Here is a 64,125-nt window from a genome sequence, read left to right as displayed (position 1 = left end):
GTTCTTAAAATTTATACGTCTACGGCTGTTACCGCACTAGGTATTCCCGCCGATGCATTAAGAGTTTGAAAACATTATAAAAAAACACCGTTCGCACTTTCTGTGTATTCCGCCGATATATTGAGTTTGAAAACGTTATAAAAAATACCGTTCGCACTTTCTGTGTATTCCCAGCGATGTATTAAGTTTGAAAACGTTATAAAAAATACTGTTCGCACTATGTATTCCCAGCGATGTATTAAGAGTTTGAAAACGTTATAAAAAAATACTGTTCGCACTTTGTGTATTCCCAGCGATGTATTAAGAGTTTGAAAACGTTATAAAAAAATACCATTCGCACTTTCTATGTATTCCCAGCGATGTATTAAGAGTTTGAAAATGTTATAAAAAAATACCGTTCGCACTTTCTATGTATTCCCAGCGATGTATTAAGAGTTTGAAAATGTTATTAAAAAATACTGTTCGCACTTTGTGTATTCCCGCCGATGTATTAAGAGTTTGAAAACGTTACAAAAACATACTGTTCGCACTTTCTATGTATTCCCGCCGATGTATTAAGAGTTTGAAAATGTTATAAAAAAATACTGTTCACACTTTCTGTGTATTCCCACCGATGTATTAAGAGTTTGAAAACGTTATAAAAAAATACTGTTCGCACTTTCTGTGTATTCCCAGCGATGTATTAAGAGTTTGAAAACGTTATAAAAAAATACTGTTCGCACTTTCTATGTATTCCCACTGATGTATTAAGAGTTTGAAAACGTTATAAAAAATACGGTTCGCACTTTCTGTGTATTCCCAGCGAAGTATTAAGAGTTTGAAAACATGATAAAAAAATACTGTTCGCACTTTCTGTGTGTTCCCGCCGATGTATTAAGAGTTTGAAAACGTGATAAAAAAATACTGTTCGCACTTTCTGTGTATTCCCGCCGATGTATTAAGAGTTTGAAAACGTGATAAAAAAATACTGTTCGCACTTTCTGTGTATTCCCAGCGAAGTATTAAGAGTTTGAAAACGTTATAAAAAATACTGTTCGCACTTTCTGTGTATTCCCAGCGAAGTATTAAGAGTTTGAAAACGTTATAAAAAATACTGTTCGCACTTTGTTTGGCCCCTTGAGCTGTGAAGACGTCTTCCAACCATTTATAAGCCGTGGCATCCAAAAACCCTTTTAAAGCGATGTTTTTTTATAACGTTTTCAAACTCTTAATACATCGCAGGGAATACAAAGTGTGGTAACCATGTCTCATCTTTTTAAAGCCGTTTTTTATATTGTTTCTGTTGAGGTTTACTGCTGTATAATTTTTTTACTGGTCTGATTGACTGTATTAATAAATTGATTGACAGCTCTAGGCCATTGAAAGACTCCCAACATTTTATGCACGGTATGGTGAGAGTGGACACCGAGAAGCTTTTCTCCCTCTCTCATAATGCCAGAATTGCGGGGTCATCTGCTGAAGCTGGAGGGTGACAGATTCAAAACAGATGAAAGGGAGTATTTCTTTACACAACACACATAGTTACACTGTGGAACTCCCTGCCCCAGGATGTGGTGATGGCTGCCAACTTGGAAGGCTCGAAGAGGGGAGTGGATATGTTCATGGAGGAGAGAGGTATTTGTGGCTACTAGAAAGAAGGCAGTTACAGGGAGATATGCTAGAGGTTTATAAAATTATGGATGGTATGGAAAGAGTGGACAGGGAGAAGCTTTTCTCCCTCTCATAATACCAGACCGCGGGGTCATCTGCTGAAGCTGGAGGGTGAGAGATTCAAAACAGATAAAAGGAAGTATTTCTTCACACAACTCAAAGTTAAATTGCGGAACTCCCTGCCCCAGGATGTGGAGATGGCTGCCAACTTGGAAGGCTTGAAGAGGGGATTGGACGTGTTCAGGGAAGAGAGGGCTATCCATGGCTACTAGTCAAAATGAATACTAGTAGGGTTGTCAGGTCCCTCTTCGCCACCGGCGAGAGGTTTTTGGGGCAAAGCCTGAGGTGGGTGGGGTTTGGGGAGGGACTTCAATGCCATAGAGTCCAATGGCCAAAGCGGCCATTTTCTCCATGGGAACTGATCTCTATCAGCTGGAGATCAGTTGTAATAGCAGATCTCCAGCTAGGATCTGGAGGTTGGCAACCCTAGTTACTAGTCATGATGCTTATAACGGCCAACCAGCTCCTCTGGAGGTCCAACCACAGGGCAGAGGCCAAGATCTTCCCCCGATGTTGCCTCCTGGCACTGTGATTCAGAGATTGACTGCCTTTGATTGTGGAGGTTAAAAATAGATTAGATAGCTTCATGGTCTATAAATGGCTTTGAGCCAGGATGGTTAAAGAGGACCTCTATGGTTATTTATCATTAACTTTATTTATACCCTGCCTTTCTCCCCAACGGGGACCCGAAACAGCTTCACGTTGTTCTCCTCTCCTCCATTTTATCCTCACAACCACCCGGTGAGGTGGGTTACGCTGACAGTGTGACTAGCCCGAGGTCACCCAGCGAGCCTCCGTGGCAGAGCAGGGATTCGAACCCTGGGACTCCCTGACCCTATTCTGACCCTTTAAACCTTACACCACGCTGGCTTAGAGATAATATGCCATTCAGCATCACATGCCGTTGCCACCTACTTGTGGGCAACTGAGGAGCCTCTGAGCAGCCATTCTAGGAAACAGTTTGTCAGACTCTTTCCCCACCCCACTTTAGAAGAAGACGACGACGACTTGGTTTTTGTATGCCAACTTTCTCTCCCACTTAAGGAAGAATCAAACCGACTTACAATCACCTTCCCTTCCCCTCCCCACAGCAGACACTCTGTGAGGTAGGTGGGGCTGAGAGAGCTGTGACTTGCCCAAGGTCACCCAGCTTACTTCACATGGTGCAGGAGGGAAATAAATCCAGTTTACCAGATTAGCGTCCGCCACTCATTTGGAGGAGTGGGGAATCAAACCCGGTTCTCCAGAGTCCACTGCTCCAAACCACCACAGATAATCAATAAGGCAAAGATGCAGTGGCTTAACCTCTACTTTAATAGTCTCTCCTGCCCCCCCCCCCACACACACACACACATTCACACATAGACCCACTGCCTCTGGTCTGTCAACAGCTGGGAATGGCCAGATGGAGCAAACGGTAAATGGATCCCTGATCCCCAAATCTTGCTCCTCCTGCTTCCAAAAATCCCGTCTGAACAGAGTCTGAGAAATGGTGTCTTTGAAAACATCAATCTTCTAGGCCTCCTCCTGGCACTGCAGTAGGTGGGTAGCGAGGCAGATATCTGTCAATTTTTTTTAAAGGACCTTCAGGGTGTGAACTGAGAGAAATGACCAATCCGGTCGCTCCCCATGCCTCCATCCCAACACGCCTCGGGAGCCCAGAAGGATTCCCAGCATGCTTGGTTCTCTTTTTTAACTTCGTCCCCTGACATGCCAACTCTCCTAAAATGCCCCCCGTGGCCAAGCTGGGCTCAAAAGTCATCGTCGTCGCAGATGTCCAGGTAGACGTCAAAGGCCTCCCGGTTGCAGTTTCCGTCCGGAGTGAAGACGTATTTGTGGAAAGTGCCGTCCACGCAGATAGCTGGAGAGGTAGGAAAGAGAAGCGAGATAAGGAATGGGGCTCCAGGAATTCAACCGCCAGCTTATACCCTGCCATAAATTTTGTGGGGGAGGAGGAGGAGGAGGAGGAAGAGGAGAAGAAGAGTTGGTTTTTATATGCCGACTTTCCCTACCACTGAAGGGAGACTCAAACCAGCTTACAATCGCCTTCCCCTCCCCACAGCAGACACCCTGTGAGGTAAGTGGGGTGGAGAGAGTGTGACTTGCCCAAGTTCACCCAGCTGGCTTCATGTGTAGGAGTGGGGAAACAAATCTAGTTCACCAGATTAGCTCGGAGGGGAGAAAACACTGCATGTATGTGAGTGAATGTTCTAAGTGTCTTTTTTGTTTTTATGTAATAAATCTTTAATAAAATGTTTTTTTAAATTTAAAAAAAGTTTTTTTAAAAAAAACTGCTTCTGGAAGTGGCATTCCTCCCCCCTCCCTAAAGGGAGATCTGGGACTTAGCTGGAGCTGCCTGTCATAACCGCTCACAAATGCAACCGTGACAATCAGCCCTCGCGTCCGCATTCTGCCGCCACTCACCGATGACCGAGTTGACGTTCTTGGAGGTGTTCCTGCCGAAAGCGCAGATGCAGGCCGACTCGGCCGGCACGGTGAAACTGGCCAGGCTCCACTGAGAATCCACGTACTGGCCGATCATGGGCCCGACCTTCCCCACGCGTGCCAGTCTGCAGGGAGGAGAGGAAGAGGGTGAGAACGGGACAGAGGCGGTGCGCCCTGCCCCCTTCGTGCGCGCGTCTTCCTGCTACATACGCGGAACGGCGGTTTAAACGGGTGTCTTTCAGGGCGAAGATGTGGACGGTTCCTTTGTCGCTGGAGGCGCAGAGGAATGATGAGTCGTGGCTAAAGTTAATGCTGTGAGGGGAAACAGAAAGGACAGTGTCACATGAACACATGAAGCTGCCCTATACTGAATCAGGCCCTTGGTTCAGCACAGCAATAAAATGGCTGCCACAGGAAATGGAGCCAACCACAAAATGTCAGTGAGTGAGATTAAACAAACATTAATAGTAACTTCTAATAGTAACCTTTCTTCAACACTTCTTCTATTTAACAAGATGATGAAGAAGAAGAGTTGGTTTTTGTATGCCAACTTCCTCTACCACTTAAGGGAGACTCAAATAGGCTTACAATCACCTTCCCTCCCCACAACAGACACCATGTGAGGTAGGTGGGGCTGAGGGAGCTCTAAGAGAACTGTGACTAGCCCAAGGTCCCCCAGCTGGCTTCATGTGGAGGAGTGGGGAAACAAATCCAGTTTACCCGATTAGTCTCCACCGCTCATGTGGAGGAGTGGGGAATCAAACCCGGTTCTCCAGATCAGAGTCCAGCACTCCAAACCACCGCTCTTAACCACTACACCATGCTGAAACAGTCCTTTGAATATGTGAGAGACCAAAGGCCCTTTCAAGAGCTCATGGTGATAAACAGAAAATTAAAATCCAACTCCTCTTACACCTTGTAGCAAACAGGTGAGCGGAAAGGAATGGGGACGGCCAGGTGGGCGGAAGGAGCAGTTGGGCCCTGCTCAGCTCGCGGGCAGACGCTGCGTCACTGGCTGGCATCTGCAAGTCAGAACTGGCCTCGAACAGAGCTGTTGTGGCTGACTGAGAGAGAGCCCTGCTGGAGCAGACGGCAGGCCCATCTGTGACAGCTTTTTTCTTTACAGCCAGGAGAAAAGACGCCGGTGGAGATTTCCAGCCGGGACGCAAAGCGTCGCCAGCTCTAGTGCGGTCGGCTCCTGCGGCTGCCCCCCCACCCCGAACGGCTATTTGGTCCGTTGCAGATAGCAGGTTTCCCCTTGCAAAACTTCACCTGCTGAAAACCTACATCCAGCTGCCCTGTACTGAACTGTATTACTGGTCTATCAAGGTCAGCCTGGTCAGCTCCGATTGGCAGCTCTCCAGGGTCCCAGGTAGAGGCCCTTTTGCCTCCAACCGGGGGGGGGATCACCTCGGCAAACCGGCCTTACTAACCCACTTACGCCGTAAAAATGGCCCGAGGGTTTCTGGAGGGGGGGGCGCCTAGGGCTGTTTGGCTTGGAGGGAGGGCAGTTAAGGGGAGACATGATTGCGGTCTGTACAGTTCTGTGTGGTGTGGAGAGAGTGGACAGGGAGAAGCTTCTCCCTCTCTCATAATGTTAGAAAAAAATAATACCAGAACGCGGGGATCATCTGCTGGGGCTCGAGGGTGAGAGATTCAAAACAGATAAAAGGAAGTGTTTCTTCACAGAACGCATGGTTGGGTTGTGGGACTCCCTGCTTCAGGATGTGGTGACGGCTGCCAACTTGGAGGGATTTGGGAGGGGAGTGGACATGTTCATGGAGGAGGGGGGTGTTCCTGGGTATTAGTTGAGATGGATGCTGGTCATGATGTGTGCCTGTTCCCTCCAGGATCAGAGGAGCATGCCTGTTATATTAGGTGCGGTGGAACACAGGCAGGATGGTGCTGCTGCAGTCGTCTTGTTTGCGGGCTTCCTGGGGGCACCTGGTTGGCCACTGTGTGAACAGACTGCTGGACTTGATGGACCTTGGTCTGATCCAGCATGGCCTTTCTTATGTTCTTATGACCTGATCCTCTTAACTGGAGATGCCGGGGATCGAACGAGGGACCTTCCGCATGCCAGGCAAATTTTCTGTGGACTCACCCCTTCCAGCTCAGTCCTGTCCTCACCCGTCTCCGTTATAGCTGACAGGTAACCACTTTTGCCTCACAACAGGTAGGAAGGAGGGTGGAGCCACAGGACGAGCGGAAGAAGAGGGTTGTAACCACAGCAGCTCTTGCCTAGTTCAGGGACCCTCCTACTTTTGCAAACAATATCTTCAGTTGAGGATCTGAAGTGGTGGTACAGATCTGGTGGTGTGGGTGGAAAGTGCCTCACGTCACAGCCAACTTATGGTGACTCCATAAGGTTTTCAAGGCAAGAGACATTCAGAGGTGGTTGGCCATTGCCTGCCTCTGCACAGCAACCCTGGACTCCCTTGGTGGTCTCCCATCCAAGCACTAACCAGGGCCGATCCTGCTCAGCTTCCGAGATCTGACGAGATCAGGCTAGCCTGGGCCATCCAGGTCAAGGCCAGAGATGTTCAGAAGTAGTTTGCCATTGCCTGCCTCTGCAGGGCAACCCTGGACTTTCTTGGGGGTCTCCCATCCAAGTACTAACCAGGGCTGACCCTGCTTAGCTTCTGAGATCTGATGAGATCAGGCTAGCCTGGGGCATTCAGGTCAGGGTAGGACCTGAAATACTCCATGTTTATTTTAACTAATTCGATGTGTATGCCCTGACCTGGATGATCCTGGCTAGCCTGATCTCGTAAGAGCTTAGAAGCTAGGCAGGGTCGGCCACGGTTAGTGCTTGTAAGAGAGACCACTGAGGGTCCAGGGCTGCTGTGTAGAGGCAGGCAATGGCCAACCACCTCTGTCTGTCTCTTGTCTTGAAAACCCTATGGCAGGGGTGTCAAACATGCGGCCCGCGGGCCGGATCCGATCCCTGGAGGGCTTTTATCCGGCCCGTGAAGCCGAGGCACCTAGTCCCCCTTTCCCCCCTCCCCCGGCCTTTTCTGGGCTTCCTGGGGCCCGTGAGTGGCCGGGGAGAAAGTGGGGAAGGCTTCTGCCCGGTCGCGCAAGGCCGCAGAGCCACATGTGCGGCCGGGTGTGGGGGGAGGAAGGCTTTGGCCCGGTCGCGCGGGGCTGCATGCCCGGCCAGGTGTGGGGGGGAAAGGCTTTTTTTCTTTTCTTCCTCTTTTTTTGGTCACTCTCCTTTTCTTTCTCTCCCTCTTTCTCCCTCCTTTTCTGTCTCTCCCTTCCTTTTTCTTTCTTTCTGTTTCCCTCCCTCCTTTTCTTTCTTTCTCGCCCTCCCTCCCTCTTCTTTTTCTTTCATATTTATTTATTTATTTATGTGCACATGGCCCGGCCCAACCAAGTGACATTTATGTCATATCTGGCCCTCCTAACAAATGAGTTCGACACCCCTGCCCAATGGGGTCGCCATAAGTCAGATGTGACTTGATGGCGCTTTCCACCCTTCGCCACCAGGTCTGTACCCCGCCTTTCTTCCACCGTGGAACTTGAGGGGGTGTACGCCAAGCTTCTCAGGTGGTCTCCCACCCAGCCACCAAACACCCAGCCCTGCTCGGCTTCAGCCAGCAAGCCGCCTCCTGTGCCTCAGGTATAACCTGGGATTCCCCTCGGTCTGCATGGCGTTGACGCTGGGGACGCTCTCACCAGTACAGTGTTGCAGGGTCTGTCCCTCTCCTGAGCTCCACGAGCTTCTCCTTGGTCTGGGTGTCGAAGAGGCGGATGAGGGTGCCTTTCTTAGAGGCGGAAGCCACCACTGTGCCCTGCTGGTTGAGGGAGATGCAGGCGATCTCGCTCTGGTGGGCGTTGATGGTGAACGGGGCAGAGGAGGTGCCGGGCTTTGTGCTGGAAAGGTCCTGAGGATGGGAGAGAAATACTTAAAAAACAAACATAGGGGGAGGGGCCACGGTCCAGTGATAGGAGCATCTGCTTGGCATGCGGAAGGTCCCAGGTTCAATCCCCAGCATCTCCACTTAAAGGGACCAGGCAGGTAGGTGATGAGAAAGGCTTCAGTCTGAGACCCTGGAGAGCCGCTGCCGGTCCAAGTAGGCAATACTGACTTCAATGGACCAAGGGTCTGATTCAGTAGAAGGCAACTTCATGAAGTAGGCAGCTTACTTAAAAGTAAGTTTCTAGCCCGTATGGCTGGAACAATAGCAAGCATTAAAGCAGGGGATCTTCGGGTATGGGTGGACTGTAAGTTAAATTTGAGCAGCCAGTGTGATGCTGCGACAAAAATAGCTAATGCGATCTTGGGGTGTATCAACAGAGACATAACACGAGCTTCTCCAACTCTATGATTCTAGGAGAGATGCAGGCCAGCCCTGATCAAGGATGAGACCACAGGTGATCTTACACCACCACTGTCGCTCCTGACACACTCACCACTAGCTGCAAGCTGCCACATTTGTGCCCAGGGAAAACCAGGAGCTGTTTCTCCAGGCTCGGAGAGAGATCACAGAGGCCTGCACGGAGGCAGAAAGAGAAAAGGAAGGCGGTAATCAGAGCCGAGCTTCGGTCTCAAGGGGCACAGATTTATGGGGCACGTTCTGCGGTTCAGGCAGGTGCGGAGAACAGGAAACAAAGCATGTGGGGTGCTTACCTTTGGGGTTGTCCCGGGTGTCAAACTCAAAGAGCTTGACGGGGTTGTCAGGGAAGGAATACACATAGATCCGGTTCCGCAGAACAATGATAATCCTTCAAGGGGAGGAACGAAAGCGCAGAAGTAAGTGGGTGGGGAGAGGCAGAATCCAAATGGTCTCTCGCATAATCAAAAGACCGTTTCAGCGTGGTGTAGTGGTTAAGAGCGGTGGTTTGGAGCAATGAAATGTCAAACATAAGGCCTGGGGGCTGGATCCAGCCTCTTGAGAGAGGAGGAAGAAGAGAAAAAGGAGGAGGAGAAGAGGAGTTGGTTTCTATATGCCGACTTTCTCTACCACTTAAGGGAGACTCAAACCGGCTTACACTCACCTTCCCTTCCCCTCCCCACAACAGACACCTTGTGAGGTAGGTGGAGCTGAGAGAGCTCGAAAAGAGCTGCGACTTGCCCAAGGTCCCCCAGCTGGCTTCATGTGGAAGAGTGGGGAAACAAATCCAATTCACCAGATTAACCTCCACCGCTCAGGTGGAGGAGTGGGGAATCAAACCCAGTTCTCCAGATCAGAGGCCCCAGCTTCAAACCACCGCTCTTAACCACTACACCACGCTGGCCCGTGAGCCTGCCAAGGTAGCCAGCCCCTCTCCTCTCTCAATCCAAGCTGTCAAGGCATGGCCCGGCCAAGATGCATTTATGTCATATCCGGCCCTCGTAACAAATGAGTTTGACACCCCTGGCCTATTGACTCTCCACCATTTATATGTGAAATTATTCATACGCCCCCCCCCCCCCCAACAGCTGGTCCCGTCCCATGTCTGATACCAGGCGAAACTGGATCAGCCCTCTACTCACTTGTCGTGCCTCATGCGGACGGCCAGAGCTGGCTTGGTGAAAGTGAACTCCAGCACCAGTTTGTCTTTGCCCTCTTTCCCTTCGCGAGCGTCATCCCAGATCAAGACTGCGAGGGAAAAGGGGTGGAGTGAGTGGGGTGGGACAGAGGAAGGCTTGGGACCTACTCTGTGCTGGCGTTAGAAGAAATCTTCCTCTTTTCGTATCTCACTACAGATGCTAATGTGCTGCCCCATAGCATTCCCCCCCGATCTAATCAAGCTGCTTACATTTCGCTTTGTACCTTTGCGTCCCGATTCCCTGCTTTGCAATACCCCTCCCACCTTCTGACTGAGAAGTACTTCGAGATCTCCATTCCAACTTGTATCTGATGAAGGGAGTTTTGAAATTAAGGTCGATGACTGCCAAGCTTGCCAGAGCTGATGATTTAAGATCTCTGTTCTGGAACGTGTACAACAAATGTTTATTCTTCATGTACACAGGGGTGATTTAGGTGAATACAAGACTGTAACACCAAGCGTCTTCCATGCTGAGCTTCCGTCCCATATAAAGTTGGCCAGCAAGTCTCAGTGAGAGGTCATGTACAGATGGTGATTCTAAAATGTGCAGGTTTTGGCATACGACGATCACCACAAAGCTACCACATTACTTACATGGACAGCTTTTCTGCATAAGTATTAGTGTATGAAGCAACCCATGGATTTATGCTGCTCCAGACAAATGCAATCAGAGCTGTGCTATCAGTACTGTCTCAAGTTGAATTGGTGGTGGAAAATGCCGTCAGGTCGCAGCTGACTTACGGCGACCTGGTAGGGCAGGGGTGTCAAACACAAGGCCCGCGGGCCGGATCCAGCCCCTTGAGAGCTCTTATCCGGCCCGCAAGCCCCCACCCCCTCGATCTGGGCTAACGAGGCATGGCCCAGCCTGGCCAAGAGACATTTATGCCATATCTGGCCCTCGTAACAAATGAGTTCGACACTGTTGCCGCAGGGTTTTCAAGGCAAGAGACATCCAGGATTGCTATCCAGTGGCAGGCAATGGCAAACCACCTCTGAACTTCTTCGGCGGTCTCCCATTCAAGTATTAACCAGGGATGACTCTGCTTAGCTTCCAAAATCTGACAAGATCTGGTTAGCCTGGCTTTAATAGACTTAGATGGGCACACCTCTTCTTAGGATTGTAAGGTATATGTCCATATATGTAATTGCAACAGAAGACCCCCTTTTGCTCTGATTCTTCCCCCTACCCCTTTTCCTTTCGGAAATAACGCACCTGAAATCTCAGAGAATTTCGGGTTGCCTCCTCCACCCACAATCGCCAGGAGGTTGGATCGATGCAGCATTTCGACCAGACCCACGCTGCCTACCTGTTCGTGATCTGGCAAGGAAAGAAATTAAGGACATGTACATAGATGGCCAAAGAGAGTAGGCAAAGCCTGGGAACAACCCCAAAGTTCAGGGGGAAAATACCAATGTTTACTAGGCTTTTCCAAGGCCTTTTAAACTAAATTGGAAATTTTGTAGTGCACTGAAAAAAAATCCCTAAGAAATATTTTCTCTTTTGGAATAAAGGAAATGCTTTTAAGACTGGATTTTATTCACTCAAAATGTGTAGCATGAAGATTGTTTTTACTGTATTAGAGAATTATAACTCTTGTATTAGAGAATGGTAATTCTCGAGAACCATCTTGGTGTGGTGGTTAAGAGTGGTGGACTCTAATCTGGTGAACCAGGTTGGTTTCCCCACTCCTCCACATGAAGCCTGCTGGATGACCTTGGGCTAGTCACACTCTCTCGGCCCCACCTACCTCACAGGGTGTCTGTTGTGGGGAGGGGAGGGAAAGGGAAGGTGATTGTAAGCCGGTTTGATTCTTCCTTAAGTGGTAGAGAAAGTCAGCATATTAAAAAACTCTTCTTTTTGCTAACCTTTTGCTTTTTCGGGGGTGTTTCTACCTTGGCGTTTCTCTCGCTGCTAGGTCAAAACATCTCATATTCTCATTTTTCAGGGCTTCTCCTTTCTTCCTTAAAAAGGCATTGTTGGGGTGGGAGTATCCCATATAGCCAATCTTCTTCAGCCAGTTTAAGGCCTGAAGAATTATTGTGGTAATCCGAGGGGAGGGTGAGGCGTGGGACGATTTCGGGAAGGAAAGTATCCAGGAAAGGGACAAATTCTTCATCTAACTCAGGGGTTTCCAACCTGGCTCCCATGGGCACTGTGGGGCCTAGCAAAACTTTCCCTGGCACCTGTCAAAAGGGAGTCAGCATAGGGGTTAAGAGCAGTGGACTCTAATCTGGAGAACCAGGTTTGATTCCCCACACCTCCACATGAGCGGCAGACGCTAACCTGGTGAACCGGGCTTGATTCCCCACTCCTCCACATGAGCGGCGGTCTCTAATCTGGTGAACCGGGTTGGTTTCCCCATTCCTCCACATGAAGCCTGCTGGGAGACCTTGGGCTAGTCACAGTTCTCTCCGAACTCTCTCAGCCCCACCATCCTCACAAGGTGTCTCTTGTGGGGAAAGGAAGGGAATGGGATTGTAAGCCGGTTTGAGACTCCTTAAAGGTAGAGAAAATCGGGGTATAAAAACCGCCTCTTCTTCTTGTGCACAGTGTAGAAAATATGCAGCATATTTCAGAGAATATTGTTTCTATGTGATGTGACTAATTTTGTCCACAATTAATATGCTATAATGTTTAGGATGATAATACCACTATTGTAGAATTCAGTATTATAAAGGAAGGAAGGATATCGTATGCCACTTTGGGTCCCATTGGGGAGATAAGCGGAAAATAAATAACTAAATAAATACAAATATGCTTATAGCTCAACTCTGACTACATGAAACCATTTCTGTCCAAATAACGTATCTTTATGTTCTACAAAAGGCCTATTTTCTTTTTTCAACTTTTATTTCGTCCTCTCTCAGATGGCAAAACAAAGACATGTTTGCTAAGGCAGCAAACAGGGAAGCCATCTGAAGCGCTCTTTCTTTTTAGTATTACACGTATTTTCAAGTTTGCATGTAGAAAGTTACGAGGAAGGAGGAGGAGTTGGTTTTTATATACTGATTATCTCTACCCTTTAAGGAGAATCAAACCGGCTTACAATCACCTTCCCTTCCCCTCCCCACAACAGACACCCTGTGAGACAGGTGGGGCTGAGAGAGCTCGAAGAGATCTATGACTAACCCAAGGTCACCCAGCTGGCTTCATGTGGAGGAGTGGGGAAACCAACCCGGTTCTCCAGATTAGCGTCCGCAGCTCTTAACCACTACACCACGCTGGCTCTGATACAGCTCATTTCATAAATACGCCAAACAGAATATTTTTATATGCTAAGTTATAAATGTTGCATTTTTGTTGTTGAAGTAGGAAAATAAGTTTCTGCTTGATAAGTAGGGCATATAATTTGGCTTTCCCCAACATTTTTCCAAACAAAATGTGGGGCATATAATTTGGCTTTCCCCAACATTTTTCCAAACAAACACTTTCTTTCTCCTAACGGCATGAAAAGTTCTAGAAATTTTACATCTAACCAGCCAAAGCTCCTCCCACCCCTTAAGCCAGCCAGTCTCCACAACTTGCATGAGATGCCAGCACAAACCCCAACCAGGGTGGAGAGAGACGATCCACCAATTTTTTTCTAGCCCATCCCTTTCTTACCAAGATGCCCCTTTTCCATGAGAGGTTCCACGTTATAAATCCGGACACCAGTCTCCATAGCACAGCAGAAGCAGCCTGACAGAGAAGCAGAACACACTCATAACATGCACCAGGAACATATTACACGTTGAATACCCCTTATCCAGATTGCCTGGGACCAGAAGCAGTCCGTATTTCAGCTCTTTCCGTATTTTGGAATTTTTGCACATCCATATTGAGATATCTTGGGGATGGGACCCAAATTCATTTATGTTTTACATATGTTTAAATATACACTTTATATACACAGCCTGAATGTAATTTTAAACAATACATTAAACAACTTTGTGTACATTGAACCATCAAAAAGTGAAGGTTTAACTATCTCACCAGACTTCAGAGAGACCGTGCGGCATGGATGTGAGTCAGATCTGTGCTGCCCGGCCTCTCAGAAGTCAGGAGAGGCCGGGCGGCGCATATCTGCCTGCATGCCAGCTCGAACAGTCCGAATACTGGATGCCCAGATAAGGGATATTCAACCTGTATCATTATTGTTAATATTAATACCCCACCATTCTCTCTGAGAGTGTAGCGAGGGCTTCCAGCCAAGCCCTACCACCTCCGCAATTATGAAAATTGCAGCCAAGGTTGGGGGGGCGGATATGAAGCAGACACCAAGATGCACGGGGACATTTGCCTACCAGTGCCTACCCTTCTAAACTCAATCCACATGTAGCTGCCTTATACTGACTCAAACCCATGGTCCACTGAGGCCAATACTGTTTACTCAGACTGGCAGCAGCACTCCAGGATCTCAGGCAGAGGTCTTTCACATCAGCTCTTAACTGGTAGTTTGCCATTGCCTGCCTCTGTGGAGCAACCCTGGACTTCGGTGGTGGTCTCCCGTCCAAGCACTAACCATGGCCGCCCCTGCTCAGCTTCCAAGATCTGAAAATATCAGGCTAGGACATTAAAGGAGCTCTTGCTGGATCACACCAGTGGTCCATCTAATCCAGCACCCTGGTTCCCAGGGCGGCCCAGCGGAGAGCCGATAACACCTCAAGATACACGAACACAGGTCCATGAAGGTTGGTATTGTCTACTCAGACTGGCAGCAGCTCTCCAGGGTCTCAGGCAGAGAACTTTTACAGCACCTACTCCCTGGTCCTTTTAGCTGGAGATGCTGGGGATTGAACCTAGAACCTTCTGCATGCCAAGCAGAGGCTCTACCACTGAGCCACGGCCCGCTCCCCTAACACATGAACATATGAAGCTGCCTTCTACTGAATCAGACCCTGAGTCTATCAAAGTCAGTATGGTCTACTCAGACTGGCAATGGCTGTCCAGGGTCTCAGGCGGAGGTCTTTCACATCACCTACTTGCCTACTTCTTTTAACTGGAGATGCCGGGATTGAACCTGGGACCTTCTGCATGCCAAGCAGATGCTCTACCACTGGGCTACCGCTCCTCCCCAAATAACTTGTCTTTCCATTTGAACTCCCCTTAAAAGAGCATCTGAGCTGGTAGGAGGAGATCACTTACTCTGGTCTTGGTTGAAGCGCAGGCTGTTGACCCCACGTTGCTGTGCCATGGTAAGCCTAGTGGAACCGCCCCGCCCCAAAAAGCTGGGGCAAGTGGTTGTCTATTTCTGTGCCTCCTACAGCTAGAGAGGGGGAAAGAGAGAAAAACAGAAACCAGTCCAAGCACCAATGCCTATAAGCTGCAGATCTCCACGACTAGCTGCAAATCTCCATTCGCTCAATGGGTTATTGAACACATGAAGCTGCCTCATGCTGAACCAGACCCTCGGTCCATCAAAGTCAATATTGTCTACTCAGACCGGAAGCAGCTCTCCAGGGTATCAGGCAGAGGTCTTTCCCATCCCCTACTTGCCTAGTCCCTTTAACTGGAGATGCCAGGGATTGAACCGAGGACCTTCTGCTTGCCAGAGGCTCTACTGCTGAGCCACACCCCCTCCCTCATCTAGTCCAACCCCCCGGCACCGCGCAGGAAAAACAGTTGGACCCACGTTGTTTCCTACTGTCATCTTCTGCCCAGTCAGTAGGGTTGCCAACCTCCAGGTTTTAGCTGGAGATCTCCCACTATTACAACTGATCTCCACCCGATAGAGATCAGTTCCCCTGGAGAAAATGGCCACTTTGGCCATTGGACTCTATGGCATTGAAGTCCCTCCCCAAACCCCGCCCTCCTCAGGCTCCACCCCAAAAACCTCCCGCTGGTGGTGAAGAGGGACCTGGCAACCCTACATGTCACAAGAACACAAGAAGCTGCCTTATACTGAATTAGACCCTTGATCCATCAAAGTCAGTATTGTCTACTCAGACTGGCAGCGGCTCTCCAGGGTCTCAGGCAGAGAGGTCTTTCACATCACCTACCTGCCTAGTCCCTTTAACTAGAGATGTCGGAGATTGAACCTGGGACCTTCTGCATGCCAAGCGGAGGTTCTACCACTGAGCCACAGCCTCTCCCCTGTCGGCCATAGCAACCCACAATGCCTTCATCCTCCCTGCCTTGCCCCCACCCCCTGTCCCCCCAGCCCCCCCCCTACCCCCCCCCTGAAATTATCAGCCTTCCCCACTGGAGCCCTAGGGGGAGGTGTGTTTGTGGGCTGGGGGGAGACTGGCTGTTAGAATATACAGGGTTTTGAGGAATGCAGAGTCTTGTAATGGGGAACTAGAGAGGAAAAAGCGAGGAACCCAACCCCTGTCCCTATTTCCTCTGAGGGTCCCCTTGGCAAAAACCCTGCGGGCCCCACAGCCCCCTCTAGCGTGCAGCCAGCCCCTAGGGTTGCCAGCCTCCAGGTGGTGGCTGGAGATCTCAAGCTGTTACAACTGATCTCCAGGCGACAGAGAGCAGTTCCCCTGGAGGAAAAGGCCATCGGACTCTATGGCATTGAGCCCCCCCCCCGCTCCTTAAAACCCGCCCTCCTCAGGCCCCCTCCCCCCAAAACCTATAGGTATTTCCCAACCCGGAGCTGGCAACCCTACCAGCCCCCCAACCCTTTCCTTCTGCCCCCAGACCCTCCAACCTCAGCTCTGCCCAATTCAGATGCAGGCTTTGGGCTGCCTTCCTGCCCGCGCGACGGAAGCCGGGCCTGGACACCCCCGCAGCCCCACCGCCCCTTGTTTACTTCCAGCCCGGCAGGCTCCAGCGTCAACATCAGGCGGTCTGGGTTCGGCTGGGTCATAGAGAGGCGTCCCAGAGCGCCTCCCCCTCACGTGATCCAGGAAGCGCTGAAGCCGCCAGGAAGTCGGGCGAGGCAACCCGGGGCTGCGCTCTTATGCGAGCCTCCAGCGCCGGCCAAAGCGGCCATTTTTGAAGCTGGCGTCCCTCTGGCTCTGCATTAGAGATACATTTTTGTGTGTGGAGGGGGCTCTGCATTAGAGATACATTTTGTGGGGGGGGGGCTCTGCATTAGAGATACATTTTGTGGGGGGGGGGCTCTGCATTAGAGATACATTTTGGGAGGGCTCTGCATTAGAGATACATTTTGTGTGTGGGGGGGCTCTGCATTAGAGATACATTTTTTGTGTGGGGGGGATTAGAGATACATTTTGTGGGGGGGGCTCTGCATTAGAGATACATTTTTGTGTGTGGGGGGGCTCTGCATTAGAGATACATTTTTGTGGGGGGGGGCTCTGCATTAGAGATACATTTTTTGTGTGTGGGGGATTAGAGATACATTTTGTGTGGGGGGGCTCCGCATTAGAGATATATTTTTTGTGTGTGGGGGGGCTCTGCATTAGAGATACATTTTGTGTGGGGGGGGGCTCTGCATTAGAGATACATTTTGTGTGGGGAGCCCCTCTGCATTAGAGATACATTTTGTGTGGGGGGGCCTCTGCATTAGAGATACATTTTGTGGGGGGGGGCCTCTGCATTAGAGATACATTTTGTGTGGGGGGGCTCTGCATTAGAGATACATTTTGTGGGGGAGGGGCTCTGCATTAGAGATACATTTTGTGTGGGGGGGAGGGCTCTGCATTAGAGATACATTGTGTGTGTGTGTTAAGTGCAGTCAAGTCGCTTCCGACTCATGGCGACCCTATGAATGAAAGTCCTCCAAAATGTCCTATTTTTGACAGCCTTGCTCAGATCTTGCAAATTGAAGGCTGTGGCTTCCTTTATTGAGTCCATCCATCTCTTGTTGGGTCTTCCTCTTTTCCTGCTGCCCTCAACTTTTCCTAGCATGACTGTCTTTTCCAGTGACTCTTGTCTCATGACGTGACCAAAATACGATAGCCTCCTGCAAATTGAAGGCTGTGGCTTCCTTTATTGAGTGTTCCTCTTTTCCTGCTGCAGATACATTTTGGGGGATACAAAACGTCGCTGGACAATGAAGAAAGCTGACAAGAAGAAGGTAGATTCCTTTGAAATGGGGTGTTGGAGGAGAGCGTGACGGATACCCTGGACTGCCAAAAAGACAAACCAGTGGGTTGTATAGATCAAATCAAGCCTGAACTGACCCTAGAAGCGAAAATGACTAAACTGAATCAATGTCCTCCAAAACGTCCTCTCTTTGCCTTGCTCAGGTCTTGCAAACTGAGAACCATGGCTTCCTTGATTTGAGTCAATCCATCCCTGGTTGGGTCTTCCTCTTTTCCTGCTGCCCTCCACTTTTCCTAGCGTGACTATCTGTTCCAGTGACTCTTGTCTTCTCATAATGTGACCAAAATACGATAGTTTAGTCACTTTAGCTTCTAAGGTCAGCTCAGGCCTGATTTGATCTATAACCCACTATTTTGGGGTTTTTTGGCGGTCCACGGTATCTATCACACTCTCCTCCAACACCACATTTCAAAGGAATCTACTTTCTTCCTGTCAGCTTTCTTCATTGTCCAGCTTTCACACCCATACATAGTAATAGGGAATACAATGGCATGAATTAACTTCAACTTGGTGGCCAGTGGATCTTAAGGATCTTTTCTAGCTCCTTCATGGCTTCCCTTCTCAGCCTCAACCTCCTTCTGATTTCTTGGCTGCAGGATAATGCCTCTGTAGTCGTCATGTTTGGGGGCTTCCTAGAGGCACCTGGTTGGCCACTGTGTGAACAGACTGCTGGACTTGATGGGCCTGGGTCTGATCCAGCAGGGCTTTTCTTATGTTCCCTTTTGGTTGATGGTGGAGCCAAGGAATTGAAAGTCTTCAACAATTTCAATTTCCTCATTGTCATGACTTTTGTCTCCTTGATGTTCAGCTGTAGAGGGGTGGTAGGCGTGGAAAAATCAGCATTGGTAATGAGACAGGAATCCCAGATCTCTATCATGTCCTGGAGAATGCATGCTCTAGACCAGGGCTGGGGAACCTTTTTTCCCCCAAGGGCCATTTGGATATTTATACCGTAACATCATTAGCGGGCCATAGAAAATTATCAACTTAAAAATTAGCCGACCAAGCCCCAAGCAGGCAGCTTACCCCAGATTTCCCTCGGCGTGAACAAGCAGGCAGACATCCAACTGGTGGCGCACTCGCCCACCTGGTGGCACAGGATGGTCTGTTGCACCATCCGGGTGTAGCCGTCCAGCCACACGCCGGAGTCGCTCCTGCTCCGCATGGTCGGGGCCAGATTCTACAGCCAGCTCCTGCTACCTTCGCCTGCAGGGGTGAAATGAGGACACACTGGCTAAGAACTTGCCCCTCTGCGCATTCTGGCCCTGCCCCCTTTAACCCCTCCATTGTCGCCACTTCCACCCCTAGCCCTCTTGTAGTACAGAGGGAATACACAGCCTGGGTGGGAAAGGGTTAACACAGTTTCTTGGGCAGTCCTAGCAGCTCCATAGCTAAGGACGCTTCTGCAAGGGGGGGGAAAAGGTTCCTTTTCTCAGCAAAACAAACTCACATCTGCCTTGAATAGAGGCTATTCCTTTCTGTGGGAGGGGGCAGATTGCCAGTCTTAGATCCTTCTGAGCTGGAGATCTGCCAGGATCCATGAAGGGCCAGACAAAATGATTTTGCGGGCCTTAAACGGCCCCCGGGCCTGACGGTCCCCACCCCTGCTCTTGAGCTTCATTATCAGTTGTAATTCTTAGTCATTCCGAACGTCACAAATTACAAGGACTGCAATCACACAAGTAAAATAGGAAGAAAACCCAGGTGTTTATTTACAGTTTACAGCACAATTAAGAAACAACAACTCCTTACATAAAACCAGCAGAAGCCGCTTTGGGTGGTATCCTGGCTCTGCCGATTCTGCCCGCAAAGCCAATGAAGTGCCCCTGCATGCCTGTTTTCTCATGCAGGGGGGTTGACAGAGGCCCCATCCGCAAATACTCTTGCTGAACTTCTGAGGAAGGGGCTCCCCTTTCAAAAGGATGAGTTGACAGGCTGTCGTTGAGCTCCTGTTCGGGATCCAAAAAGGTTGTCCTGGAACTTTTACAGTGCACGGCGCATCCTTCTTTCGGATCGCGTCCCCAGGGGCCCAACGAGACCAGTTTTGCCCAAGACCCTAAAAGGATTCCAGGACTCTTTTGCCACATTACACTTTCTTAAAGATCGTGTCCTGCAGACCTGCCGTCACGATTTCCATCAGCAATTGATGGAAAATCCAGGTTCAAAATATATGCCTCTCCCACTCCCCCTGCGAATATCCAAACCACCTGACGTTTTGAAGGATCAAGGTTTTCTTGGATTCGCCTCTATCCCGTAACCATCACACAAATCACAGCTGTCACCGGAGGACATTTTGAAAATCTATATCTGAAGGACATTTAAAAAATCTAGAGCGGATAATATCCCTCACTGGGACAACTGAGCCAAATCCAGCTTCCACTGAGCGAGGGGCGAGCCAGCCTAACTTTCTGCTGCTCTACAGCAAGCCAGTGGCCACCGGCAACAGTTACCCTTTGTTCCTGATCAGATTAGTTACGTCCGTTTCTCGCTCTAGAATCTTGAGAGGTCCTCGGTTCTCCCCCATGGCCTACCAACCCCGGTTTAGAAAGCAAAAACCTGTGGCTGTTCCTGAGCAGAACTCGTACTCAGAGCTCATTTTAGATCACAACTCTTGAGCCCTGCGATGGTCGTTCAGGTGCCCGGCCTGCAGAGGAGGCAGCGGCACCCCCTGCTTCCTCGAGGGCGCTCGGCTTTTCCCGTGCCACGAGAGACGAGTTAACGGGGGGGGGATTGTCCTTGGCCATCGAGGAAGGGGGCTTTGGGGAGGTGAGGATTTGGTGCGTTCCGGAGGGCCAGCGACGCTCAGTCGTCCTCCGTTCCGCCAACGTAGTGGCAGACGGCGTCATACTCCAGAGTCAGCAGCTTATCTTCATCCTGCTGCAGCTGCACCACTGCGCAGCTTTGGTCCTTGTTTCGACGCAGAATGCGGCCCACCTAAGGGGGGTGAAGAACAGAGAGAGAGATAAGAATAATACGCTCCCCAGAGATTGCAAGAAGGGGTTTTTTTGTGGGGGAGGGGGACATACGTATATGGATTTAACACATTGTTCCTTCTGTGCACATTCTAACCAACACAGGAAGACACAGTTCTTGGACCCATCCGCCCCTCTTTATATTTTCAAGTTTCTAGCCTTTACGATTAACATGTGAATATCCAAGTACCAAAAAAAACCCCTCTATACTAACTATTAAGAGCCCCGTGGCACAGAGTGGTAAGCTGCAGTCCTGCAGTCCAAGCTCTGCTCACGACCCGAGTTCGATCCCAATGGAAGCTGGGTTCAGTTAGTCGGCTCGAGATCGACTCAGCCTTCCATCCTTCCGAGGTCGGTAAAATGAGTACCCAGCTATCTGGGGGTAAAGGGAAGTTGACTAGGGAAGGCAATGGCAAACCACCCCGTAAACAAAGTCTGCCTTGGAAACGTCGGGATGTGACGTCACCCCATGGGGTCAGGAATGACCCGGTGCTTGCACAGGGGACCTTTAGCTTTTTTTAAATAGTAACTATTACGGACATAAATTCAGTATAGGCGGCCACACAGTTATCTAATCGTATTAATGTATGCTTTATAAACAGTAGCCCTATGATTCCGACAAATATTACTCAACAAACTCCGACTGAAGGAGTCTTATTCACCACACATTGTTCACAATGTTCATCTATATATAGCCCTTAAATTAAGCTTGCTGTTAAGTGTACTTGTCAGCTGTAGGAAAAACTTCATAAACTCATGATGGCGGTCTTCAAAGGTCTTCTCCAGTAATTCTACTGTTTCATAAACTTCTGCAGCGTAACTCACATTAGCCTATTCCACAGCGCAGCCAATAAAATCTCCAATAGCCAATCAGGAGGCCTGATGGGCAAAAGCCCTACCTGGCCCCACCCACATCCTAAAAACACTTGGCGGGCACCAGAAAAGGTGTTGGCGGGCACCAGAAAAGGTGTTGGCGGGCACCAGAAAAGGTGTTGGCGGGCACCTGGGTGCCCACAGACACCGCTTTGAGGACCCCCAGATCTAGTTCTTGACCCACACATATAAATCCTTGACCCTCCTATAAACCAATCTGTGCAGAAAAGAGCAACCAAAATGATCAGGGGGGTCTAGAGCAACCACCCTATGAGGAGCGGTTAAAACGCTTAGGGCTGTTTAGCTTGGAAAGAAGGCGGCTGAGGGGAGACATGATAGAGGTCTATAAAATTATGCATGATATGGAGAGAGTGGACAGGGAGAAGCTTTTCTCCCTCTCTCATACCAGAACGTGGGGGCATCCACTGAAGCTGGAGGGTGAGAGATTCAAAACAGATAAAAGGAAGTATTTCCTCACACCATGCTCAGATAACCTGTGGAACTCCCTGCCCCAGGATGTGGTAATGGCTGCCCACTTCGAAGGCTTGAAGAAGGGAGTGGACATGTTCATGGAGGAGAGGGGTATTCATGGCTACTAGTAAAAATGGATACTAGTCATGATGAATACCTATTCTCTCCAGGATCAGAGGAGCATGCCTGTTATATTAGGTGCCATGGAACACAAGCAGGAGGATGCTGCTGCAGTCGTCTTGCTTGTGGGCTTCTTTGAGGCCCCTGGTTGGCCACTGTGAGAACAGACTGCTGGACTTGACGGGCCTTGGTCTGATCCAGCAGGGCTCTTCTTATGTTCTTATCTACTCTGGTGTTGACTCATTCTTCTTTTGACTCACCTGGCCAGCCTGCTCCCCCAGCACCACCATCACCCAGTCTGAATCACCCCGAGGAATCACCGTCTCCAGCATGGACTCCTGGATACCTGCAGGGGAGAAAGCGGGACCAGCTCAGCCCTCAGAAGAAGATTTTCTCTACCTTTCAAGGAGAATCAAACCGGCTTGCAATCTCCTTCCCTTCCTCTCCCCACAACAGGTACCTAGTGAGGTGGGTTGGGCTGAGAGAGATCGGAGAGAATTGTCACCCAGCCGGCTTCGTTTGGAGGAATGGGGAATCAAACCCAGTTCTACCGGTTTAGAGTCCGCCGCTCTTGACCACTACACCCCACTTCGCTCCATCTGAGCAACCAAAGCTTTAATGACACTTTTGAGGCCATTTTTGGCTGTAAAATGGCTTTGTAACCAGGAACGAAAAAGAAAATATTTCAAAAAGCCCTTTCCTCCCTGCATAAGCTCTTATACTTCCTTCAGTCTCTCAAAGCACAGGTTTTAGCACAATGCAAAACTAAAAAATTCAACCGTCAAGTCGCTTTACAGGTCGAAAGGCAAATTGAGCAAGTTCTAAAAATACTGGGCATTATTAAAACCATACAAAAATGCCCATTAAAAAAAAAACACAAGCTTTACTATGCTTTCTAAAGTCAGCTTGAAGAGATCCTTGGTTTCCTAGGTGCTACACACACAAGAGCACTGACTTGCCTACTGGGCAAGACAAAACAATGCCCTTCAGTTTCTCGGAGCACATTCCCTTGAAACGGGGGACATTTTCTGGCTGAACCGGCTCCACCTTGCCCAGGGAAAACCACCCCCTCTCGCCACCAGATCAGCTTTCTGACATAAACCAACAAGGACAGCTTCTCAGTCCAAGGGCAGGGCAGAGAAGAGGCCGCAGCACGCTCACCATCCAAGATTCGGCCCTCTTCCGACCGGCATACACAGGTATCGGGCTTGAGGACGTCTTCGATGACCATCTGGGGGGAAAACCAGAAGAGCAGAGCCCGAATATATGTGAGTCTTTGATATCACGCTAGTCCACCTCACTGAACTGGCCCCTCCCGCACTTTCCCTGGCTGAAGGGAACAGCGACCTTCCATAAGAGAAGTTGGTTTTTATATGCCGGTTTTCTCTACCTTTTAAGGAGAATCAAACTGGCTTACAATCACCTTCCCTTCCCCTCCCCACAACAGACACCTTGGGAGGTAGGTGGGGGCTGAGAGAGTTCGGAGAGAGCTATGACTAGCCTGAAGCAGATCATTTACCCTATTTAGTGGCAATGATTCTAGATTTTATATCTCGCTAAAAGATATGCTGCCCTGACCTGGATGGCCCAGGCTAGCCTGATCTCGTCAGATCTCAAGAAGCTAAGCAGGGTCAGCCCTGGTTAGTATTTGGATGGGAGACCACCAAGGAAGTCCAGGGTTGCTGTGCACAGGAAGGCACTGGCAAACCACCTCTGTTAGTCTCTTGCCAAGAAAACCCCAAAAGGGGTCGCCATAAGTCAGCTGCGACTTGACGGCACTTTACACACACAAAAGATATGTTACCTTGCTTAACCTGCCACATCAGGTTAAGATACAACTTTTAATTGTATTATAATTCTTTTTATTGTTGGTGCTTCAAAATTATTAAGTAAAAGTACAAAACACAATGGAATATATGAAATATATGAGTAAGATTACATGGAAAAAACCTAACAATCTGAATACATCATTTGAAAAGTCAAAGTTACATGCCCATTTAGCATGCCATATTGTCAGGGTTTCAGCAACTCGTAGCATTCCAGTAGCATAAACTTCACTCCAGACATTGCAGAGAGTTTAAAGTTTATTTCAGAGAAGCATACGAGATCAGTATCCTTGAAAAATTCAACGACAGAATAGCAAGGCAAAGACAAGACACAGCATATATAGAACATACGAAGAATTAATTACAAGTAGACTTTGAAATGCAAAAACATCAAGTTTCTTTGAAGCTTCCACAAGGTGTTAGGAATGACACTAGGAAAGTCGATCTCTGGTTTACAACGGGAAGGCTTTGAAGTGGAGGTGTTAGTTCCCAGTCTCCGTCCCTTTTCCCATGGGATTGGAAAAGGGGGGGGGGAATGAGCACGGAGCTTATTCATCCCGGGTCCGACTGGGTGCCCTCACTGACACATATCGGAAAACTCTCTTACAGACATGATTGGACAGCATGTCTGACAAAGAGTCTTCAACCTCTTACAATATTGTCTCTTTATATACTCTTCCATAGTTCAATTGTTATGAGAACATAGATCACCCAGCTGGCTTCATGTGTAAAGTAAAGGTCCCCTGTGCAAGCACCAGGTCATTCCTGACCCATGAGGTGAGGTCACATCCCGACGTTTACTAGGCAGACTTTGTTTGCGGGGTGATTTGCTAGTGCCTTCCCCAGTCATCTTCCCGTTACTCCCAGAAAGCTGGGTCCTCATTTCACCGACCTCGGAAGGATGGAAGGCTGAGTCAACCTTGAGCAGGCTACCTGAAACCATCTTCCGTCGGGATCAAACTCAGGTCGTGAGCAGAGCTTGGACTGCAGGACTGCAGCTTACCACTCTGCACCACAGGGAGTGGGGAAACCAACCGGGTTCACCAGATTACCCTCCACCGCTCATGTGGAGGAGCGGGGAATCAAATCCGGTTCTCCAAATTCGAGTCCACTGCTCTTAACCACACCAACATTGGCCAGATATAGGATAAGTTGCTTAGGGCAGATTAAGTGGCAGGTTGCTGTTAGCTAGACTTTTATTATGAGTTTTGATTGTTGTTCTAAATGCCACTGGGTATTGTTTTGTGAGCTGGTTCAAACCCTTTTGGGGAGGGGGGGTCCACAATTCAAATGTTTTAAAATACGTACTTTTGTATTGTAGTATTTGCCCCCCTTGTAGAGCTTATCCACAAAGCGGACTCGCAGGTCTCGCCGCAACCAGTGCGGCCCTTTGGACGAGGAATGGCCGCCGGTGCCTGTCTTGCTGTGCTTTCCCGAGCATTCGTCTCTGTGGGCAAAAGACATGCACGTATCACTGGGACCACTTCTTTTGGTCCCAGTTGTCCGGATCAGTGTCCACCGCTCCAAACCACCACTCTTAACCACTACACCACGCTGACTAAATGTAGAGGGAAGCTTCATGTATAAATGTTGGGGAGGGGACCGTGGCTCAGTGGTAGAGCATCTGCTTGGCATGCAGAAGGTCCCAAGTTCAATCTTCGGCACCTCCAGTTAAAGGGACCGGGCAAGTAGGTGATGTGAGAGACCTCTGCCTGAGACACTGGAGAGCTGCTGCAGGTCTGAGTAGACAATACTGATTTTGATGGACCAAAGGCCTGATTCAGTAGAAGGCAGCTTCATGTGTTGGGGAGGGCCAAAATCTACTAGGGCCAAAATCACCTGGGGATGTGGCTCAGCGGCAGAGCATCTGCTTGGCATGCAGAAGGTCCCAGGTTCAATCCCCAGCATCTCCAGTTAAAGGAAACAGGCAAGTAGGAGCTGTAGAGAGCTATACACGAGACCCTGAAGATGCTGCCAGTCTGAGTCGGACAGCCTCTTTGAGCCAACCTCTTTGCGCCTGTGGGCATCGTTGGAGTTCTGATAAGGCACAGTGGTTACAGCCACAAAACAGCTGCCCAAGGAAGCACAGCCAGCCACAAAAAGGCTGCCGCAGCTTACTATCATTCTGACAGAGAAGATCCTTGCGCTGTGGTGGCCGCTGCCGCCAAAGCAATGCTTTTAAAAATGGGCATAGCCTGCCAAATCTTCAAGGGCCAATCAGAACCAAAAGCCCCATTTGCCCCCATCCACTTTCTAAAAAATACTTCTTGGGCACCTGGAAAGGTGTTGGCGGGCGCTACGGTGCCCACGGGTAGCACACTGGGAACTCTGAAGTAGACATAAGAACACAAGAAAAGCCCTGCTGGATCAGACCTAGGTCCATCAAGTCCAGCAGTCTGTTCAAACAGTGGCCAACCAGGTGCCTCTAGGAAGCCCACAAGCATGACAACTACAGCAGAAGCATCCTGCCTGTGTTCCACAGCATCTAAGATAACAGGCACACTCCGCTGAGACAGAAGAAAATAGGCATGGATCATTTGGACTAGTATCCATTTGGACTAGTAGCCATGGATAGCCCCATCCTTCATAAGAACATAAGGAAAGCCCTGCTGGATCAGACCAAGGCCCATTAAGTCTAGCAGTCTGTTCACACAGTGGCCAACCAGGGGCTTCTAGAAAGCTGATGAACATAATGACTGAGGCAGCATTATCCTGCCTGTGTTCCAAAGCACCTAATACAATAGGTACGCTCCTCTGATCCTGGAGAGGACAGGTATGTATCATGGCTCATATCCATTTTTACTAGTAGCCATGAATACCCCTCTCCTCCCTGAACATGTCCACTCCCCTCTTCAAGCCCTCCAAGTTGACAGCTATCACCACATCCCGGGGCAGGGAGTTCCATAATTTCACTATGCGGTGTGAAGAAATATTTCCATTTATCTGTTTTGAATCTCTCACCCTCCAGCTTCAGATGACCCCACATTCTGGCAATATGAAGGAGAAAAGCTTCTCCCTGCCCACTCTCTCCACACCATGCATAATTTTATAGACCATTATCATGTCTCCCCTTAACCACCTTCTTTCCAAGCTAAACAGCCCTAAGCGTTTTAACCATTCTTCACAGACAATATGGACTATCATGAACTGATGGTCTGATTCAGCAAAAGGCAGACTTGCCTTAGACTCCTTTCCCCTCCTTTCCCCTTCCCTGAGATGCTACCTTTCAGCCTCCGGGGGGTGCTTCCTCTTCTTGTTTCTCTCCTCCTTTTTGTCTGGTGCAGCCCCGCTCTCCGGGTCATGCTTGGCCCCGTTCCTCTGTTCGGCCTCTTTCTCTTTGTGGGCCTTGCTGAGGCGGCCTGCAGCGGGAGAACCCGAAAACCCCAGCTGGAATCAAAACGTTCTGTGACGGGTGGAAAGGAGGGAGAGAGAGTTACAGGGGGGAAAGGGAGCCTGAACTCACTGAGGTCTTTGGCAAACTTGTCGTATTCCTTCTGGGCCACAGGGCGAACTCCGTGCTGGCTCACGGTCACAATCTTGCCACCGATGGCCAGCTTCACCATGATGCGAGCGTTGTCGGCATCCGTGCCTTCAATCTGGGAATGAGAGGGAACAGGGCCCGGCAACGGTTATGTCAGGGGTGTGTGTGTGAAAAGTCACAAAGTTGGATCCAGCACAACACAGGCACAGCTATCCCTGCCCCCAGAAGAAGAAGGTTGTTTTTTATATGCCGACTTTCTCCATCACTTAAGGAAGACTCAAGGCGGCTTACAGTCACCTTCCCTTCCCCTCCCCACAACAGACACCCTGCGAGGTAGGTGGGGCTGAGAGAGCTCTAAGAGAGCTGTGACTAGCCCAAAGTCACCCAAAGTCACCCAAAGTCTTCATGCGGAGAAGTGGGGAAACCAACCCGGTTCACAAGATTAGCCTCCACCATTCATGTGGAGGAGCGGGGAATCAAACCTGGTTCTCCAGATCAGAGTCCGCCACTCCTAACCACTGCTCTCAACCACTACACCACGCTGGCTCTCCCACTCCGTTCCGCAAATCACAATCTTCGGGTGCTCCCTGGCCCAAAACCTATCCGACTGTCCTTAACCAGGGCCAGCACCCACCACAATTACGCAGAGCCCGCAAGATGGAGAAGTTCCACCAGGTTTATCATTGGTTCTCTTAGCTGGCCTCCCCTTTCCCCTCCCCTCTTCCCCCCTTCCTTTCCCTCTTTCTCTTCCTCCTATTTCTTCCCTCCCTCCCCTTTCTCCCCTTCCCCCCCCCGTTCCTTTCCCTACTTGTTTTCCCCCTAATCCTATCTTATTTATTTCGATTTCTATCCCACCCTCGCTCCCCGGCCAAGGCACTAGCTACTCGTCAGCAGCCAGCAGGCTACCAGCTGGAGACCCCCACTCCCCCGGTCTGAGACAACAGCTCACCTTTCCATAGAGCTCCTTGTGGGGCCCGGCCTCAATGAAAACGGCCCCTCCCGTCACCAGCCCCAATGGTTCGTCTTGGCTTTTTGACTGTTCCTCGCCCGGCTTCGGGGGGCGCCGGGGCCCGGATGGCTGCAAATCCTGGGCCGCTGAGCGGTCAGCTCCGAGGCCCAGACCCTTGGGCCGAAGACGGTTCTCCGGCGGCTTCACATCCCTAGTGTGGTGGGAGGTGAGAAGAGCAAGAGATGGGACCAAGGAACAACTGCACCGCCCCCTGACACTCTTTAGTTTAAAAAAGAATAAACCCCGGCATTCCTAGTAGGGAGATACTCATGTACCCCTAGGGTTGCCAACCTCCAAGTACTAGCAGGAGAGCTCCGGCTATTACAACTGATCTCCACCCGATAGAGATCAGTTCTCCTGAAGAAAATGGCCGCTTTGGCAATTGGACTCTATGGCACTGAAGTCCCTCCCCAAACCCCGCCCTCCTCAGGCTCCGCCCAAAAAACCTCCCACCAGTAGGGAAGAGGGACCTGGCAACCCTATGAACCCCCCATTCTCAACGGCCCTTTATGCATGGTAAATTTTGATGCTCCCTCAAAGCTCTTTTTAAAAATGCCTATTCAAGGTCCCCTACGCAAAAGGAGACATTCCGCTCCCCCCACTCGCCTGCTCCTTCGTTCCTGTTTGCATAGCCATTAGCATGTGCACAGCTCACGCGCCGCTCTTAAGTAATGCAAAGCAGGTATGTGGGGCAATTCAGCCTAGAAGGAGCTGATAATTACCATGCATGAACGGCCAACGTGTTTGTCCTTGCCAATCGAATGCAGTTGAAACCGTTCAGCACGTGCTATTGTATTGTTCATTTTAGAAGGACATACTCAAGGTCAGGACATTTACAGATATACAGAGAAAAGCATATATAAAGACATACAGATAAAAACACCCCCTCCAGCCCCTGGAGACACTCACTGCTTGAAGGTCCGCCCGATGCCCTCACCAGCCTTCCACCCCATGCCCTTCAGCATGGCGATACCGTAGGCATCGACTGGCACTTCTTCGTAGTCTGCCTCCGTTGACTACCAACGAGTAGAATAAAAAGGGAAAGGGGAGGGGGAAGGACAGGTGTTAAAGAAAGTCTCACAGCCAGGAAATGGGATGGCAATTTCTCCCTGATGCGTTGCTCCTCTTACCGATTCCGGGCGGAGGCTGACGTCCACCTTCTCGCCGTCCTCGTATCCGTCGGGGACGCGATTCTGCATGAGGAGGGGGATGGCGAATGCGGGGTCAACCTTGCTGCCGCTCTCCCATTGCTCCTGCGACTTCTTGGATTCTGAAGGTGATGAGAACAAAGGTGTCTGAAAGCATTCGGCCACAGAGCGAAGCATTACTCACGAAGTCGGCGGGAGAGGCATTCTGCACACTGGCTTGTAAGATAAGAACATAAGAAAGGCCCTGCTGGATCAGACCAAAGTCCATCAAGTCCAGCAGTCTGTTTATATGGTGGCCAACCACCTGCCTCTAGGAAGCCCATTAAGAGGCATCTGGTTGGCCATTCTGTGAAGAGACTGCTGGACTTGATGGACCTTGGTCTGACCCAGCAGGGCTTTCCTTATGTTCTTATGGAGGATGATGCTATCCATGGCTACTAGTCCAAATGGATACCAGTCATGATGCACACCAATTCTCTCTAGGATCAGAGGAGCAGGCCTATCATATTAGGTGCTGTGGAATGCAGGCAGGACAATGCTGCTGCAGTCATCTTGTTTGTGGGCTTCCTGGAGGCCCCTGGTTGGCCACTGTGTGAGCAGACTGCTGGACTTGATGGGACTTGGTCTGATCCAGCAGGGCTTTCCTTATGCTCTTATGGAGGATGGGGCTATCCATGGCTACTAGTTCAAATGGATATAGTCATGGTGCATGCCTATTATCTCTAGGATCAGAGGAGGGTGCCTATTATATTAGGTGCTGTGGAACATAGGCAGGATAATGCTGCTGCAGTCATCCTGTTTGTGGGCTTCCTGGAGGCCCCTGTGCGAACAGACTGCTGGACTTGATGGGCCTAGGTCTGATCCAGCAGGGCCTTTCTTATGTTTGCTTACCAAACTACCATCAAGACAAATGGACAAAGAAAAGCTTCCTGCCTTGGCCCATCTGAGTGGAAGTGTCTGTCAATCTACAGAAGAGGAGGAGGAGGGTCTATGTTTACCTTCAATGAGCTCTCTGACTGCTTGGGCTTCAACCCCATCACTCCCCTTCAGGTCCTGGAGGGGCGCTGGGTCTGCTGGCTTCTTCCACTGGTTCTTCTGAATCAGGGGGATCACAAGCTCTTTGGGCTGTGGGGCCGGCCGTACGCTGCAAAGGAACAGAAGGCACATGTGTTACACTCTGCCGGCGTGGCTCATCTACTGGCACTCAGAACTTGATGGTTCACTACGAAGCTCAAGCTGTGCCCATTCATGCAACTGTTGTCACTGTTACATGGAGGGCAGCAGAAAGAAAGAAAAAGGGAATTCAAAGAAAACCACGGCGAACAGAATATGCTTGCAGGGCCTGGGCCCAAGATTTCTGATGCAGTAACTGCTCATTCAGACATTCTGCAGTATCAGAAACACATACTGGTTTTGAAATGTTGCTAACATTTTCTGCCCTGATCCAGATGGCCCAGGCAAGCCCAATCTCATCAGATCTCAGAAACTAAGCTGGGTCAACCGTGGTCAATACTTGGATGGGAGACTGCCAAGGAAGTCCTGGGTTGCCATGCAGAGGAAAGCAATGGCAAACTACTGCTGTTTGCCTCTGTCCTTACCTGGATGGCCCAGGCTAGCCCGATATTGTCAGATCTCAGAAGCTAAGCAGGGTCAACTCTGGTTAGTACATGGATGGGAGACTACCAAGGAAGACCTGGGTCACTATGCAGAGGCAGGCAATGGTAAACCCCTTCTGATCGTATCTTGCCTTGGAAACCCTCCTGAAGGGATTGCCATGACTTGGCTGCAACCTGACAGCACTTTACACACAAATTTTTCCGAAAACATTTTTTAATCCAATTGATAAATCTCGGAAGTGACTGGTCTAGAGAGGCACAGTCCTGGGCAACGGAGCCTGCAATCCTACACACACTTCCATGGGAGTAAGCCCTACTGAACTCAAGCAGAATTTAGGTCTGAGTAAAGAGGACCACGCTGCACCAGATGAATGCCCTGAATCAGAACTGCTCCTGCCATTTGTTGCAAGCAGCTAACAGCGCTCCACTCCTAGAAAGCCAAGTAGCCACCCTACTGAACTCAAGCAGAATTTAGGTCTGAGTAAAGAGGACAGCGCTGCACCAGATGAATGCCCTGAATCAGAACTGCTCCTGCTGCCATTTGTTGCAAGCAGCTAACAGTGCTCCACTCCTAGAAAGCCAAGTAGCCACCCTTCACTGCAGAAACTCACACTGCCAAAGAATGCTTCTTCCTTCCACTATTACCTCACTGCTTCTCTCTCACTGAATCACTCAGTCTCAACCTGGCCTACCTCACAGGGTTACTGTGCAGATACAATGCAAACACGCAGGACGTGCCAACTGCCTTGGAGGAACAACTTAAAATGCACTAAAAACTTTGGAAACGGAGACTGTAAACCTCTCAGGATGGCCTTCTCTAGGTCTCCCGCGCATCAAGAAATAGCGGCTAGCTGCAGGCTGAAATGGGCTATCTCATACGGTGGCTACAACACGTACAGAGCTGGCCACCAAAACAACAGCTGTAAGAGAGACAAGCAACTGCAGTGCAAAATTAGAATGAGGCCCTCAGCTCACAGTCCCACAACAGTCACCCCACAATTAATTTTTTTAGCCATTAGCATTTTGATTTGGAATTTCAAACAAATAATGTGAAAGGCATTATTTCTTTGAAATTACTGAGGATGTATACTCCACCTGAAGCTTACAAGAGCTCAGGTTTTTGAACACATGAAGCTGCCTTCTACTGAATCAGACCCTCAGTCCGTCAAAGTCAGTATTGCCTACTCAGAGCGGCTGTAGCTCTCCCGTGTCACAGGCTGAGGTCTTTCCCATCACCTACTGCTTTTTAACTGGAGATGCCAGGGATTGAACCTGGGACCTTCCGCAAGCAAAGCAGAGGCTCTTCCTCTTGAGCCACGGCCCCTCTTCTCTCAAAAGAGCCTTGCTAGATCAGACCAAGGGTCTGCTAACCTAGCTCATGTGAACACATGAACCTGCCTTATACTGAATGAGACCCTTGGTCCATCAAAGCCAGTATTGTCTACTCAGACCGGCAGCGGCTCTCCAGGGTCTCAGGCAGGGGCCTTTCATATCGCCTATTTGCCTAGCCCCTTTAACTGGAGATGCCGGGGATTGAACCTGGGACCTTCTGCATGCCAGGCAGATGCTCTAACACTAAGCCACGGCCCCTGCCTCTCCAAGGCTCTCCAGGGTCTCAGGCAGAAGTCTTTCACATCACCTGCTTGCCCAGTCCCTTTAACTGGAGATGCCGGGGATTGAACCTGGGACCTTCTGCATGCCAAGCAGAGGCACTACCACTGAGCCACGGCCCCTCTCCATGGCTCTCAGGCAGGGGTCTTTCCCATTACCTACTTGCCCAGTCCCTTTAACTGGAGATGCCGGGGATTGAACCTGGGACCTTCTGCATGCCAAGCAGAGGCACTACCACTGAGCCACGGCCCCTCTCCATGGCTCTCAGGCAGGGGTCTTTCCCATTACCTACTTGCCCAGTCCCTTTAACTGGAGATGCCGGGGATTGAACCTGGGACCTTCTGCATGCCAAGCAGAGGCACTACCACTGAGCCACGGCCCCTCTCCATGGCTCTCAGGCAGGGGTCTTTCCCATTACCTACTTGCCCAGTCCCTTTAACTGGAGATGCCGGGGATTGAACCTGGGACCCTCTGCATGCCAAGCAGATGCTCTAACACTAAGCCACGGCCCCTCCCTCTCCAAGGCTCTCCAGGGTCTCAGGCAGGGGTCTTTCACATCACTTGCTTGCCCAGTCCTTTTAACTGGAGATGCCGGGGATTGAACCTGGGACCTTCTGCATGCCAGGCAGATGCTCTACCACTGAGCCACAGCCCTCCCCATGATGGAGCCAGTGCGGTGTAGTGGTTAAGTGTGGCAGACTAGGATCTGGAAGACCAGGTTCGAATCCCCACTCATGCCACGGAAGCTCGCTGGGTGACCAGTCACACTCTCTCAGCCCGTCCTACCTCTCAGGGTTGTTATGAGGATAAAACGGAGGAGAGGAGAATGCTGTGAGCCGCTTTGGGTCCCCATTGCGAACAAAGGGTATGCGTTAATTAAACCAATACGTCCTTGTTGGCGTTCCTGGCGCCCCTGGCCTCTTCACTTTAGCCCAGCGCCACAGGTGACCTGTCGGCTGCCCCTTCGAGCGCATGCGCGACACCCCCTCCATACCTTTGCAGCTCCCGCCCCTCAACGGCGCGCAGGAAATCGGTTTCCTGTTTATCTTCTCCGCCGCTTTGCCCCGTCACGGCGAGAAGCCGCCTCCTCCCGGTGGTCCGGGTGAAGCTGAACGACACCGGAGCCGCCGAGGTCCCCGCGGTCTTCTTCTCAGCACCCTCCGTTTCGGCCGCCCCAACCTCCGCCATCTTTTTTCTTCCCCCCCCCCCACTAGGCTGTCACATCCGCGTCCCGTCTCGACTTCCGTCCACGCCGTCCAGTAGCATCCTGGGAAATGCAGTGCTGAAGCCCCGCTACCCGCGTTGGCTTTCGAACGCCGACGAAATCAAAATGACTACAACTCCCAGGGGGCACGGCGAAAGAAGCTGCGTATTAGCCGGGCGAAGCAGAAAACACTACAGCGCCCTGATTCGGCGCAAGCGTAGTAAGGGAAAGAAAAAACAGACTTCCGGTTCACGCCGTCGTTCCAAAACGTTTTTGCGCATGCGTTCTGGAGAGCCTCGTTGAACTGATTATATTGCGACCTATGTCGCTCAATACCGTCCGGGAGGAAGCGGATGGTAGTGCGCATGCGCCCCGGCTCGGCTGGTGAAATCGCGCATGCGCCGTGGCTTGATGCTTTGGGATGTGATCGCAGGTCCCTAAAGGGTTCCGTAGCTGCTTTAAATGGCTCTTTTTGTTGTTAATAATTGTTAATACTGCGTGATTCCTTTTATAGAGAGTAGTTTTTCATTCCATGACAGGCAGGAACTCTATTGCATGCCTTGTTCCATGATTGCATATGGGGGCAAGCTTCACCTGTTGATTTTCTGCCTGATTCGCAGCTGTTGCAAGGGCCTCTGTACAGAGCAACATCAGGTAAAATACAGCATCACTTAATGCACTGACCAGTGGTTTCTCTCAAGCTTAATTCTCACAGACAGTGGCTGCAATGACAAATCTGTTCCTGGAATTCACTGCATCAGATTTGGGAGGGGGGATCTCAGATATCCCCTTGTCTTTTACAATATGGCGTGCCAGGAGGAAGGCTGCTATCTTGATCCTGCTGCCTTAATTTGGGTCTCCTGGACATATGGAGGAAAATTCAAGTGTATGAGCTCCCCATCTGAAGTGGTATAGTCCACAAGCATGTTTACTTCTTCATCTCCTGTTTGGGAAGGAGTGGGAGCCAAAGATGGAGTATGCAAAAAGAGGTGTGCTGAACGGGTAAAACAGCCAGCCGGATCTTAATTTCCGGTGGGCCTCGACTCCCAAAAGTAGTTTGCAATACTAAGAACGAAAAAGAGGCGTGCATAGGATGTAATTCTCAAGATAAATTCAAGATGCTGGCTATTGCCAATAAAGGCTAAAATGGTTTGAGCCCAATGTGCATTATAGAAGACTATCAGCAAGGGTGTAGTGGTTAAGAGCGGTGGTTTGGAGCGGTGGACTCTGACCTGGAGAACCGGGTTTGATTCCCCACTCCTCCACATGATCGATGGATGCTAATCTGGTGAACCGGATTTGTTTCCCCACTCCTCCACACGAAGCCAGCTGGGTAACCTTGGGGTAGTCACAACTCTCTTAGAGCTCTCTCAGCCTCACCTACCTCACAGGGTGTCTGTTGTGGGGAGGGGAAGGCAATTGTAAGCCGTTTTGATCCTTAAGCGGTAGAGAAAGTTGGCACATAAGAACCATCTCTTCTTTTTAGTACACAGTATTTTTTAAAAAATCTGCTGGAGGGATTCTTTTTTTGGGTCCGTCCGCCAGCATAGGAATATTGATGAGTGTTTGGAACTTTTTCGGTGGCGATGCCCCCTCTTTGAAATAGCCTCTGCAGAGTTTTCCTCTATGACTGGTCTGCTTTGCCTCTGACTTTTGTGGGTTGTAACAAGCCAACGTTGCTCTTTAGATTCAGATGTGGTGGGAAATCTGGTAATAGTTCTACATCTTCCTCCCTTCCCATAGCACCTGCTTTGTTAAGCAAGGATGGGGCGTTCCTCCAAAGACAAGCGTGACATCTACTACCGCCTGGCCAAAGAAGAAGGGTGGCGAGCACGCAGTGCATTCAAACTTCTGCAACTGGATGAGGAGTATCACCTGTTTCAAGGTAGGGAAGATACCGTGGCTTCTGGTAGTCTTATAGATCAGATACAAACACTTTCCACGCACACTAAATAATGTGCTTAAGCGCTGGTTTGCAAGGGGATTTTTTATTTCACAAAGAAAAAAGTCCACCGGTGTTAAGAAGAAGAAGAGTTGGTTTTTATATGCCGACTTTCTCTACCACTTAAGGAAGAATCAAAACTGCTTACAATCACCTTCCCTTCCCCTCCCCACAGCAGACACCCTGTAGGGGTAGGCAGGGCTTAGAGAGCTCGAAGAGAGCTGTGACTAGCCCAAGGTCACCCAGCTGGCTTCCTTTGTAGGAGTGGGGAAACCAACCCAGTTCACCAGATTAGCATCCGCCGCTCATGTGGAGGAGTGGGGAATCCAACCCAGTTCTCCAGATCAGTCCACCACTCCAAACCACTGCTCTTAACCACTACACTACGCTGGCAAGATTTCTGCATGGCTTTCAGTGAAGGTGAACCTTTATCGTTTTTGATAAACTGGTCCTTTTTATCGTTCATCAGCAAACATTTTTTTTTGCATTTATATATTAATATCCCAGGAGGGAAGGCTGCATGGTGTAGCCTGATCTCGTCAGATCTCAGAAGCTAAGCAGGGTCAGCCCTGGTTAATATTTGGACGGGAGAACATCAGTGAATACTAGGGTCACTATGGAGAGGCAGGTAATGACAAACCATCTCTGTTAGTCTTTTGCCTTGAAAACCACATAAGGGGTCACCATAAGTTGGCTGCGACTTGACGGCACTTTACTCACCCCAACATATTTATATTCTGCTCTTCTCTCAAATTAAGACTCAGAGCGGTTTTCGGAACACCGTTCTCCCCTCCTCCATTTCCTCACCACAACAACCCTGTGAGGTAGGCCAGGCTAAGAGTTTGTGATGGATCCAAGGTCACTCAGCAATCATCCATGTTAGAAGTGGGGATTCGAACCCGGGTTGCCCAGGTTCCTAGACCGACTCTTTATCCACTATACCATGCTGGCTGTCAAGGGGACCCAGGAGCTCTCGCTTCAGTGTCCTTGGAATGGAATCTTTCTTCTTCTCTTGTTTGGACCAGGCGTCTCCCGAGCCGTGGATCTGTGCGCCGCTCCTGGAAGCTGGAGTCAGGTTTTGAGCCGGAAACTCAAGTAAGGCGATCACGGGGCTCAAGAGAATACAGGGTGGCTTAGAAATCCTTCGGGGGCAGAGAGAGCGGGTTCCATCCAACCTATTCCCTGTGTGCTTTCTTCCCCAGGGGAGAAGGCATCAAGAACTCGGAGGTCAAAATAGTAGCAGTCGATTTGCAGGCCATGGCCCCTCTGCCAGGGGTCATCCAGATCCAAGGCGACATCACCAAGGTACGTGGTCCCCAAACCAGACTCGTCCATCCAGCGTGGTGTGATGGTTAAGAGCAGCGGACTCTAATCTGGAGAACCGGGTATGAGTCCCCACTCCTCCACATGAGCAGCAGATTCTAATCTGGAGAACCGGGTTCAATTCCTCACTCCTCTGCATGAGCGGCAGACTCTAATCTTGAGAACCAGGTTCGATTCCTCACTCCTTTGCATGAAGCCTGCTGGGTGATCTTGGGCTAGTCACAGTTCTCTCCGAACTCTCTCAGCCCCACCTCTCTCACAAAAGGTGTCTGTTGTGGGGAGGGAATGCAAATGTAAGCTGAGTTGACACTCCTTAAAGGTAGAGAAAAGTGGGTTATAAAAAGAAGAAGAGTTGGTTTTTATATGCCAACTTTATCTACCACTTAAGGGGGAATCAAACCGGCTTACAATCACCTTCCCTTCCCCACAACAGACACCCTGTGAGATAGGTGGGGCTGGGAGAGCTGTAAGAGAGCTGTGACTAGCCCAAGGTCACCCAGCTGGCTTCGTGTGTAGGAGCGGGGAAACCCAGTTCACCAGATTAGCCCCCACCGCTCATGTGGAGGAGTGGGGAATCAAACCTGTTTCTCCAGATCAGACTCCATTGCTTCAAACCACCGGTCTTAACCACGACACCACGCTGGCTCTCTTATTATTATTTTTCTTCCTCCATTCTGCCAGGGAGTTTAGGGTGGTGTAAATTGTTATCACTTCCCCCATTCTGTCCTCACAAAAACCCTGTGCGGCTGATTAAGGTGAGAGGGAGTGCCTGGCACAAGGTCGCCCAGTGAACTGCAAGGATGAATGCGGGGAGTGGAGGGGGATAGCTGAACCCAGGTTTCTTTGCTTCTAGTCTGATAATGTGTTACAGCGATCCCCACCATAGCGCCCGGGGGCAAAACTGTGTCCACCAACGTATTTCCGGGCTCCCTCCCCCGCCAAAGCAAAGCAGAGTCTTTCCTCCTTCTCATTGAAGCAGGAGGTACTTCAATGCACTGACAGCATCACCTGTGGATCTTTGAGCTTGGAGCCCCCTAACATTTTGTGGCACCTCCCCAGAGTTATGGGGTTGGTCCCACTGCCCCGTTGTAGCTTTTTGGGTTGCAAGTCAAATGCCTGTTCCCTGCTTTCGTTATTCCAAACGTGCGCAGTGATTCAACAGGGTTGGGGGTCCATGCTGTACCACCCCCTGGCTCCAGAGAACACATGAACACATGAAGCTGCCTTCTACTGAATCAAACCTGGGTCCATCAAAGTCAGTATTGTCTACTCAGACCGGCAGCAGCTCTCCAGGGTCTCAGGCAGAGGTCTTTCTCAGGCAGGCCTGTGGCTCAGAGGTAGAGCATCTGCTTGGCATGCAGAAGGTCCCAGGTTTAGTCCCCGGCATCTCCAGTTAAAGATTCGAGACAAGTAGGTGATGTGAAAGACCCTTGCCTAAGACCCTGGAGAGCCGCTGCCGGTCTGAGTGGACAACACTGACTTTGATGGACCGAGGGTCTGATTCAGTATAAGGCAGCTTCATGTGTTCATCATCTGCCTGCCTATTCCTTTTAACTGGAGATGCCGGGGATTGAACCTGGGACCTTCTGCATGCCAAGCAGAGGCTCTACCACTGAGCCACAGCCCCCTCCCCCCACTCAAACTGGCAGCAGCTCTCCGGGGGCTCAGGCAGAGGTTTTTCACATCACCTGCTTGCCTAGTCCCTTCAACTGGAGATGCCGGGGATTGAACCTGGGCCCTTCTGCATGCCAAGCAGAGGATCTACCAATGAGCCGCAGCCCCTCAAGTCAGCCGACCTCACGTTGTGCCTCTTTGCCTAGGTCTCTACAGCTCAGGAGATCATCTGCCATTTCGAAGGGCAGCCTGCTGACCTGGTGGTCTGTGACGGAGCCCCTGACGGTAGGTCAAGATGTTGCTGCCAGTCCCATGCTGGGATTAGGGTCCCCTGCTGGCCAACGCTGCCATTGCGGGAAGCAAGGGACACTGCTGTCAACCATCTTTTCCTTTACAGTGACTGGACTCCATGACATAGATGAGTACATTCAGGCCCAGCTGCTTCTCGCTGTGAGTATCATACGAACACATGAAGCTGCCTTATACTGCGCCAGACCCTTGGCCCGTCAAAGTCAGTGTTGTCTACTCAGACCGGCAGCTGCTCTCCAGGGTCTCAGACAGTGGTCTTTTCCATCACCTACCTGCCTAATCTCTGTAGTGGACCTGTAGTAATGTAGGCACATATAGCTTAAAAATATATACAAATATATACAATAGTTGCAATGAATTTTAATTAAAGTGGATTTCTTGCCTGGAAACTGGCAAGCATAGTGATTAAAAGTTTTGGTTTCGCTTATGGCTAGACGCTAGACTGAAGCTAGGCGTAGAGCCAACATGACCTTCACTAAGCAGCAACAAGATAAAGGCGTTATTTGTCTACACTTTTAAATCCTGGAAAGCTGCCTGAAGTGGGGGTAATGGACTTGCATTATATTAAGTTACATAGCCTTGCTTCTTACCTTTCTCATGTCATTTTCTCATCTTATTATAATTTGATATTGAAGATATAATCACTTATCTATATTAGACAACCTTGACAATAAACTTGAAGGCTGAGATAGTTTTTAGCTCCTTGACGTGACGTCATGAAAAGATTACTTACAGATTAAAATTCCCATAGAAAGGGTATTTAAAGGGTTGAAAATTGAGAATCGGTGGAGGTCTTACGGTAAGAGACCTTACGGACGGTAGGTTAGTGTGTATAGAATCTCCGTTCTATGGATGTTTTATGATCTCTGTACTTTGTAAAAGTTTTGTGACTTAGTCTGTGTAATATTGCCTGTATTCAGTATTGCTTACATATTGCATTGCCTATATTCTGTATTGCTTACATTGCATTGCCTTGAATGTATTGCTTATATACTGCATTATTGCATTGCATTGCCTTATATTCTATGATATTTTATGACACTGCATTAACTGGAGATGCCGGGGACTGAACCTGGGACTTCCTGCATGCCAAGCAGATGCTCGACCTTTGAGCCGTGCTCCCCCAAACACCAATGAAGCTGTCCCCCAAACACCCATGGAGGAGGTTTCGGCTCCTGCCCTACTGCAGAAAAAAGTTTGCCGCTTGCAGCCCCGGGCCAAATCAGTTGTCTCTCCTGTGATCCCCAGGCTTGATGTTTTTTTCCTTCCTTGCAGGCCTTGAATATCACCACCCATGTGCTAAAGAAAGGAGGCACTTTTGTAGCCAAGGTGAGCCCTGCAGGTAACCAGGTGGGAGGTCGCAGGGACAGCACCACTCCCTTAGCTATAGCCAGATCAAGGTGGTTGTAAGCCTGATGCCTCAGCCAAAACCTCCCTCTGCTCTGGCTTTCTAACCTCGGGATCACATCTCAACGGTCACTCTGTACCCACTGCAGGAAGTGGAACGGGTAGGAACGGGTACCCAACTAAGGGTAGGGGGTCACAAACCCCCTGGATATGTTCAGCTTTGCAAAGAATTAAAAGTTGAGCTAATATTATACAAATTGTTATTGTAATTGATTATAGAGTGTAAAGGTAAAGATTCCCTGTGCAAGCACCGGGTCATTCCTGACCAATGGGGTGACGTCACATCCCAATGTTTCCTAGGCAGACTTTGTTTGCGGGGTGGTTTGCCAGTGCCTTCCCCAGTCACCTTCCCTTTATCCCCAGCAAGCTGGGTACCCATTTTACCGACCCTGGAAGGTTGGAAGGCTGAGTCAACCTTGAGCCGACAACCTGAAACCGGCTTCCATCGGGATCAAACTCAGGTCGTGAGCAGAGCTTGGACTGCAGTACTGCAGCTTACCACTCTGTGCCACGGGGCTCAAATTATAGAGTGTACCCGCATTAAAAACACTAGGCCCAAAACATATAGGCTTCAAATTAAAAGTATTAAATATCCAACAGTGGTGTTGATCTGTAATAAATGCAAATGACCAATATAAAACCAGATGCGTTTCGGCCCGTTCGGCCTTCCTCAGTGGTCATATATGTATTCATACATATTTTCACAAACACGTCCAAAAATATATAAAAGATATGTGGAAAAGTAACCACCTTATATGTTGTGTGGCCCTTTGTCAATTGTAGCAAAATATGTTATTTTCACCATTTAAAATTGGCAAACACACTCAAAAGTTCTTATAGTGTTTTTACAATGTCCCGTTGATGTGTGAATCGTCAAACAGTGATACAACACTTTGGCCATGGGCAGGAACAATCAGGACCTCCTTGTCACCCTCTAAGCCTTGACAGGGCACGCACGAAGCCAGCAGCATAAAGCCCACCATGGCCTGACAATCTGCGTTTGGTTTCTCCTTTTAGATCTTCCGAGGGAAGGACGTCACCCTCCTCTATTCCCAGCTGCGCATTTTCTTCCCCGACGTGACGTGCGCCAAACCCCGAAGCAGCCGCAACTCGAGCATCGGTGAGTGAGCAGACCACTCCTCCCAGGCCCGGTCGCTGGCCCCCTCCCCCCGATGCAGAATTTTGCACGGAACTGGACAGAATCCAACAGCTGGAGCGGAACCCCCTGCAATTTTACCTTGTGGATTCACAACCCCCTTTTTTGTTTTAGCCCGCTGTTTGTGGCAGGGTGTGTTGAAAAGCACACACCGTAACTTAAATTATGACTTTAAGTTAAATATTAGCAGCCAGTGTGACACAGTGATGAATTAAAGCTAATGCGATCTTGGGGTGCATCAACAGAAGCATAACATCCGAATTGCAAGATGTCTTAGTCCCGCTGTACACCGCATTGGTCAGGCCGCACCTGGGGTACTGTGTGCAGGTCTGGAGGCCTCCCTTCAAAAAGAACGTGGACAGAACTGAGCGGGTGCAGAGGAGAGCAACAAGGATGATCAGGGGCCTGGAGAACAAGCCATACGAGGAAAGGCTGAGGGAGGTGGGAATGTTCCGTCTGGAGAAGAGGAGGTTGAGGGGGGACACAATTGCTCTCTTAAGTATTTGAAGGGCTGTCACTTAGAGGAGGGCAAGGAGCTGTTCCTGTTGGCAGCAGAGGACAGGACTCTCAATAATGGATTTAAATTGCAGGAGGAAAGATACCAGCTGAATATTAGGGGGGGGGGGATTTTACAGTAAGAGCTGTTCAACAGTGGAATCGGCTACCTAGGGAGGTGGTGAGCTCCCCCTCATTGGCAGTCCTTAAGCAGAGGCTGGACAAACACTTGTCAGGGATGCTCTAGGGTGATCTTGCATTGAGCAGGGGGTTGGACTAGATGGCCTCTATGGCCCTTCCAACTCTACGATTCTATGACATGCTTCTCCAGTTCTCAGAGAAGGGGGCTTTTGGGCTCCACTTGATCGCTCGTCTCCTCCCCACCTCCTATAAGAACCTGAATGCAAAAAGAGCAACTGTCCAGTGACCCGATTCACCTTTTCATGAGTGAAACCAACCTGTGCAAGCGCATGGCCATAACTGTGCTTGAAAATGGGTGTCTATACTTTCTCAGTAGATGTTTGGTTTTTTTTGGGGGGGGGGATGAAGAACTTCAGGTTGAATTTGCTCGGGGCCGATCGGAGAGCCAGCGTGGTGTCGTGTTTAAGAGCGGTGGTTTGGGCGGTGGACTCTGATCTGGAAAACCGGGTTTGATTCCCCACTCCTCCACATGAGCGGCGGAGGCTTATCTGGTGAACTGGGTTGGTTTCCCCACTCCTACACACAAAGCCAGCTGGGTGACCTTGGGCTAGTCACAGCTCTCTCAGCCCAGTCTACCTTACAGGGTGTCTGTTGTGGGGAGGGGAAGGTGATTGTGAGCCTGTTGGATTCTTCCTTAAGTGGTAGAGAAAGTCAGCATATAAAAACCAGCTCTAGTTCTTGAGAACAGTGTGGCCCATTCTGCACGGCCCCATCCTGTGTCTCTGTCACACAAGTGTGTGACAGAACTTTGGGAATGGCTTTTGCATATACTTCGGGGTTGGATGCAGAATGTAGCATTTTTCAGTGCAGATGGAGGGGAAGAGTTGCTCACAATATGCTTCGTGAGACCCAATATGCTAATTGACTTGGGAAGGCAGCGTAGGAGTAAGGACGTCTGCATTAGTGCGGGACTCCACAGCCCTGAACTCAAACGCCCTTTAACTCCCCCTTTCTGTCCTCCCAGAAGCCTTTGTCGTCTGCCGAAACTATAGCCCCCCTGAAGGCTATGTACCGAACATGTCCAATCCCCTGCTGGATCATTGTTACGGTAAGGAGTCTGGTGGGGTGGGGGGAGGATGCTTCCGAGGATGTTGAGGAGGGGCTGTGACTCAGTGGTAGAGCGTCTGCTTTGCATGCAGAAGGTCCCAGGTTCAATCCCCGGCATCAGTTAAAGGGACTAGGCAAGTAGGTGAAGTGAAAGACCTCTGCCTGAGACCCTGGAGAGCCACTATCAGTCTGAGTAGATAGTACTGACCTTGATGGACCAAGGGTCTGATTCAGTACAAGGCAGCTATGTGTGAGAGTTATATTGATGGGGGGGATTGCTCGGTAGAGCCATGTGCCTTGCATGCAGAGGTTCCCAGGTTCAATTCCCGGCACCTCCAGTTAAAAGGACCAGGCAGGTAGGTGATGTGAAAGACCCCTGCCTGAAGCCCTGGAGAGCCGCTGCCAATCTGAGTAGACAATACTGATCTTGATGGACGAACGGGTCTGATTCAGTATAAGGCAACTTCATGTGTTGGTGTGCTCTGGGATGCCAGGCAGGGATGTTCAAGGGGAAAGTGGAGAATTTGGGGCCAGTGGGGAAAGGTCAGGACAGGCAGAAGGAGGAATCAGGGCAGGAGGAAGAAAACTGGCAGGGGAGTTACATGGGGGAGTTGGTGCTGTTTGTTTGTCTCTGTTGGTTCTCTTTGTTTTGGAGCCCAATAAACGTGAACTCAGCAAGCTGCAAAAGGAGCAAAGGGTTAAGCAGGTCCTGTCCTTGGGTAGCCTGGCAGGCTACCTGTCCCCAGGAACAGACAGGAAGCATCCTAGATCAGCCAGAACGAAAAGGTGGAGAAAATGAGATACCAGTCGTCATGGTTCCAAATTATTTCCAGCCATAAATGTACTCCCAGTGCAGTTCTAAACTAAGTCCGTTGACGTCAACAGGCTTTGATGGGGGTAACTCTGCTTAGGAGCATAATGTTAGAGAAGTAACCTGGAAGTCAGGGATACAGGTTGTTGCTTCCGGACTACTTGCAGGGCTTCTGGAGCAAGAGGTCTTCTGGAGGTCTTCTGCAGAAGGGGACCCTAAGTTCCGAGTTATGAATTGCGCAACCCCTGGTTCCTTTGAGGGCGTAAAATCCATGACCCCAAACTGAATATAGAAAAGATATCCCGTCCGGTCACAGCCAACTTTGGCAGGCGTTAAAGGATCCGTTGTCTGCCCCTCTCCGGATCCTTAGCTGGCTGCCAGATTGCCTTCGAGCAGTTCCCCGTGCCCCACACCTCCAGGAAACCTCCCTGGCTTCAAACCCTGTCTAGCAAGGCGGGTCTCTTTCATGTTCAGGATGTGGTGTCTTTGGGACACCACACAGGTGCGACAGCGGCTGAGCAGCCTTGTCCTGGAGGAACAACCAGCTGCCTGTTCTCTTGCTCATTAAAAAAAAAAGATGTTTAGCAATTGGACAATAACCTGACTGTCTGCAGCTGTCCCCGAGAGAGAACGTTCCCCAGGTGCACACGCCACTTCCTCATAGACAGTTGTTTCATGAAACGGTCGTGAACTTCCTGCTGGCAGAGCCGACGGACCGTGCGAAGTCTCACGGGCACGGCAGGCTTACACCGGTTGGAATTTGGCTTTGTTTCCTCCAAAGAGCCTTGGGAACCGGTGTTGGCCGCCGGCGCTCGGAGTTCCTTGGCTAAAAATTGCCAACCGCCGTCTCTGTGTCAGCCGACCTTTTTGGCCAAGCGTGCCGGAATTCAAGGATGAGGCAGGGCCATCCTAGCATGTGCTGTGTAGGGGGTCCAGGTACCTCGAGCTGCGTTGCTTTATTCGTTTTATTTTACGGGGAAAATCCATATGCCACCTCTCCAGAGAGTCCTGCTCAAGGCAACTGAAATAGGGGGAAAAAACAATCCAGTATACACAGACAAAAGGTTGCCATGAGGCAAAAGCAACTTGGTGGCACTTAACAGACACACACAAACACACACCCCAAATTTTCCCAGGAGCTTGTGTTTCTCACCATGAGGAAAACTTACGTACATAAGTGCCATCAAGTTAGAAGAAGAGTTGGTTTTTATATGCCGACTTTCCCACTTAAGGGAGACTCAAACCAGCTTACAATCGCCTTCCCTTCCCCTCCCCACAACAGACACCCTGGGAGGTAGGTGGGGCTGAGAGAGCTCTAAGAGAACTGTGACTGGCCCAAGGTCACCCAGCTGGCTGCATGTGTAGGAGTGGGAGTGTAGGAATTACAACCAATTTATGGCGACCCCAGCAAGGGGCTTTCAAGACAAGTGAGAAGCAGAGGTGGTTTGCCATCGCCTTCCTCTGCAGAGCCGTCCTTGGTGGTCTCTCATTCAAGTACCGACCTGCTGAACTTCCGAGATTGTGCTGTACAATGCCAGTGTGGTGCGGTGGTTAAGAGCAGCAGACTCTAATCTGTAGAACTGGGTTCGATTCCCCACTCCTCCACATGAGTGGCGGACTCTAATCTGGTGAACCAGGTTGGTTTCCCCACTCCTACATGTAAAGCCTGCTGGGTGACTTTAGGCCAGTCACAGTTATCTCTGAATTCTCTCAGCCCCACCTACCTCTCAAGTGTCTTGAGGGGAGAGGAAGGGAAGGCGATTGTAAGCCTGTTTGAGACGCCTTAAAGGTAGAGAAAATGGGTAAAAACCAACGTGGTGTGGTGGTTAAGAGCGGTGGTTTGGAGCTCTGAAGAACTGGGTTTGATTCCCCACTCCTCCACATGAGCAGCGGAGGATAATCTGGTGAACTGGATTTGTTTCCCCACTCCTACACATGAAGCCAGCTGGGTGACCTTGGGCTAGTCTCAGCTCTCTCAGCCCCACCTACCTCACAGGGTGTCTGTTGTGGGAAGGGAAGATGATTGTAAGCCGGTTTGAGTCTCCCTTAAGTGGTAGAGAAAGTCAGCATATAAAAAACAACTCTCCTTCTTCTCCTTCTCTCCCAGGGAGACTTGCTTGTACCGATATGGCTACTGGGCAGCTTCCTCAGCTGGGAAAATAATGGCCTTCTGGGGCTATTTCAAGTTGGGGGAAACTGGTGGGGGGGGACTTAAGTTCCCTTTCCCTGTACCCTACAGTCCTGAACTGAATCAGGGCCCCTAAACCCTTGAGAATCTTCAGCCTTAGTATTCATTTTGACTAGTAGCCATGGATAACCCTCTCCTCCATGAACATGTCCACTCCCCTCTTCAAGCCTTACAAGGTAGCAGCCATCACCACATCCTGGGTCAGGGAGTTCCACAGTTTAACTCTGCGTCGTGTGAAGAAATCCTTCCTTTTATCTGTTTTGAATCTCTCACCCTCCAGCTTCAGCATATGACCCCGCGTCCTGGTATTATGAAAGAGGGAGCAAAGCTCCTCCCTGTCCACTCTCTCCATACCATGCATAATTTTATAGACCTCTATCACGTCTCCCCTTAACCGTCTTCTTTTATATTGTTATGTTGCACCGTGCCTAAACATCAGCAGAGGATTCATGTAATTCCACTGCTCAACAATTCCTTGTAAATAAACTCCAAGGGCTGAGAATCAGTGTGGTGTAGTTGCTAGAATGTCACACTAGGATCAGGGATACCCCAGTTCACATCCCCACTGTGCCATGGAAGGTTGCTGGGTGCTCTAGGGCTGGTCACGTTCACTTGGTCTAACCTACCTCGCAAGGTTGTTGTGAGGATGCAATGGAGTAGAGGGGAACAATGTAAGCCGTTTTGGGTCCCCACTGGGAGAAAGATGGGGTATAAATGAAGTTAAGTAAGTAACGTCCAGTAAATATGTTTAGAAATGAACGAATGGATAACACTAGTCACATGGAATTAAAGAATTTCCGTCTAGACATTAGGAAGAATTTTCTAACAGTCAGAGCGGTTCCTCAGTGGAACAGGCTTCCTCGGGAGGTGATGAGCTCTCCTTCCCTGGAGGTTTTTAAGCAGAGGCTAGATGGCCACCTGTCAGCAGTGCTGATTCTATGACCTTAGGCAGATGATGAGAGGGAGAGCATCTTGACCATCTCCTGGGCATGGAGTGGGGGTCATTGGGGTGTGTGTGGGGGGAGGTAGTTGTGAATTTCCTACATTGTGCAGGGGGTTGGACTAGATGACCCTGGTGGTCCCTTCCAACTCGATGATTGTATCCTATGAAAAACATAATGCCTGAACGAGGAGGAAGACGACTACAAGTTTGGAGATAATTTATTAGGATACCTGAATGGCAGGGATAACGGTAGTGCGCTGAGAGTTGTGGCAAGTTGGATTTTACATACAGGCCGGAAGGGGAGAGGATTCTGCCACTTAACCATTATTTCCTTCCATGCAGATGTGGATTTTAACCAGCTGGAGGGCCCCAATCGAGTCATCGTCCCCTTCCTGGCTTGTGGGGATCTGAGCGCTTACGATTCAGACCGGACGTACCCCCTACAGGTAAGGCTGCGTGTGCTACGGTGTGGAGGGCAGCCTTGAGCTGCCTGTGCCAAAATAACAAGTTGCTGAGGCTGAAGAAAGAAGACAAGCGCTTCGTGGCTTCCCTTTCGTCATCTGGCTCTTGCTGAATTGATAGCTTGCAGTACCAACCTCTGGCCATCTGTTCTGGTGGTGCTGCTGAGCAGCAGCAAGCGGTCTAGCGGCACTCCTCCACATGAAGCCAGCTGGGTGACCTTGGGCCGGGCACAGCTCTGTCAGCCCCACCTACCTCCCAAGGTGTCTGTTGTGGGGAGGGGAAGGGAAAGTGACTGCAAGCCGGTTTTATTCTCCCTTAAGTGGTAAAGAAAGTCGGCATATAAAAACCAACTCTTCTCCTCCTATTGAACTTCAATCTCTCTCTTTTCCGTTTGGCCAGCTGGAGCCTGGGAAGGAATACACCTACGTGCCCCCCACTCAACCTCCCATCTGCCCCCCTTACGAAGAAGCCTGCTTCTTGAAGAAACACAACCTGCTCACCAAGGAGGCGACGCCCCAACCTCAGAAGCCGACTGCCCCCAATGAGCCTCCGCAGCAGCAAGAGGAGGGGGCTCGTCCCGGCGGGGCAGAGCTCACAGACTCTCTGGAGAAGCTGACCACGTAACATGACCACGGGACCAGCTAGAAGAAGGCCTGGCCATGCGTGCACACTGCCCCCCGCTGGTTTGAAAGGTTTTTTACTTAGAAGAACTGCATTGAGTAAATGCTCACCTATACATTGGGAGCCCTGGCCTTACAATCAGTCCTTGGCATATTACCTCACTTGTTTAACCGACCCCCAACTGAGAAGGGCTTACACGCTTGCTAGATTCAATGCCTTCCCTTCCGCCCTGCTCCATGGAAGATTCAGTAAGGTCTCATATACGGACGGGGCCTGTCCATGCAGGGCGGGCGAAATAGAATCAGTTCCTCATGTCCTTCTTAACTGTTCATTTTATTCTAGGGGCCGTTCTCAATTTATAGGCCCGTTATTTGTGGACGGGGAATGGTTACCCGCCAAAATTAAAGCGTCTTTCCTTATGACCACTCAGGACCCAACAACAAAGTGAATTGGCGGCAAGGTTTCTACAGCCTGCAATCCAAGAACGTGAGCGGTTGTGTATGAAATAAGGCTGGCGTAGAACTGTAAAATTAAGTAATCCACTTAAATTGATTTTACTGTAAAAACGATGGAGATCCTTGTATAGTATGTTCCTATGTATTTGCTTTTGTACACTTTATTTTTTATGCTAATAAAGGCTTCTGATCGAAAGGCTTTTTATTTAACAAGGAAGCGTTCGCGTATGAGATTTTATTTTATTTTAACCCCGTCAGGGGCTTCGGAACCCCTCCCCAGCCGCAAAAAAACATATCAAATAACGTCGATTTTAACAAAGTCTCCTGAAGCGTTTAAAGCTTTCTGAATAATAAACAAGAAAAGGGGGGGAGAAACCCAACCTGGAAAATAACCAAAAGCTGGGTACCCAAGGTTGGGTGGGGAACATCAACTGATAAAATAAATATTTTATTTTAAGGCACTTATATCAGGGTTAAAAGCATTAAAAATTATAAAACCAGGCACGGTGGCAACTCATGAGGTTGATAAGACTTAAACCACACACCGTACGTGTTTTGGCCTACAGGCCTTCATCAGTGGTTAAATAAAATCCCATATAATGCACACACGAGTAATATACAAATGTATCACCATATATGGATAACTTTATACAAGACCAGGCATGTGTGTGGGGTGTATAGTAACTTTCAAATTAGAAAGACATTTAGGTGGAATACCTGCAAGTTCTACTCTGGGCTGTATTAGTCTCTCATACAAGTTATGCATGCTATGGGCTTGTTTCCCAGCCCCCCCCCCCCGACTCTTTTGTCTCCCTATTTTCCTCAATATCCTGGCCCTTATTATTCTCCATAATTTCAGTGCTTCAGATCAGATTTTGTTAATACGGCATACGCCAATAAAACAACAATACATAGATTTAAGATAAAAGCAATAGGCACTTAAATGTATCAAAAATAAAAACAGTTCCTGTCTTAAAATGAAACATTAATTGTGACACTTTATGGTTTGGAATTATTAATTACACTCAACCTGGCAAAGCGGACTTTGATCGCTGTTGAACGAAATTTGGCTATCTGCTTTAACCTCTGAGAGTTCTAATTTCAGTGCTGGGTACAAGTAGATTGAAATCTCCCAGGCCGCTGTTCCTCAGGACAGTGCCATCTTTCTCCCTCCGGCGTGGAATTCGAAGCCGCTGCCCCCTTTTCCCCGCGGTTCCACGGACCAGGAGGCCTGTCGTAAGCCTGCGGCTTATACCACAGTGACGTCGTCGGCATCCACTGCGGCAACCTGGCCTCGGACTCCAGTCGTGGGTGATTCGATCCCAGCTCTTTGCTGCAAAGAGCTTGGGTCATGCGCCTTGCCTCTTGAGGCCCCCTTTGGTGGCGGGCCCCGGCTCCAGTTCTCTTGCCGTTTGTCCACCAGCTCTCCCGTGCTGAAATCAAACCGGTCCAAAGGGGAGTGCTCTATCGTACACAAAGCCTCTTCGCAGAGGAAGCCACCGTTGGCTTGCTCCAGGGTTGCATTTTCTCCAGAACTGCAGTGGCTGGATGCGGCCGTTTCAGTCTGGGAGACGTCGGGGCGGGTGCCCAGCTGTGGCTCGGTTCTCCGGAAAGAGTAACGGGCAAATACGCTAATGAAGAACATCTCAACAGCCAACGAGTAATAGTAGATCACTGGAAAATTAAAAGGGGAGTTATTTGTTCTGTACCCCCCTGAAGCAAAGTTCTGTCAATTGGCTAGTGTCCCTTCCGCACAGGGCTATGAATATGTTTCGGTTTCATAGGAGAGCATGTAGCGCTGGCTGCAGAATTCAGCTGGCTGGAGATCTCAGGTTTGGTTTTGTTAAAGATAACTCTAGTCTAGAGACAGTCACATCATGAGACGACAGGAGTCACTGGAAAAGACAGTCATGCTAGGGAAAGTTGAGGGCAGCAGGAAAAGAGGAAGACCCAACAAGAGATGGATTGACTCAATAAAGGAAGCCACAGCCTTCAATTTGCAAGATCTGAGCAAGGCTGTCAAAGATAGGACATTTTGGAGGACTTTCATTCATAGGGTCGCCATGAGTCGGAAGCGACTTGACGGCACTTCACACACACACACACAGTCTACAGAACAGCCTGCCATCCAATTTGAACTCACCATGCCCCACAGAGCGATCCCTAGATTATTTACTGATTTACTACATTTTTATTCCAATCATCTGCCAAGGAACTCAGTCTCCACTCCTCCATTTTACCCTTACAACAACCCTGTGAAGTAGGTCAGATGGAGCGAGGGTGACGAACGCAAGGTCACCAGAGCAGGGATTTTCAACCCCAGATCTCCCAGATCCTAGCCCCAACACTTTAACCACTACACCTCGTCCACCCTATAAATAGGATTGGCAGATCCCTCTTCGCCACCAGCGGGAGGTTTTGGGGGGCGGAGCCTGAGGAGGGTGGAGTTTGGGGAGGGGAGGGACTTCAATGCCATAGAGTCCAATTGCCAAAGAGGCCATTTTCTCCAGGGGAACTGATCTCTATTGGCTGGAGATCGGTTGTAATAATTGGAGATCTCCAGCTAGTACCTGGAGGTTGGCAACCCTACCCATAAAGGCAACTTACTTTGGGAGCGGGTGTTAGGGGAGAGAGGGGGGCTGCACGGGATGGCCCCCACTGCTCCCATGGTCTCCAAGATCCCGCTCTGAAGGCCGCACAAAACAAGAACCAAAATGATGCAGACGAACTTGGAGCGCAAGCTGTAGCCAACCAGCGCCGGCTTGGTAGCCTTGTAGAAGAGCAAGTAGCCGTAGAAGGAGACGAAGGTAGAGATACCTATGATGGCGTTGATGTAGGAGTTGGGGTTGGTGTAGCCCACCTGGGGAAGAAGAAAGGATGAATGAAGGAGACGCGGGTGGCTGACGCTCTCCTGAGTGGAGCACGGTATATCTTAGCATGCTTCCTGCTGATCGGGGAAGGTCTGATTCCAGAGCAGGGATCTCAGCCCAGATCTCCCAGATCCTAGCCCAACACTTTAACCACTACACCTCGCCCACCCCTGAAAGGCAACTTACTTTGGGAGCGAGTGTCAGGGGAGAGGCAGGCTGCACAGAATAGCCTTGACCACTCCCATGGTCTCCAAGACCCCGCATAGGAGTTGCTGGCTCAGTGGGAGAGCATCTGCTCAGCATGCAGAAGGTCCCAGGTTCAATCCCCGACATCTCCAGTTAAAGGGACTAAGCTAGTAGGTGATGGGAAAGACCTCAGCCTGAGACCCTGGAGAGCTGCTGCCAGTCTGAGTAGACAATACTGACTTTGATGGACCAAGAGTCTGATTCAGTATAAGGCAGCTTCATGTGTTCATGTGTCTTACCTATGAGAAAGCTGGAGATCGGCTGGAGATCAGTTGTAATAGCAGGAGATCTCCAGCTAGTCCCTGAAGGTTGGCAACCCTACAACTTAGTAAGTATTATGTAGCCAATTAGATTTATTATTTTTATTGTTGCCGTTGCCTATTGTCTATGTAACCTGTATTTTTATCTCTTTCTTGAACTTTTCTATCAGGAAAGCTTTTGAAGCTGCATTGTTTGAGTTCACTGGCCTAACCCAGAGCTGCCCAGTCACACTACTGGTACCAAGACAGGGTCTCTGTCTTCATACCCGCTGACGGCAAAGAGCAGCCCAGTTCCATTCAACCCAACTCAGTGGTAAAGCTGCCATCAACCCTATATCCCAGGGGTAAGGACATAAGATCATAAGGAAGGCCCTGCTGGATAAGACCCAGGCCCATCAAGTCCAGCTGTCTGTTCACACAGGGCCCAACCTGGTGCCTCTAGGAAGCCCACAAGCAAGACGACTGCAGCAGCACCATCCTGCCTGTGTTCCACAGCACCCAATATAATAGGCATGCTCCTCTGATCCGGGAGAGAATAGGGATGCATCATGACTAGTATCCATTTGGACTAGTTGCCATGAATAGCCCTATCCTCCACGAACATGTCCACTCCCCTGCCAAGTTGGCAGCCATCACCACATCCTGGAGCAGGGAGTTCCACAGTTTAGCTATGTGTTGTGTAAGAAATACTTCCTTTTATCTGTTTTGAATTCGAATCAGTTTTGAAACTGGTAACCCACCAGTTTTCGACCTATTGGAGTCCCCAATGGAAATGGCGCACGACTTTTCAATGCTTCTTAGGGATGTCCAAGATGAGCCCACACGTTTTTCGTTCCCGGCACTTATCTATCCCTGTTGGCCATGACAATGAAGGCTAGAAGCAACTCACGTCGCCGTAGTCATATTTCTCATCTGTCCAAAGGATGAGGGTGACGAAAAAGAGGATGGTCCGGATGAGAGAGAGTTGGTACACCGCGACTGTCATATAGCGCAAGTTTGACCTGAGGAAGGGAAGGAGGAAAGTTGGATGGGCTGAGAGGGAGAGAAGGAATGCTCCCTGACCCAGAAACTCATAAAATCTATCACCTTTACATTACCTAACGCAGAACTGTGTATGTGTGTGAAGTGCTGTTAAGTCGCAATCGACTTACGGCTAACCGTTATGGGATTTTCAAAGCAAGAGACTAATAGAAGTGGTTTGCCATTGCTTTCCTCTGCATAACAACCCTGGACTTCCTTGGTGGTCTCCCATCCAAGTATCTAACCAGGGCTGACCGCCCCCCCTCCCCGAGGTTGGCAATCCTAATTGCTATGGTTGCCGACATCCAGGTACTAGTTGGAGACCTCCTGCTATTGTGACTGATCTCCAGCCAATAGAGTTCAGTTCACCTGGAGAATATGGCCGCTTGGGCAATTGGACTCTACGGCATTGAAGCCCCTCCCCTCCCCAAACCCCGCCCTCCTCAGGCTCCGCCCCCCAAACCTCCAGGTATTTCCCAACCGGGAGCTGGTAACCCTGCTAATTGCCAAGGACAGATATGGCCCAAAGGCAGCGGTTACCGGCTGGCGGCGATCTCAGGAAGGCAGCAGCAGCAGCAACACGGAAAGGGGTCTGGGGCCACCCGCTGCCCCACCAGCCGCAGGAGCATTTGGTCCGAACCGCCGAAGAAATCGCGAATCAAGGCTAGGAATTTCCAGAGGGTGATGGAGTGGTAGCTGCGGCGACAGGAATTGCGGCGTTATTAGACTGCAATCGGACCCAGTGGTATCTTCGCACTACCCAGTTTGCCCATCACAGCCAAATCAACCCAATGTGTCGCCTGGCTTTTTTTTTTGGTTCTTGTTCCTGCTATTACAACGGAGCTCCAGCCAATAGAGATCAGTTCCCCGGGAGAAAATGCCCAGGTTGGAAATTGGTCACTATGACATTGAAGTCCTTCCCCTCCCCAAACCCCGCCCTCCTTAGGCTCCACCCCCCCAAATCTCCAGGTATTTCCCAACCCGGAGCTGGCAACCCTATCGCCAGGTGACCTTGGGCCAGTCAAGCACAGTCAGCCTCACCGCACTGAGTTATTGTGGTTATAAAAGGGAGGTGAGGGGGGTCCCCATTGGGGGAGAAAAGCAGGGAGAAGAAGAAGGAGAAGAAGGAGAAGAAGAAGGAAGAGGAGAAGGAGGAGAAGAAGAAGAAGAAGAAGAGCTGGTTTTTATATGCCAACTTTTCTCTCCCACTTAAGGAAGACTCAAACTGGCTTGCAGTCACCTTCCCCTCCCCAAAACAGACACCCTGTGAGGTAGGTGGGCCTGAGAGAGCTGTGACCAGCCCAAGGCCACCCAGCTGGCTTCATGTGGAGGAGTGGGGAATCAAACCTGGTTCTCCAGATCAGACTCCAGAGCTCCAAACCACCGCACGTAACCACTACACCCCGCTGGCATATGAAGTAAATAAACGAATAAACTCACATGGAGGCTACAAAGGTACAGACGAAGGACGCTCGCGGGACGAACAAGCTGATGAGGGAAGTGATGCTGAACACCTGTCCGAAGAGGAGAAAAGGGGAATTAGGATGCTGAAGATCTGTACCTTGTTTCCATTTTGACGTGTTCCAATCGTGTGCCACAAAAAGAGGCAGTGTGTGGTAGTGGTTATAGCACCGACCCAGGATCGTAGAGACCCCGTTACTACTTGGCCATGAAAATCACTGTGTTGGCCACACTCTTTCCGCCTAACCTTCTTGGACTCTATGGCCTTGAAGAACCTCCCCTCCCGAAACCATACCCTCCTCAGGCTCCGCCCCCCAAAATCTCCAAGTATATCCCAACATGGAGTTGGCAACCCTACTAGTAACCATCCCTAGGATTGCCACTTTAGAAGTTGGGACTAGGGTTACAGGTCCCTCTTTGCAACCGGTGGGAGGTCTTTGGGGCAGAGCCTGAGGAGGGTGGGGTTTGGGGAGGGGAGGGGCTTCAATGCCATAGAGTCCAATTGCCAAAGCGGCCATTTTCTCCAGGGGAACTGATCTCTATCGGCTAGAGATCGGTTGTAATAGCGGGAGATCTCCAGCTAGTACCTGGAGGTTAGAAAATTAGTACAGGAGCGAGATGCTAATAAACAAAAGTGCAAAAAGTGATTTCATAAGCTACTTAATTACATACATTTACATGGACAAGTGAACATACATAGACATGACCTACAATATAACAAACAAATAAAGTGACTAATGTGCAGTGCATATGAATTTACTAACTAATAACGAGAGGCTCTCTTTGAATTATCAGCTACACTATGGATCCTTACCCTGATGGGGACATGTGAAGTAACCTACAATTTATTGATGAATGTATACAAATATAAGAAGACCATTGCTTGTAAATATAGCTATGTGCTGCTTTGTAATATAGCACAGAGTGTATATATTATTTGTTAAATTTTGTAAGATATTAGCTGTTTATAATTATGCATATATATTTTGTACTTATTTAATGACATAGGAAAGATTGATGAAGAATTATTAATTAAGAATTTGAAACGGCCGTATTCTCATCAAGACTTTGGCTTCCACAAGACTACATGATATTGCATTTCAAGGATACTTACTGTACTCTTTTAAGAGACAATTTTGAAACCTTCATATGCACTGCACATTAGTCACTTTATTTGTTTGTTATATTGTAGGTCATGTCTATGTGTGTTCACTTGTCCATGTAAATGTATGTAATTAAGTAGCTTATGAAATCACTTTTTGCACTTTTGTTTATTAGCATCTCGCTCCTGTACTAATTTTCTAATCTGTTGATACCAGTACAGTGGTGCCTATTTCTCCCCAGTACCTGGAGGTTGGCAACTCTAATTGAGACTGAGCGATAAGACGGCATGGTTCTTTCACCTATTCTTACCGGATAGACGCCCAGGATCCAGAGCGAGAGGGTGGTGCGGCGAGAGCTGTTCCCCTGGCGCAGGAAGAAGCCCGTCTCCTCCAGGAAGAGGCCGACCTGCACAAGACCCAAGACCACCGGGACCAAGAAGATCCAGATCTGAGCTTTGATAACTGCAGGAGGGGGTAGATCACAGAATAACACAAGAAAGGCCCTGCTGGATCAGACCAAGGCCCATCAAGCCCAGCAGTCCGTTCATACAGTGGCCAACCAGGTGCCTCTAGGAGGGCCCCCAAGCAAGACATTATCCTGCCTGTGTTTCACGGCACCTAATATAACAGGCAAGCTCCTCTGGAGAGAATAGGTATGCATCATGACTAGTATCCATTTCAACTAGTAGACATGGATAGCCCAGACCTCCATAAGAACATAAAGAAAACCCTGCTGGATCAGACAAGGCCCATCAAGTCCAGCAGTCTGTTCACACAGTGGCCAACCAAGTGCCTTCAGGAAGCCCACGAACAAGATGACTGCAGCATCCTCCTGCCTGTGTTCCACAGCACCTAATATAATAGGCATGCCCATCTGATCCTGGAGAGAATAGGTATGCATCATAACTAGTAGCCATTTGGACCAGTAGCCATGGACAGCCTCATCCTCCATATGAACACGAAAGCCCTGCTGGATCAGACCAAGGCCCATCATGTCCAGCAGTCTGTTCACACAGTGGCTGACCAGGTGCCTCTAGGAAGCCCACAAGTAAGACGACTGCAGCAGCATTAGCCTGCCTGCGTCCCACAGCACCTGATATAATAGGCATGCTCCTCTGCTCCTAAGAACATAAGAACAGCCATGCTGGATCAGACCAAGGCCCCTCAAGTCCAGCATCTGTTCACACAGGGGCCAACCGGGTGCCTCTAGGAAGCCCACAAGCAAGACGACTGCGGCAGCATTGTTCTGCCTGTGTTCCACAGCACCTAATATAATAGGCCTGCTCCTCTGATCCTGGAGAGAATAGGTATGAATCATGACTAGTATCCATTTGGACTAGTAGCCATGAATACCCCTCTCACAAGAACATAAGAAAGGCCCTGCTGGATCAGGCCAAGGCCCATCAAGTCCAGCAGTCTGTTCACACGGTGGGCAACCAGGTGCCTCTAGGAAGCCCACAAGCAAGACAACTGCAGCAGCATTTATCCTGCCCGTGTTCCACCGCACCCAATATAATAGGTATGCTCCTCTGTGAACATGTCCACTCCCCTCTTAAATCCCTCCAAGTTGGCAGCCCTCACCACATCCTGGGGCAGGGAGTTCCACAATTTAACTATGCGTTGTGTGAAGAAATACTATCACGATGGGTAGCTGTGTTTGTTTGCAGCAGTAGAGAAGAGCAAGGGTCCAGTAGCACCTTAAAAGCTGACAAAATTTCCGGCAGGGTGATGAGCTTTTGTGAAGAAGTGAGCTGTGAGGCACAAAAACTCATAACCCTGCCAGAAATTTTGTCAGTTTTTAAGGTGCTACTGGACCCTTGCTCTTTTCTACTGTGGGAGGGGATAGTAATGGGTTAGGATACGAGGTCTTTCCTCAGACAGCTCTCTAGTTCTTCCTGCATGGCATGTTTTCGAATCCGGATGGAAGTCCTTCCTCCGAATCTGAGGGCTAGGCGCTCGTGTGGGAAGGCCCTTTGCACGTGGTCAAGGGCACTCTGTTTTTACTTCACCATCAATGCCGCTCCGCAACGAAAACAACTCCGGGCGACCCTGGCTGAAACTGAGCCCCGTGTCTCCTCCTTCGCCTGATCTCTGGCCGCCCTTCCTTACCCTCTCCAATATCCTCCTCCTGGATAAACAGATTGTTATCAGTGCCAACAAAAGCTTGCTGGAGCCGAAGACTTCCCATAATATCCCTCGCCTAAAAATCCTTAAATGTAATCTTTGTGGAGACTGGCGGTCTGAATTTCATGGCAGCTAAGGTCGCAATCCTACTGAACCCTCACCTGGATGGCCCTGGCTAGCCCGATCTCATCAGAAGCTAATTTGATTAACTCAAAAATCAAAAAAAGATCCTGCCTTTTGTCTATTGGGTATTCCTAAAAAGAATTTAGATAAAGGTGATAGAGTCATATGCCAATATAGTTTTGCTGCAGCTAGAATTACAATTGCTAAGAACTGGAAGCAAATAAATAAACCTTCAATTAAAGATTGGAGAGAAAAGCGATGGATGTGTATGCGGATGGCCAAACTTACAGATTCTTTACATGGTAAAGATATGGATGAATTAAAAAAATATGGCTAAAGGCCGCTGCATATTGGGATAAATTGGCAAAATGGGATTTTACAGCTATAGTTAATGAATTATAGATTAATGTGTTTTTAATAAATGATTATTATAATAGATTTTTAAATACTGTCATAACACCGCTCCGGGAGTCCAAGGGTGGAGGGCACAAAGGTGGGTGGTGGAGATTTGGGCACTATATATTTTATGAAGGATAACATACATTGTATTTGTACTGGATGTAATAGTGCTCTCTGTGTGATTTTGTATTTTTTTTGTTTGTATTGTATTATGATTTTATTTTTGTTTATTTTTTGTTTAATTATAAAAAAGCAATAAAAATTATATATATATAAAAAAGAAGCTAAGCTGGGTCGGTCCTGGTTAGTACTTGGATGGGAGACCACCAAGGAATTCCAATGTCTCTAGGCAGAGGAAGGCAATGTCAAACCACCTCTATTTCCTGCATTGTGCAGGGGGTTGGACTAGATGACCCTGCTGGTCCCTTCCAACTCTATGATTCTATGATTATTTCACACCCTTCCCCAGAGTTCCCCTGTCCTTACCTTGAAAGATCTCAGATGACAACGGGAACTGACCGTTGGAGAAGGAGCAGTTTGAGGCACGGACCATGTTCCCCTCTCTGGAGCAGGTGTCTCCAGCTGCCCCACCCAGAATCGATCATCTCCTCCTTCCCCATCATTAGTCACCGAATTAATCATTGACATCTGCCCAGAATGGGCGTCTTGGCAACGGGGCCAAGTCCACCTTCACCTGCCAAGGACTGTTGAACGGGGCATGGCTGTATCCGTGGTGGGGCAGGGGAGTGGTTCAGGTTCAAGTGTTCTTAGCGGCATGTAGAGATCCTTCTGGAGCTCTTCACAGTCCGATTTTGTTTTAACCACCCTAAATAATTTGGTGTCATCTGCACACTTGGCTACTTCACTGTTTAACCACATCTCCAGGTCATTGATGAACAGGTTGAAAAGCAACGGTCCCAACACAGATCTCTGAGGGACCCCACTGCTCACATCCCGCCATTGTGAGAACTGACCATTGATTCCTACTCTCTGCTTCCTATTTTTCAGCCAGCTCTCAATCCATAAGAGGTCCTCTTATCCCGTGTCTATGAAGTTTGCTTAGCAGTCTTTGGTGGGGGACTTTGTCAAAAGCTTTTTGGAAATCCAAATATACAATATCCATAGGCTCATTCCTGTCCACATGCTTATGGACACTTTCAAAAAACTCTAATATGTTAGTGAGACAGGACCTACCCTTACAGAAGCCATGTTGGGTTTTGCCCAGCAGACCTTGCCCTTCTATATGCTTGACAATTCTATCTTTAATAATGCTTTCCACTAATTTACCCGGAACAGACATTAAGCTAACTGGCCTGTAATTTCCTGGGTCCCCCCTGGAACCTTTTTTATAAATGGGTGTTACATTGGCCATTCTCCAGTCCTCTGGTACAGAGGCTGATTGAAGGGACATATTACATATCTTTGTTAGAAGTTCAGCAATTTCCCATTTGAAGAACTCGTCTGGTCCCTGTGACTTGTTAGTTTGCAGTTTGTCTAGATGTTCTAGGACTTCCTTCCTTGTTACCACTATTTGCCTCAGTTCCTCATTTTCCCCTCTCCAAAATCTCTGTTCAGGAGAAGGAAGCTGCCCTGTATCTTCAACAGTGAAGACAGATGAGAAGAATTCATTTAGTTTTTCAGCAATTGCTTTATCCTCCCTTAGAGTTCCTTTACTCTCATTGTCATCCAATGGTCCAACTGCTTCCCTAGCTGGTTTCCTACTCCTAATATACTTAAAGAATTTCTTATTGTTTGTTTGTTTTGATGTGTTTAGCAATATGCCCCTCAAAATCTTTTTTTGCATCTCTAATTATCTGCTTGCATTTCCTTTGTGCAAGTTTGTGTTTGCTTCTGTTTGCTTCGTTTGGGCAAACCTTCCAGTCTCTGAAGGAAGACTTTTTTTCTCTAATTGCTTCCTTCACCTTACCCGTTAGTCATGGTGGTGACCTCTTGGACTTATTACTACCTTTCCTGACCTGCGGTATACAAGCTAGCTGAGCCTCTAGTAATGTGGACTTGAGTAACCCCCAAGCCTTTTCAAGAGATTTAACCCTCCTAACTGTTCCTTTCAACTTCCTCTTTACCAATTTTCTCATTTTAGAGAAGTTCCCTCTTTTAAAGTCAAAGGTAATTGTGTGAGATTTCCCAGTCACTTTCCCACTTGCATATAAATTAAATTTGATGCCATTGTGATCACTATTGCCAACTGGCTCAACTACATCCCGTGTGTCAGGGATCCAGGAGGAGGAAGAAGAAGAGTTGGTTTTTATATGTCAGCTTTCTCTACCACCTAAGGGAGACTCAAACCGGCTTACAATCACCTTCCCTTCCCCTCCCCACAACAGACACCCTGTGAGGTAGGTGGGGCTGAGAGACAATGACTTGCCCAAGGTCACCCAGCTGGCTTCATGTGTAGGAGTGGGGAAGCCAACCTGGTTCACCAGATTAGCCTCCGGCGCACGTGTGGAGGAGTGGGGAATAGAACCAGGTTCTCCAGATCAGAGTCCACCACTCCAAACCACTGCTCTTAACCACTACACCACGCCAAGTTTCAGTGATTTGCATACGTCTTTGCTGTTTCTGCATGGGTAGCTTCTGCCTTTCCACCTCCCCTAAGCCTGTCCTCGATATCCTTTTCTTCTTTCTGCCTCTGCTAAACAAAAACATCGGATGCATTGAACACAGGGATCTCGGAAACAAAATAAATTATGCAAAAATGGATGGATTTGCATACTTTTATTTTGCACTGCTGCATGGCAGGGTTGGTGAAGAGTCACCTTGCTTTGCCTTTCAGGCTAGGAAAGGAGATAATTTTAAACCCACATAAAAAAAGGTAAACATTCCAACCAGCTATTCATCAGGGTTCTTACGGCAAAAGCGTTGGCGATCCCAGCCAAAACGAGGGGCGTTAGGACCGCAAAGGGTGCAGGCCCCAAAACGAGGGGAAGGGAATGAGAGAGCATGCATGGCGTTTAGAGGAGGCAACCGGTTTAATCATACAACCACAAAAAAAAAGAAGAGCTGGTGCAGACGCTAGATTGCGACTAGACGGAACCCCCAAGGGCGACAGGTTGATGTGTTCCCGGAAAGTCATTTGGCGGAGAGGAAAGAGAACGCTCTTTTTACCTCAGTGCACTTTGAGCGCTCTCTCTTTCTCTCTTCCTCCTAGTCCTTTGTTTGACCTAATTTACTTCTTTTTGAGGGCAATGGGTCAGGATTCACCTACGGTCACCCCAGCTACCGACCCCTTCCCTGGACAAGGTCCCCTAGGGAAAGGGATCAGGCAGCGTCCGGAGCGTTCAAGTCCTCAACGGCATCCATTTGTCTTTGAGGGAAAGGCGGGTCGCTGAGATCCACCTCTCCTGTTTAGTCCTCCTGTTCCATCTCCTCAAGTCCGCACGGAGGCCTCAGTTCAGCTGATGAGCCGGTAGAAGATCCAGCACCCAAAGGTCACCCAGTGGCTCACCCAACTCAGCTCGGACCACTTGTAGATAGTATAAGACATGCCGTAGCCCTGGAAGAAAGCAAAGGGTTATATGTTTTAATTAATTTTGTCTTAGAAATGTATACCTCACCTTTCTGCCCTCATAAGGGCCAAATGTGGCTAACCGAGTCAAAACATATCTAATAAAATCACATCTTAACTATCATTAAAACCAACAGCTCCACTCCCATCATTAAAACAACGTTATGGTATTGTTGGTATTTAAATTTATTTTTATTAATATTTAATAATAGAAACAAAACAAAAATATTAAGAATACAGAATAGAAAATAAAATACAAACAAAAAGATACAGAATAATAACATACAAATATCAAATATTAAAAACTTGAGTTTGCTGCAAAATATACTTTCACCCTAACGTATTATGTTTACTTTCACGCATTTGTGTACTCCAGTCTACCTTTACATAACTTCCAAGTGTGCTCAGATTTTCCCACCTGTTCCCCTGCCCCAGCCCGAACCTTACCTGTTCTTCCACAGAGTCGTCGGCGTCCATGTCAAATAACGACCCGAGGTAGGCCAGGTGAAAGACTGCGAGTGCCCCAAAGAGCAAGTTGAGGAGGCGAACCCAAAGATCCTGTGGAAGAAGAAACGAAGAAGAAGAGTTGGTTTTTATGTGCCGACTTTCTCTCCCTTTTAAGGAGAATCAAACTGGCTGGCAATCTTGTTCCCTTCCCCTCCCCACAACAGACACCCTATGAGGTAGGTGGGGCTGAGAGAGCTCTACGAGAATTGTGACTAGCCCAAGGTCACCCAGCAGACTTCATGTGTAGGAGTGGGGAAACCAACCCAGTTCACCAGATCAGCCTCCGCCGCTCATGTGGAGGAGCGGGGAATCAAACCCGGTTCTCCAGATTAGAGTCCACCGCTCCTAACCACTACACCACGCTGGCTCAGGCGGCCAAGAATTTCCCCTCCAAACCAGGGTGGGGAGCAAGGAGATGGTTTTCCCTCCTTCAGGCCCTGGAGTGTGTAACTCCCCACTCCACCCCAACCCCAACTATTTACATGGAAAATGACTCAAGAGGCAGTGCTAGGAAAGATTTGTTCACTTCATTGTCACCTCATCTTTCTCCCCAGCAGGGACCCAAATCAGTTTACCTCATTCTCGTCTCCTCCATTTCATCCTCGCAACAACTGCTTTTGATTAGGTTCACTAGCAGTCCTGAGTTGTGACGTTAAATTGTGGTTTCGGCGTTTTTAATGTATTTTATTTTATGCGTTTTATCTGGGCAAGCTGCCTTGAGCGCCGTAAGGAATAAAGGCGGCTAATAAATGTTTTCACTAAATAAATGAACCACGTGAAGTAGATTAGGCTGCGAGCTTGTGACTGGGCCCAAGGTCATCCAGCAGGCTTCCATGGCAGAGTAGAGATTCGAACCTGGGCCTCTCAGATTCTAGTCTGACACTCTAACCACGACATCACTCTGGTTCTCTCTACCCAAATGCTTCGGATACCAGGGAAGGAAATTATTGGCTGGACTAGGGTTGCCTGCTCCAGGTTGGGAAATACCTGGAGATTTTTGGGGTGGAACCGGGGTTTGGGGAGGGGAAGGACTCCAATGCCATAGAGTCCAATTGCCAACGTGGCCATTTTCTCCAGGGGACCTGATCTCTGTCACCTGCAGATCAGTTGTAATAGCGGGAGACCTCTAGCCACCACCTGGAGGTTGGAAACCCTACTTGCAAGAGATCTCACCGTGTTGTGGCGATGTGAACACCCTGGCTGGCACTTCTTGGAAAGTATGCAGGCGTTGAATATGACCGACAGCCGCTTCCGAAGAACTAGAGGAAACCCACACATATATGCAAGTTTTAAGGCATTTGAAGGTCTTTGTCAAAGCCAAAAGCAATTCGTGCCCTGAGAGGGGACAGGTGATATAATAGGTTGAAGTGGAAGGCAATAGGGAACGAGAAGACCCAACATGGGATGGATTGACTCAGAAAGGAAGTCATGGCCCACAGTTTGCAAGGCTTCAGAGGGTAGCCATGTTGGTCTCCAGCAAAACAGCTGGATTCCA

The 64,125-nt window shown here is 49.2% G+C and overlaps 5 protein-coding genes across 5 annotated transcripts in view; 1 reads left to right on the top strand and 4 right to left on the bottom strand.

The window, feature by feature from the left end:
- Window positions 1–3,448: 3,448 nt before the first annotated feature.
- On the bottom strand, window positions 3,449–14,893 carry WDR45 (WD repeat domain 45). Its single transcript, XM_056854232.1, has 10 exons — window positions 14,819–14,893; window positions 13,298–13,372; window positions 10,907–11,011; window positions 9,638–9,743; window positions 8,792–8,886; window positions 8,575–8,654; window positions 7,837–8,045; window positions 4,366–4,467; window positions 4,135–4,280; window positions 3,449–3,571 (listed from the first exon to the last, which is right to left on the bottom strand). The coding sequence occupies exons 1-10, from the start codon at window positions 14,865–14,867 to the stop codon at window positions 3,462–3,464; spliced, it is 1,077 nt and encodes a 358-aa protein (XP_056710210.1). The 5' UTR covers window positions 14,868–14,893; the 3' UTR covers window positions 3,449–3,461.
- A 5,595-nt stretch (window positions 14,894–20,488) lies between these two features.
- On the bottom strand, window positions 20,489–34,001 carry GPKOW (G-patch domain and KOW motifs). The gene is made up of 11 exons (XM_056864448.1): window positions 33,808–34,001; window positions 30,585–30,730; window positions 29,569–29,708; window positions 29,348–29,454; window positions 28,379–28,589; window positions 27,412–27,544; window positions 27,172–27,307; window positions 25,257–25,395; window positions 23,284–23,353; window positions 22,383–22,468; window positions 20,489–20,620 (listed from the first exon to the last, which is right to left on the bottom strand). The coding sequence occupies exons 1-11, from the start codon at window positions 33,999–34,001 to the stop codon at window positions 20,489–20,491; spliced, it is 1,494 nt and encodes a 497-aa protein (XP_056720426.1).
- Window positions 34,002–35,722: 1,721 nt separating this feature from the next.
- Window positions 35,723–48,539, top strand: FTSJ1 (FtsJ RNA 2'-O-methyltransferase 1). Its single transcript, XM_056863823.1, has 10 exons — window positions 35,723–35,902; window positions 36,985–37,054; window positions 37,162–37,264; window positions 39,103–39,181; window positions 39,294–39,346; window positions 40,481–40,534; window positions 41,630–41,732; window positions 43,429–43,512; window positions 47,796–47,899; window positions 48,315–48,539. Exons 1-10 carry the CDS (start codon window positions 35,782–35,784, stop codon window positions 48,537–48,539), a joined length of 996 nt encoding a protein of 331 aa, XP_056719801.1. The 5' UTR covers window positions 35,723–35,781.
- A 1,701-nt stretch (window positions 48,540–50,240) lies between these two features.
- Window positions 50,241–59,150, bottom strand: LOC130478028 (organic solute transporter subunit alpha-like). Its single transcript, XM_056850144.1, has 7 exons — window positions 59,084–59,150; window positions 56,262–56,413; window positions 54,828–54,901; window positions 53,928–54,083; window positions 53,257–53,368; window positions 51,599–51,851; window positions 50,241–50,665 (listed from the first exon to the last, which is right to left on the bottom strand). Exons 1-7 carry the CDS (start codon window positions 59,148–59,150, stop codon window positions 50,241–50,243), a joined length of 1,239 nt encoding a protein of 412 aa, XP_056706122.1.
- Window positions 59,151–61,994: 2,844 nt separating this feature from the next.
- PORCN (porcupine O-acyltransferase) overlaps window positions 61,995–64,125 on the bottom strand; it is a 16,417-nt gene continuing 14,286 nt past the window's right edge. The window contains exons 10-12 of the mRNA XM_056857463.1: window positions 63,804–63,889; window positions 62,571–62,681; window positions 61,995–62,111 (exon numbers count right to left, since the gene is read on the bottom strand). Coding sequence (XP_056713441.1) covers window positions 62,010–62,111; window positions 62,571–62,681; window positions 63,804–63,889 — 299 coding nt within the window. The 3' untranslated portion in view covers window positions 61,995–62,009. The remainder of the gene's footprint in view (window positions 62,112–62,570; window positions 62,682–63,803; window positions 63,890–64,125) is intronic.

Source organism: Euleptes europaea, chromosome 1 (genome assembly GCF_029931775.1).
Source record: "Euleptes europaea isolate rEulEur1 chromosome 1, rEulEur1.hap1, whole genome shotgun sequence".
Taxonomy (NCBI): Eukaryota; Metazoa; Chordata; class Lepidosauria; order Squamata; family Sphaerodactylidae; genus Euleptes; species Euleptes europaea.
The sequence above is the reverse complement of the archived record's forward strand: the minus strand, read 5'-3'. Positions and strand labels throughout refer to the sequence as shown.

Coding starts and splice junctions, on each gene's coding strand:
- WDR45 (XM_056854232.1), bottom strand. CDS start 14,867: ATGGCACAGCAACGTGGGGTCAACAGCCTGCGCTTCAACCAAGACCAG. Junction 13,373..14,818: donor GCGCTTCAACCAAGACCAGA/GTAAGTGATCTC, acceptor CTTCTCTGTCAG/GCTGCTTCTGCTGTGCTATG. Junction 4,281..4,365: donor CGTTTAAACCGCCGTTCCGC/GTATGTAGCAGG, acceptor TCCTCCCTGCAG/ACTGGCACGCGTGGGGAAGG.
- GPKOW (XM_056864448.1), bottom strand. CDS start 34,001: ATGGCGGAGGTTGGGGCGGCCGAAACGGAGGGTGCTGAGAAGAAGACC. Junction 29,455..29,568: donor TCAGCCTCCGCCCGGAATCG/GTAAGAGGAGCA, acceptor ACTCGTTGGTAG/TCAACGGAGGCAGACTACGA. Junction 27,308..27,411: donor CAAGTTTGCCAAAGACCTCA/GTGAGTTCAGGC, acceptor CTCCCGCTGCAG/GCCGCCTCAGCAAGGCCCAC.
- FTSJ1 (XM_056863823.1), top strand. CDS start 35,782: ATGGGGCGTTCCTCCAAAGACAAGCGTGACATCTACTACCGCCTGGCC. Junction 40,535..41,629: donor GAGGCACTTTTGTAGCCAAG/GTGAGCCCTGCA, acceptor TTCTCCTTTTAG/ATCTTCCGAGGGAAGGACGT. Junction 41,733..43,428: donor CAGCCGCAACTCGAGCATCG/GTGAGTGAGCAG, acceptor CTGTCCTCCCAG/AAGCCTTTGTCGTCTGCCGA.
- LOC130478028 (XM_056850144.1), bottom strand. CDS start 59,150: ATGGTCCGTGCCTCAAACTGCTCCTTCTCCAACGGTCAGTTCCCGTTG. Junction 54,902..56,261: donor GGATCCTGGGCGTCTATCCG/GTAAGAATAGGT, acceptor CTCTTCGGACAG/GTGTTCAGCATCACTTCCCT. Junction 53,369..53,927: donor CCTGAGATCGCCGCCAGCCG/GTAACCGCTGCC, acceptor TCCCTTCCTCAG/GTCAAACTTGCGCTATATGA.